This window comes from Triticum urartu, chromosome 5 (genome assembly GCF_003073215.2).
Source record: "Triticum urartu cultivar G1812 chromosome 5, Tu2.1, whole genome shotgun sequence".
NCBI classification, from domain to species: Eukaryota; Viridiplantae; Streptophyta; class Magnoliopsida; order Poales; family Poaceae; genus Triticum; species Triticum urartu.
In genome coordinates this window covers 189,706,370-189,778,458 of record NC_053026.1, presented here as the reverse complement: position 1 = coordinate 189,778,458, position 72,089 = coordinate 189,706,370, and positions in this window count along the sequence as shown.

Here is a 72,089-nt window from a genome sequence, read left to right as displayed (position 1 = left end):
ACCCCTTAAAGGGGGAACCCATAAGAAAAAAATACTTACTGGTCATGGTGGATAAATTCACCAAATGGATAGAAGCCAAACCTGTTAAGACAGCCGAATCCGGACCGGTGATAGACTTCATATCCGGGGTCGTACACCGTTATGGCGTCCCTCACAACATCATCACTAACAACGGCACGAATTTCACGGCTGACGAGGTAAAACTCTGGTGCAGCAACATGGGCATCAAGCTCGATTATGCTTCCGTCTATCACCCACAAACCAACGGACAAGTTGAGCGAGCAAATGGTCTTATCATGAGCGGCATTAAACCCAGATTAGTGCGGTCCTTAACGGAGTCTAACACACACTGGGTAGAGGAGCTCGACTCCATACTCTGGGGGCTGCGGACCATGCTGAATCGTAGTACCGGATATACACCCTTCTTTATGGTGTACGACGCAGAGGCAGTCCTGCCCTGCGACATAATTCATGACTCACCTCGAGTGCGCATGTACGAAGAAAGAGAAGCCGAGCTCGATCGGCAGGACAGTCTGGACACCCTGGAGGAGGAGCGCGATGTGGCAAAAGCCCGTTCCGCATTTTATCAACAACAGGCTCGCAGATACCAAAGCAGAGAAGTACGGGCCAAAACTTATAACGTTGGCGAATTAGTTCTATGCCTGCCGGAGAAGAAAAAGTCCAAGCTCAAGCCCAAATGGGAAGGTCCCTTCATTATTGACCAATTTCTGACCCATGGAGCGTACCGTCTGTGGGATGCATCGAATAATCGACTTGAGCTGAACCCATGGAATGCAGCCAGGCTCCGAAGATTCTACGCCTAGCGTCGGACTCTATGTTTGTCTCCTTCCTCTGTCCATTTTTTGAATATATATTATTTGTCTTTTTTCTCTATCTTTCTTTTATTCTTTCTCACGGCCTTCAAGGGCCAGCTTGTGCCTCGTTTGCACATTATAGATGCGCTAACCGTGCTCATTATACCTGAGGGCTTCTTACACAGAAGCTTAATTATCCATCTGGGCTTCATGCCCAGCACATGTGTTATTCTTCCACATGTACCTTTTCTTCGCCATTATATGCATCGATATGACTTAAGTTTTGGCCAAGCTGGGTTGCCTGGCTCTTGTATTTATGCCCTACGTTCCCGTTAATTCCGCTAGGGCATAAGGGGAGCACCTCTGCGATTGTTATTGCCGGGTCAGCCGAATGTGTACCTCAGACTGGGTGAACCCGAAAGCTAGCGTTCTTAAGAGAATATTCGGTCGGTGAACAAAAGATGATTTTTATTTATTTATTTTCCATATATGCCCCCAGATGTTTTTTCCTGCGTTTCCTCTCGCAGTCCGTACATGCACTTTAGGGCATGCATACCCAAGGAAAGGAACCCTTAACATAACTATTCTCCCTGGAAGATGTTTCTTACTACCCATGTAATATAACATAACTAGTTGGGCACTTGTCTGTTCAAGCACTAATGACCCCTACGCTTGGTCTCCACGCATACCCCGGTTCTTATATAACTGAGCAGGTATTCGGATACACTCCGGACTATTGGGTCCCGAGGTTGAAGCGAAAAGGTCCGCCATGACAAATGATCCACAATCCGGCTAGAAGGCATTATACATGTCACTTTAATTACATAGTCATGTAGACTGACTAAATTCCTCTTCTATACCATCCAACGGGCGGTCTAGCCTACAATCCCGTTGGGAATATTTTGCGGCTAATTCTACTTGACCATAGACTAAGCTAACGGGGATCTCTTTCCCGTCGGGCCCCACAGGTCCGACCTCGGCCATGTGATTTGGGTTAGCCTTGGTATACCGCGTCTTCACCATGGCCCAGGCTTCCCTGGCACCTTGACGGCAGGCAGATATCTTCCATAATCGGAAGCGCCGCCGTGCTCCCTTGAGCTTCTCCACAAGCTCTCCAATGCCTTCTGGCAGGGAGACGGATGGCCACAAGGCCTGGGCAATGCCTTGCATCACCTGCCGAACTTGTTCGTGTAGTTGTGAGAGCTCGGATAGAAGATCATCCGCAGACCCGGGCATCTCCTCCGCAGGATGACTAGTCAGCATACCTGCAGACATAACCCTGTTAGCCGGCTTCTTAGTCGTCCCCTCTATTAAGGGTTCGTTCAAGCACTTACTAAATATGCCGCGTCGAAGCCGCTTATTCTCCTTCTCGGAGTCCGTCAGCTGGGCTCGAACATCTTTCAGTTCCACGCTCAGCTTGGTATTGGCGTCTTGGAGATTGTTTTTCTCCCGCCTGACCTCAGTCAGCACGCGTTCACCAGCCTTTAGCTGTCGTACGGCGTGCTCCTCCTCCGGATTCTCTCCGGATTTATCTGCAACATCTATTATTAGATCTGCAGCCATGCCGCATGCTATATGGTACTTATCATTCTTTGAAAGAAATGTTACCAGCTGGGGACTTTTTAGGTTCCTTCAATGCGGCAACAGCGGCCCGAAGTTGGGTCTTGCATTCCTCCAGCTCCTGTGACAGTCGACTATTCTTCTCTGTAAGAACCTGCACAATAAGATGATCCTTAAATCAGTTCTGCTAACTGTTTCAAGTCTCAGGGGCTACTGATACATATAATTGTCAGATTTTCTTGCCCGTACATCCTTTACATATTGGTCCGTGGCTCTGGCTAGACCACTTTGAGCAGCATGGAGGTACACCTCTCCAGAATTGAAGGCATCAAATGCCTCTGGTGAGAAGCAAGTGTCGCGGAGTACGGCCCGGCGATGCCTATGATTCATGGCGCTCTCCACTTCTGAATGTGTAGCGTATAGCCTATCCGCATCCTCTGTAGGGGGACCATCCAGCGTCCGCCCCATGTCAGCTTCCGCCTCTATGTCCGGTCCTGGAGCCCGACTGGTAGAAGCATGATCGGCAGCCTCGCCGGACATATTCCGGTGAGCGTTTTTTCTGTTAAAGAAACATGGACGTCATTACATTTCAAGAAAGACGACAACCACGGAGCGGGGTTTCTGTCATACCTCTGCGCCGGCATCTCCGTCCTAACCGCCTTCCTTTTTGGCCTACCCGACCTCGATGCCTCTTGTTGGCGAGTTGCTGCGGGTTCGGCATGGCGTCCCGAATGCCTTCCCTGTAAAAACACCATATGTATATGGTAGGTGAAGTGTCTAAAAGGGGATCCTAGTTTTTGGAGTTGGGATTTTTGGTTTTTCTTACATGCGACGCATGAAGCAGTCCGGGATAGTCGGCCGTAATGGCCACCATGGCGTCATCACAGCTTAATTGATAGAACTGCCGGTCTATCAGCTCCATGTATATGACCGGATCTTCTTCGAGTTCGGCATCGAGAGCCCGGTCAGGGTCCTCTGGTTGTGGAGATGGGCTGCTGACCTCCCTTATGGCTTTTCGCAGTGCCTGCCGCAAAATGGCAAGGTGAGTACCTACGACAAAGAATGCGGGAAGAATGGGAGTAAGGAGATATAACTCACCCAACTTGGGGGTTGTACATGGAGAATCCATCTCGTGGCTTGATGCGGATGAACTCCTCTTCCTCTCCCTTGAACAACTCGGACATAATTTTTGCTAAAGCGGCGGCGTTGTCCGGACCCTTACGCCCGCAACGGGTGGCATCATCTTCCCCGTTAAAACACCACAAGGGGTGCCCTCAATATTGAAGTGGTTGCATTCCTCGAATTATGCATATTGACATAACCTCGGTTACTGTCAATCCCGATTAAGCCAGCGCTTTAATCTGGTTCATCAGGTAAAGGACTTCTTCGTTGTCTTCCTCCTGGGGGCTCCGTGGGCGCCAACTTCGGCGTTTCTTCAGAGGAGCATTGCTGAACTCAGGAAGACCCCGCCGAACAGGGTCCGAAAGGGGGACGCCCTCCATATAAAACCATTCCAAAGGACAGTCTTCGGACATCTTCTTCAGAGTACCGTACAAGTATCCGGTTTCGGTGATGCGCCATATTTGGGCTCCACCCACTTGATAAAGTGACCCCTTCTGTGTGCGAGGGACGGGGCAAAATAACCTTTTCCACAGCTCGAAATGAGCCTCGCAGCCCAGGAATAACTCGCAGAGAGCAACATAGCCGGCGATGTGTAAAATGGAAGCAGGGGTGAAATTATGCAATTGGAGGCCGTAAAACTCCAGGAGCTCGCGGAGGAACGGATGAATCGGAAATCCGAGTCCCCTCAATAAATAAGGGACAAGGCATACCCGCTCCCCCGTAGAGGGGCTTGGGAAGTTCTCTGCTTGCTCCCCGCCATTGTAGGTGGCGAGCCCAGCTCGGACGGGCACCATATAAGCCGGAGGGAGAAATCCCTTGGTCTGCAGTTTGACTAATCGACTGTGTGGGACTGAAAACCTCTCCCAATCACCGGGCTTAGGGCTACGGGGGTGGGAGGAGGAGTTGCGGAGGTCGGCCATGCTGGAGTGGATTTTTCCGAAGCACGCTCCGTTGGATTCTCGCTGGGGGGATGGTATGGATTGGATCTAAGAATCCCCATCCCTTTAATAGACAATTTACTTATCTGGCTAGGGGGCGAATGTAAAAACGCCCTGGCGCCTCGCATTCATTCGACGCGTGGGAGATAGCCCTTATTGGGCGCGGAAGCCAAGAGGTTCAACATTTATGGGACCGGACACTGCTTAACAAACGTTCAAAATTTGGAGAAGAACCCGCCTTGCAATGCCGAAGACAACACTGCGCGCCGGACTCATCGTCATTGAAGCCTGGTTCGGGGGCTACTGAGGGAGTCCTGGATTAGGGGGTATCCGAACAACCAGATTATATCCTTTTGGCCGGACTGTTGGACTATGAAGATACAAGATTGAAGACTTCATCCCGTGTCCGGATGGGACTCTACTTGGCGTGGAAGGCAAGCTAGGCAATACGGATATGTATATCTCCTCCTTTGTAACCGACCTTGTGTAACCCTAGCCCCCTCCGGTGTCTATATAAACTGGAGGGTTTTAGTCCATAGGACAACATACAATCATAACATAGGCTAGCTTCTAGGGTTTAGCCTCTCCGATCTCGTGGTAGATCAACTCTTGTACTATTCATATTATCAAGAATAATCAAGCAGGACGTAGGGTTTTACCTCCATCAGGAGGGCCCGAACCTGGGTAAAACATCGTGTCCCCTGCCTCCTGTTACCATCCACCTTAGACGCACAGTTCGGGACCCCTTACTCGAGATCCACCGGTTTTGACACCGACACCCCCTTTGGCAACAAGTTACCAAAAAGCTCGAAAATGAATAGTGCTATACGTCACTCTAAGCATGATCTCCGGGAGCTCCGGAGTGCGAATATGGCATGGAGAGGACAACATCTGCAAAGACTTTAGTTAATGTGTGAGGAACTGGAGGGGTTGCCACTGGAGAGGCAACTGAGGCTGTGGCTGCAGGTGCAGAAGTTGTGGCCCTTGTGCCACTGACTGGCACGACTACAAACCTTTGTGCTCTAGGCACCCTCTGATAAGCATATGTTGTAGTTCTTCCTCTCCTCTCCTCTGCTTCTTCTTGGAGTTGCTCAACTATAGTCTGAATCTCTGTGACCTTCAAGTCTAGATCATAGAACTTTGTTTCAATGATTCTCTCAAGACTCTCTTGGTTTTGAGTCAGGGTGGTTAGTCCTTTCTCAATCCTCACTGTAGCTTCAAGCAGATAGCTGAGCTGGTCCTGCTTGGTCTTGAGATTTTCAGATGAGGCATCTGGCATCTTGGAAACCTTTTATGCCTTTGCCTTCTCTCTCTTCTCCTGAGCCTCTACTGATCTAGGATTGTAAGAATCCATGACAATTGTGTTGTCCTCAAAAGCTGGCCTCAAGGGAAGGTGCTCTTTGTCAAGCAGATATGTGCATGTGCCCACCTTGGAGTTGATGAGCATCTGAATGTGTGGAGCATAGCCACATGATCTCTTTTGATTAGCTGCAGTCCTCTTAACAGTTTCAACTATCAAGGTCATCACCTTGAACTTCTCTGGCACATCAAACATGTTTAGCAATTTGATGGAATGCCCTCTGATCATCCTGTCATCTCCAGACTTGGGCAATAAAGTGTGCCTCAGAATGGTGTTGATAGTTGGCAGTCCTGACAGCAGATAGTAAACTAAGCCAAACTTGTGTGTCCCCAAGGCATCATCTGGTATCTCCTTGTACATGTGTGCCATGGAGTTGTGGCCTTTCCTGGGCTTAGCATAGACATCAGTGTCATTCTCTCCTTCTTCATGTGCATGGATTAGCTCAGCCCACTCAGCAATAGAAGATTGGTACCTTGTACCCTCTGTCATCCACACAATCTTGCCATCTGGGTAGAAAATGGGTCGTGGAGTAGAATTGCATCACCATTTCATCATTACATTTGGTCAACTTTTGACCCACAAAAGCATCAACTCCATTCATTCTGAAGCTCTCATGAACTCTGGGAAAGTGGTCTTCATTGTCATCAATGGAAGTCCAGTCGACCCACTTCATGTCACTGACTGTGGGCTTCTTGTCCAGGAGAATTGTCTCATAGAAGTCCTGTTGTTCCTTGGTGTGGAACCTGTAATCTATAGCAGTCCTTCTCCTTGTCACATAAGGATCTGTTTACCTCCATAGTCTAAGACCTGCATCTTTCCTCAACTTCATGTTTTCAGCAATGAGATGATTGTTATCATGATCATGTATCTTTGGCTTGAGTTTTCTAAGCACTAGGGGCTCTTCCTCTTCTTCAGCTTTAGGCACTAGGGCCTTGTTCTTCTCTACAGCAGGGATGTTCCTAGTAGATATCTTGGGTGTAGTTTTCTTTGGAGCAGTCTTGGGCTTGGATGTTGCAGCCCCAGACTTAATTGCATCACCCATAAGTTTCTGTGTCTCGGGTGGAGCTGCAGCAGCTTCTTCTTCTTGTTCTTCTTCTTCTTCTTCTTCTTCTTCTTCTTCTTCTTCTTCTTCTTCTTCTTCTTGTTCTTCTTCTTCTTCTTCTTCTTCTTCTTCTTCTTCTTCTTCTTCTTCTTCTTCTTCTTCTTCTTCTTCTTCTTCTTCTTCTTCTTCAGGCTCTTCCATCATGGAAGGCTTTCCAATCACTCTAACCATGGTCTTCTTGACCCTTTCCTTTCTCTTCTCGCCTCCAGCAGCCTCTTCTTCCTTTGATTTCAAGGTTTCAAGTGTTGAGGCCCTGGCTTTTGACATAGGCTTTCTCTGAGCAGGATCCTTCACATTCATCCCTGGCTTGATGCCAGCAGCAACAACTTGTTCTTTCTTGATCAACTTCTTCTTGGAAGTGACCTTCAACCACAAAATCTTCATCCTCTAAATCTGAGTTTCTCTTCCTCCTATGCCTAGTTGCAGCCTTAGGCAGGTTGCTTGGAGTGCTTCTGCTTTCATCATCAGAAGTGTTGTTGGAGGGGCTAGTGCCCTCACTGAGATTCTGGTGCTCTTCTGACTTGTTCTGGTTGTCACTCTGGTCTGACATCTCTGACACTGAAAGCTAACCCCGTGAATAGATAGGTTGAGATGGAGTAGATGAGTATCACAAAGCACAACCTTTTTGCAAAACAAATGAGTCAAAAACTTAGTTTTAGTTTTCTGCAGAAAGCATTTCGGAGCTACCGATATTACCAACTCGGTGACACCGAAGTAGCTATGGAGTCTAAACATGCAATATCGGTCAGACCGAGATGCAGTTTGGTCACTCTGAGTTGCTAGGGTTTCATAGAGAAATGAACTCGGTCACACCGATTAGTATGTTTTGGTCAGACCAAAAAATACTTGTGCTATGGCCTGAGCCAAAACGGTGAGACCGAAATCCTAATATCGGTTGGTCCGAGATGAGTTCGGCAGAAACCTAAACCTAAATTTTTTATAAAATCTAATCTAACGGATTTTTATAGTGGATAGAGTTGTCTCAATCATGACAAGAATATGGGCGTTGATCTTTGTACTAAGAATCGGAGTAAGTAAAGCACAAAGGGTCGAGTTCATAGCCTAACTTGGTGATGAACCCGCTACGGCGACAACGGCGGTGAAGATTTTTGTTGACGGTGGCAAAAACCAACGAAAGGAGGTCGCGGGCGATGAGGAGATGATCCAGAGACCTCGAGTCGGCAGAGATGGATAGGCGCAGGTAAAGTGTTTTGAGGAATTTCCAAAATTTCAACCCGTGGGTATATATATCCAGACTCTGTCGGTGTGACCGAGTGGAACGACTCGGTGGCACCGAGAAGCAGAATCGCAAGCGGTTGCTGCAACTTGGTGTGACCGAAGGGTTCAAATCGGTTGCGCCAAGATTAAAACCTAGATCGAGTTAATGAACTCGGTGTGACCGAATGGGATGGATGAGTCAGACCAAAATGCACTAAGAAGTTTTGGAAGTTCAGTCCTTGACGTATCGATGACTCCGAGTGCTCCTCACTAGGAGGGTCCGAATTCGACTTGTTCAAATTTTGTGATGTAGCATGAATAGAGTTTGAGACAAGAAAAGCATAGACGGCTAGAGGGAGTTCTTAGGCATTCTTGTCCATCCATTTGGCAAAGAGAAAAGCCAAACAAACAAAGCAACAAATGGATGTCCTCGAATGAGAAAAATATGCAACCAACATGCTCACACAACAAGATAGCAAATGAAATATGTGACAAAGCATGCACAAACACTCTAGCATCTATCAAGCAATTGGCGATGACTAGGTCATCTGTATATGAGTATATTGACTGAGGAGTCAAATGAGAACATTTGATCGTAGGTCATACTCATCGTTTAAGCACAAGTGGGGTTACCACATTTACATAAAGCATTGTTGTGTTCACACCATTAGAGTTGCTTTAGCTCAATTCTTAGTGCAAAGCTCCCCCTAGATGTGATATCCCCCCTAAGAGGGATGAACTAACCTTGGGTTTTGTCAATGATGACTTCATGTAGGCTTCGAAGATGTAGATGCTCAACGTTGATGTAGATCATTTGGAGCAATCCATTGGAGTGAGTTGCAGTTTCAATACCTACATGGGTTAGTCCCACAAGGAACACACAAGGATATCCATAGACATAGAGTGAAATTCACACATAATGTTGTTCCTGAAAGCATTAGGTTACCTTGTCCCTTGTCTTTCCAACAAGAGGGTTTGTGACTCCTTTAACTAGTGCAAGATGTGGAAGTTGATTGCACTTGTTCTTGCCAAATGAATATGAGTGAAGTTTATTGGCGGAGTCGCCCTCAAGAACTCTAGTTCTTCTTCTTTTGGATACACATCATCTTGATGGGAATCCTTGGAGTTGTAGTCGTACTTCATGAAGTATAACTTGATGTAGTCTTGGGAACCCACTTGACCAAGGCCCTAGGAGCTTCTTCAAATGCATCAATCTTCTCTTGAAGCTTGTCCTTGCCTTTTAGCTTGTGGTCTTGTGGTGGAAGATCATCTTGAGCTTTCGTTCCTTTGAAAGAAGTAGGATCATACTTCTCTTGTTGAGGAACAAACTTCGTCTTGGGGTATTGATCTTCTTCCCACTCAACTCCATTGGCATTGAACTTGCGTTCAAAACCAACACCTTGATTCTTCCGGCGTCTTCCTTGCTTACATACAATTTCCTCAAATTGCTTACATCCGGCAAGGCTCTTGTAAACACCTTTCTCTATAATTCCCTTAAATAATCTATTTTCTTGCTCAAGTGCAACTTGGCTAAGAGAATCATTAGTGGAGTCAAGAGAACTACTATAAGCAACAACATTGGATTTAGCATGATTATTGTTACTACTAGAGGAAGAATCTTTCTTGCTCTTGCTGCTAGATTTTACTTGTGGCATGTAAGTAGACAAGAGTAAACGCTTGGCAATGTAAGAAGAACTTTTCTTACTAAGATCATCATTGATTACTTTTAAGAACCCATGTTCTTGCTCTAGATTGAGCTTTTCAAAGCATAGCTTCTCATGAGTCTTTAAAAGCTCTCGATGATCCTCTATGGTAGTTTCATGAGCTAAGTTACGAGTGTTTAGTTCTTTAGTTAGACGCTCAATCTCCTTTTTATCATCGTCATTCGTTTTATCTTGATTAGCATGATTAACAACAATTTCATCATAGTTTTCGTCACTAGAGTTGTCAACAAGTAAATCATCATCACCTAGCAAATCATCTTCATCACTATTGAAATCAACATACTCGGGGTGTGATACCTTGGGGCCTTTAGCCATGAAGCATCTTCCAATCCCTTCATTTTGTGAATCAAATATGTCATAGGAGTTGGATGACACAAGTGCAAGACCTGCAACACATTCATCTTGAGTATATTCAGAGTCGGAGTGATAGCTTCTATCAGAGTAGTTGTTGGAGTCGGAGTCGGATACCCATTCATCAACATGAGCTTGATGTCTTCATCTTGTGTAGCTCTTTGATGAATTGTCCTTCCTTTCCGAATCCTTGCTTCTGCGAGAGGGTCTTCATTCATAACGATCATCTCTACTCCTTCTTTCTCTTGGTGATGATTCTTCTCCTTTTGCTTCTCCTTTTAGGTGAGTCTTCTCTTCTTTTGTAGGGAGTCGTACACTCACTGGAGTAGTGTTCGGGTCTTCCATAATTGTTGCAATTGCGATCACGACTAGAAGATCTTTTGTCATCGTAGGACCTTGACTTCGAACTTCTTTCTTTGCTTCTACTCTTGTAGAACTTGTTGAAGTTCTTCACCATTAGACTCAATTATTCATTGAAGACTTGTTTCTCACTTGATGTTGTAGGAGCATCACATGATGCTTTGTAAGCACCACTAGACTTGTTGTGAAGCTCTTCTTTATCCTTGAGTGACATCTCATTAGCAACAATTCTACTGATGACTTCCGTTGGCTTGAGATCTTTGTAATTAGGCATCATTTGGATCAAAGTGCACATGGTATCATATTTTCCATCCAAGGCTCTTAGGATTTTCTTGATGATGAATCTGTTGGTCATCTCTTCACTTCCTAAACCGGCAATCTCATTTGTGATGAGAGCAAGCCTAGAGTACATTTCAGCGACACCTTCACCATCCTTCATTTTGAACTTGTCAAGTTGACTTTGAAGCACATCCAATTTGGATTCCTTGACGGACTCGGTACCTTCGTGCATATCAATCAAAGTATCCCAAATTTCCTTTGCATTCTCAAGACGGCTGATTTTGTTGAATTCTTCGGGGCACAATCCGTTGAAGAGGATATTGCAAGCTTGAGCATTGTATTGCAACATCATTCTCAGGACGGATGATTTTGTTGAATTCTTCGGGGCACAATCCGTTGAAGAGGATATCGCAAGCTTGAGCATTGTATTGCAACATCATTCTGAGGACGGATGATTTTGTTGAATTCTTCGGGGCACAATCCGTTGAAGAGGATATCGCAAGCTTGACCATTGTATTGCAACATCTTCAATTCTTCCGCTGTTGCTTCAGATTCAATTCTCTTCCATCGAAGAATTCACCTTGCAAGCCAATACACACAATAGACCAAACGGCGGGGTTATGTCCAAGAATATGCATTTTCATCTTATGCTTCCAACTAGCAAAATTAGTACCATCAAAGTAAGGACCTATACGATGGTAATTTCCCTCGCTAGATGCCATACTCTCCTAGGTTGTGAAACCAAGGCTATGATCACCAAAGCTATGGAAATCAAGGAAAATGGAGACCAAAGCTTGATACCACTCATAGGATCAAAAGTAGGTCTAGAGGGGGGTGATTAGACTACTTGACCAAATAAAAATCTAGCCTTTTCCCAATTTTCAGTCTTGGAAGCTTTTAGCAAGTTGGCACAAGTCAAGCAATCAACTTGAACATGCAATTCTAAGAGTATAGCAGCGAAATTTAAAATATTGCATATGAATGTAAAGGGAGGGGTTTGGAAAGGCAAACACAATGTAGACACGCAGATTTTTGGCGTGGTTCTGATAGGTGGTGCTATCGTACATCCACATTGATGGAGACTTCAACCCATGAAGGGTAACGGTTGCGCGAGTCCACGGAGGGCTCCACCCATGAAGGGTCCACGAAGAAGCAACCTTGTCTATCCCACCATGGCCATCGCCCACGAAGGACTTGCCTCACTTGGGTAGATCTTCACGAAGTAGGCGATCTCCTTGCCCTTACAAACTCCTTGGTTCAACTCCACAATCTTGACGGAGGCTCCAAAGTAACACTTGACCAATCTAGGAGACACCACTCTCCAAAGGGTAATAGATGGTGTGTTGATGATGAAGTCCTTGCTCTTGTGCTTCAAATGATAGTCTCCCCAACACTCAACTCTCTCACACAAATTTGTCTATGGTGGAAAGATGATTTGAGTGGAAAGCAACTTGGGGAAGGCTAGAGATCAAGATTCTTGTGCTTGTATTGGAATGTCTTGGTCTCAACACATGAGTAGGTGGTTATCTCTCAGAAAATGAGTAGTGGAAGTGTAGGCATGTTTTGATGGCTCTCTCACAAATGGAGAAGGGGGTGGAGGGGTATATATAGCCTCCACACAAAATCTAACCGTTACACACAATTGAGCCAACTCGGCCAGACCGAATATATGAACTCGGTGAGCCGATTCAGTTCAAAATGTGAATGTTAGGATTTTTGGTGGGACCGACATGATCAACCCGGTGAGATCGATGAGCTAGGGTTAGGGCAAACCTCATCTCGGTTTGACCGATCACGTGAACTCAGTGAAACCGATTTCAGTAATAGGCTAACAGAGAGTTGGGACCGATCGCTCCTTTCAGTGATACCGAAACATTACAAAAGGGAAACAGAGAGTTTGCGCTGCGAACGCGGTGCGACCGATCGCTCATTTCGGTGAGACCGAAACATTATGAAGGGAAACAGATAGTTTGCAATCCCATCTCGGTGAGACCGAACTGATTAGGGTTTCTGGCTATGGCTATGTCAAGTGAACTCGATGGCACCGGATGGATCAAATCGGTGGGGCCGAGTTTGACTTTTGATTTAGGACATATTTGGATTTGAGAAAGTGGTTGAGGATTTTGGAGCATATCACTAATCATTTTGAGCAAGTAGACCATTAAGCAACACCTCATCCCCTTTTGATAGTATTGGATTTTCCTATGGAGTCAATGTGATCTTGGATCACTAAAATAGAAATGAAGAGTCTTGAGCTTTTGCCAATATTTGTCTTTAGCATTTTGAGGGGTCCTCATCTCTAGTCCATGCCATGCCAATCAATGAACTTTCTGAAATAATCAACTTGAGTGGATATTACTTCAATGAGCTATATGTTGTTATGAATTACCAAAACCACCCAGGGATAGTTGCACTTTCACATCAAACTAATACTCTTGTGTATCCCACAACAATCACTTATGACGAGACAGTCACGCCATTGGGTTACTCTGAAATGCGCTACTCTTTTAAAGAGTGTAGTGTCATCCTCGCCACATGTTTCTCAAGAAATAGCAAGGCTATATTAAGATAGTCAACATAGCTGTGTAGTTGATGACCGCATTTCCCCTACACCACCATCGCAGGTGCTTGCTCTTACTTGCCAGTGTGATATGTGGTTGCATGTTGCATATGGTGTCTACCTTGAATTGCTTCTAATTAGTGTAAACTGCATCTTCTTTGTTAACACATTATACCTATGAATATGACATGCCTTCCTGTTTTTGGTACATACTACGTCTTTCTATTAACCATGTTCTTACATCAAACTACTTTTCTTGTGTATCCCGCATCACCTTCAAATTAATAGTGTGATATTGGTTGCATCTTGCGTATCATTTCAAGCATGTACTGCCTCTAATTAGTTGACATGCCACTTACGATGAGACACTTTTAACTTGGTACAGTGATTTTTGTTAGATCTTTCATATGGCGTCTAGCTTGCATTGCTTCTAATTTGTTGAAATGCCTTCTGCTTAGCATTTTTCGTACACATTGTATCCTCCTACAATGCGGTTGCCTTACATAAAAGTTGTGATCATTAGTATCATGCATCAACAAATTTGGAAGAGCGAATTTCATTACCTTTTCTTGCGGGTTTGACTTGACAAGCCAAAATCTAAAAGGAAGAATGCGCGAGATGATGGTGGTCCTCTAGAGCAATCGAAATAGATGATCTCTGCAGATTCTCCTGCTTCTCCTACTGCCGCGCAAGTTCTAAATCTCATCTCCCCTACTCCACAACCCTAGGTGCTTGCTCTAACATGGCAGTGTGATATCTGGTTGCATGTTGCATATGGTGCCTAGCTTGTATTGCTTCTAATTTGTTAAATTGCATCTCCTTATCTTACACATTATACATGTGATGACACACCATCCTATTTTTGGTACATACTACATCTGCATATCACACCATGTTCTTACATCAAATTACTGTTCTTGTGTGTCCTGCATCTATCACTTATGATGAGACAGTCATGCCCGTGGGTTAGTATGAGACGTGCTACTATTATAAAGAGTGCACTTTCATCCTCTCCACATGATTCTCAAGAAATAGCAAGTCTAAATGAAGATACTCAATGTAGCTCTATAGTTGAAGACCTCATTTCCCTACACCACCATCACAGGTGCTTGCTCTAACTTCACAGTGTGATATGTGGTTGCATGTTGCATATGGTGTCTAGCTTGTATTGCTTCTAATTAGGGTAACCATCTTCTTAGTTTACCCATTATACCTATGAATATGACATGCCTTACTGTTTTTGGTACATACTTACATCTATCCATTAACCATGTTCTTACATGAAACTACCACTCTTGGTTATCCTACATCAATCACTTACGATGAGACACCTTTAATCGTTGCATATTGCATATGATTTCTAGCCTGTTGCGGTGTTGACATGTATTGCTTCTAGTTTGTTGAAATACCATTATGAGTCTACCCTTTTAATTTGGAAGAGTGATGTTGGTTTCATATTTCATACGGTGTCTAGCTTGCATTGCTTCTAATTAGTTCAAACACCTTCCGCTTAGTTTACACTTTCCACATCATACATGTCAATATGTCATGTTGTCCTGTTTTTCATACATATTCCATCCTCCTATCATGCGGTTACCTTACATCAAAGTAGTGTTCGTAATATCATGCATCAATGAGTTCTGAAGAGAAAATTTTATTCCTTTTTCTTGTGGGTTTGACTTGACCAGGCAAAATCAAAAAATAGGAAGGAAAAGAGTAAGGAAGGCAATGATGGTGGTCCTCTGCAGCAACGTAAACGGAGCATCTGTATCGATTCTCCTTGTTCTACTAGTGCATCACAAGTTCCAAGTCTCCGCTCCCCTACTCCACCATCCCAGGTGCTTGCTCTAACTTGGCAGTGTGATATCTGGTTGCATGTTGCATATGGTGTCCATCTTGTATTGCTTTTAATTAGTGCAAACTGCATCTGCTTAGCTTACACATTATATGTGTGAATATGACACGCCTTCCTGTTTTTAGTACATACTATAGCTGTCTATCACACCATGTTCTTACATGAAACTACTGTTCTTATGTATCCTACATCAGTCACTTATAATGAGACACCTTTAAGTTGGCAGTGTGATATTGGTTGCATCTTGAATATGATTTCTAGCATGTACTATTTCTAATTTGTTGAACGCCACCTATGATGAGATAGTTTTAACTTGGCAGAGTGATATTGGTTGCACCTTCCATATGGTGTCTAGCTTGCAATGCTTCTAATTTGTTGAAGTGCCTTCTGCTTAGTTTCCACATCATAGGTTTGAATATGTCATGTCGTCCAGTTTTTCATACATATTCCATCCTCGTGTCATGAGTTTGACTTTCATCAGAGTAGTGTTCGTCAGTATCATGCATGAATGAGTTCTGAAGAGCGAATTTTATTCCTTTTTCTTGTCAGTTTGACTTCACAATCCAAAATCAATAAAGCGGAAGGAAATTTGTAAGGCATTGGATGATGGCGGTCCTTCCAAGCAAATGAAACGGAGGGTCTCTACTGATTCTACTCTACCATCCTCCCAACAAGATTCACAAGACAACGCAAGGCTAGACAGTCAACGTAGTTGTGTAGATGATGAACACATCTCCCCTACTCCACCGTTACATGTGTTTGCTCTAACTTGGCACTCTTTGGTTTGCATGTTGCGTATGATGAATAGCTTGTGTTGCTTCTAACTTTGTTGTATTGCATCTGCTTACTTTACACATTATAGCTGTGAATATGACACGTGTTCCTGTTTCTAGAACATACTATATCTGATCACACCATGTTCTTACATCAGACTATTGTTCTTGCGTATCCCGCATCAGTCACTTATGATGAGACACCTTTAAGTGGCCACTGTGATATTGGTTACGTATTGCATATGATTTCTAGCATGTACTGCTTCTAATTTGTTGAAACGCTGAATAGTTTTAACTTGGCAGACTGATATTGGTTGCACCTTTCATATGGCTGCATGCATCGATTGATGCAGAGGCCAGAGGTCAACCTCCTTTTCTAAAAAAGGCCTAGCTTGCAATGCTTCCAATTTCTTGAAATGCCTTCTACTTAGTTACCACATCATAGGTCTAAATATGTCACGCCGTCCTATTTTTCATACATATTCCATCCTCGTATCATGTGTTTGCCTTTCATTTGCTTAGTGTTTGTCAGTATCATGCTTGAATGAGTTCTGTAGAGTGTTTTTTTTCTTTTTCTTATCGATTTGACTCCGCATGCAAAATAAATACAGCGGAAGGAAATTAGCAAGGTAGTGTATGATGGTGGTACTTTGGAGCAACTCAAGCAGAGGGTCTCTACAGATTCTACTTCGTCATCCTCCCATCAAGATTCACAAGACAACACAAGGCTGGACAGTCAACGTAGCTGTGTAGACGATGAGCACATCTCCCCTACTCCACCATCACAGGTGCTTACTCTAACTTGGAATTGTTATATGTGGTTGTGTGTTTCGTATGATGTCTAGTTTGTATTGCTCATAATTTTGTTGAATTGCATCTGCGTAGCTTACAACTTATACTTGTTAATATGACACATGTTCCTGTTTCTAGAACATAATAAATCTGTCTATCACACCACGTTCTTACATCAAAGTACTGTTGTATATCCTACAACAATCACTTACCCATAAGACACATTTAACTTGGGAGTGTGGTATAGGTTGCATCTTGCATTGTCTTCTAGCATCTACTGCTTCTAATTTGTTGAAATGGCACTTATGACGAGACACTGTATACCTGGTAGAGTGATATAGGTTGCATGTTCATATAGTGCCTAGCCTTCATTTCTTCTAATTTTGTTCAAATGCCTGATGACTCACAAGTATATGGGATCAATTGTAGCCTTTTCGATAAGTAAGAGTATCGAACCCAATGAGGAGCAGAAGGAAATGACAAGTGGTTTTCAGCAAGGTAATGTCTGCAAGTGCTAAAATTGTAAGTAACAGAGTAGTTTGATAGCAAGATAATTTGTAATGAGCAAGTAATGATAGTAGTAACAAAAGTGCAGCAAGGTAGCCCAATCCTTTTGAGTCAAAGGATAGGCCAAAACAGTCTCTTATAATAAGCAAAGCGTTCTTGAGGTACACAGGAATTTCATCTAGTCACTTTCATCAAGTTGATTCCATTCATGTTCGCTACTTTGATAATTTGATATGTGAGTGGTCCGGTGCTTAGGTGTTGTTCTTACTTGAACAAACCTCCTACTTATGATTAACCTCCTCGCAAGCATCTCCAACTATGAGAAAAGTATTAAGAATAAATTCTAACCATAGCATTAAACTTTCGGGTCCAATCTGGCAGTCCCGTGTTGGCCGGTGCGAGGGCCCACCTCACATTTATGTCTGCATGCCTTTCGGCTTGTTGAATAGGGCTATCGTGCATCAACGCCACATGCGGGGCGTCCTGGCAGCTCATGAGGCCAGGCACCAGGCGATTCTGACGGAGATGGCGATGGATCCTCGCGAGTCCCCCGGGTCTCTAGAGCCTCCCGAGGTTCAGGACCTGGGCGGCTCAAGAGGAGCGACTTCTTCAACACGCATCTTCGGCTACTCCAACACCGCTTGAGCAACTGTGCCAGGTGACATCTTTTGGTTTGTCTAGTTGGGGGCGCCCCTCGGGCTGCATTATCCCCAAGCCGCATGGGTCCATCCCTGCGGCATGTATCCTTCTTGCATCTATTAGAACTGGCTTTACCTTCGATCATGAGTTGGTTTATGATTATCACCGGCTTGCCTAGTGCTCTATTGCCCTTCGCGGCCTCCCCGCGCTGCTGACCCGTCTCTTGTTCGTCCCACAATGGGGGCTACACATGCTGGCACGGCGTCTGTGCTCGGGTCCGTCCCTGCACCACTGACAAATCCGAGAGACCGAGCTCTGGCTCGCGCCCTGCCCCGCGCACGTCCCATCACCAGGTCCTCAATGCCTTCATGTTCTTGCGGAATGATCAGCGACAGGACAACAAGCATGGGCATGTGTCATGTTCTCCTCCTCGGACTAACTCGTAGGAACCTTCGGAGCCTAACTATGGGCAGGCCCGCCGGCCACCCCTTTTTCATGCAATTCGCTTGCACGTTAAAGGAGGAGCTCCCGATCATCATGCGTCACGAGCTCCTACTGGCTCTCGAGCCCTGACCCCCTGGCCTTGACCATGGCAGCACGACCTGGCATACCAGTGGTGGCTGAGCCTCGCTCGAGGGCCGGGACCCAAGGACGTAGAACACTTAGATGAGTGAGGAAAGGGGGAGGCCGGCGTGAGCCCTACCTAGAAGCGTCACCACTAAGGAACCATCAAGCGCTGCGCAAGAAAACCGCCACAGGCTTAGTGAGATAAGTCGCCCTTACATATCAGCGTGACCTTCTCGACCCGATCTCTCGACCCTCGCAACCTCGCTCGGGCAATGTCGCTTTCCTTTTCGGCCTTCAGGGAGCTGCTTGCACGCCAAAGGGGACCTCTTGAGCATCGTGCATCAGGAGCTCTCACCAGACCTCTTGCCGCTCACCTCCTGGCCTTGACCACAACATCGTGACATGGCATACCAGCGACGGCTGAAGCCTGCCTGGGGATTGGGTCTTGTCGGTGTAGAGCACTAAGCTACCGTGAGAACGAAAAGGGGGAACCGTGCCAGAGCGAGATACGCAGTTTTCGACATTACGCTAGGGAAGATAGCACTTAAGCAAAAGTTCTATAGTTTTTTACATGCCCCCACGGGTCCTGTCACAATTCCGCGTAGGGAAACAAAAGAAGAAAACCTCGAAGGACCCCGGTCGCAGGGTATCACCGACGAAGCCGGGAGGACGCCGCCACCACACCCGGGCGCGGCGAGAGCTCGATGGCACGTAGTCGTCGTCACTGGACTCCGGAGACTCGCTGGGCTCGGGGGAGTCGCTCGATTCCAGGGAGTCGTCGCCGCTACTGGAAGAGCTACCAGCGAGTTCAACACTCGTGGCCGTGCCTCGCGGGCTGCTCCCCCAGGGCAGCATTCTAGGCACCGGCCGTCCTCATCGAAGACCTTGAAGAACAATGTGGAGGTGCTATCGTACTTGAAGTGGATGGTGAGGGCCCCTTCTGGACAGCAGGCATGGGCGACCTCGCCCCATCCTCGGGTCATGAAGTTGCCGCCTGGGGGGCAACCTCGACCTTTGTCCCCGTGGCCAGGCTACAACACCCAGCGTGATGCAGCCACAGCTCAAGCACCCCCCTTGGAGGCATCTCCTTGGTGAAGAACCTCGGGAACCGGATCCACATGCGCGGTGGCATTGCCACCCATATCACGAACTCGCGTGAAGTGCCCTCGGCGTGAGTTCACGGGCCGGCTGGCTGCACAGCCCCGACCTGCCCACCGCGATCCCAAATCGCACGGCGTTGGGCACTACCACCTGGCCCAGGGCCCTGCGGACGGGCGTACAAGAGGATCAAGAAGCCAGGCGGAGGCCGCTCATACCAAGGCCGTGTCCCCGCATGTACTTCGCCGGCGTAGCGGGGGAGGCTAAACCTCTTCTTCGGTGGAAGTAGTTCAGGCTCCTCCCGAGGGGATTTTCCCTTCTCTGTCGCGAAGAATCTCCTGATCGGCGCCATGGATGCTATGGCAAGACGGAGAAGAAGAAGGAGCGGGCAGCAGGAAGATGGAAATGAGCGAGGGGGCCCCCGCCCCTCCCCACATTTATAGCCAGAGGGAGGCCAACCGCCGGCCTCCATGATCCCACGTAATGATGGTTTTTTCTTTGCATGTAGTAGAGTCTCGTCAAGTCCAACAGTTGCTGAGGTCGCGTGCGGAAGCGGAGACGCCCACGTCCCATTGATCGCCAGACGTCAACCAAGGCCGTAGGCGGTTACACTACAAAAAAAGACACATCCGTGACATTTTGGGCCGAATGATTTTTTTCAGTCATGCTTATGACACTTCTATGACGATAATTGTGACAAAACCCGGTATCATCATAGATGTGGTGGGCTCCTACTTCTATGACAAAAAATCATGACAGAAAATGGGCTTTTCGTCCTGAGCGGGCCGGAGACGCAGCTGCTTGACATTCTTTGGGCTGTCCATGATGGAAAAAACATGGTAGAAGCGAGGGCGAGTAAACTATTAGGGAGTTCCCGGTTACGGCGGGTGGTCGGGGGCCGAGCGATGCATGTTTGTCTCGTACACGTACGCGCGTGGTTGTGAGGTGTTGGGCTCTATCTGAACCCGAGCGAGGCGTTCGCCTACTGAACCCGAGTGATCGATTGATGGCTGTTAACTGAACCTGATCGAGCGATTCCTTCGCCACACTGCTGCTAACTGAATCCGATCGATGCTGCCTCTGGATGAACAGTGAGCATTGTTGGGGGGGTTGGATGAACAGTTCCCAGTGTGGGGTTGGATGAACAGGACCCCATGGTAGTAGAGGCCATTGCCGCTGGATGAACAGGACCCCAATCGATCGAGCCGGTTGGGGGTGGATGAACAGGACCCCGTGGAGGGCTAGATGAACAGGACCCTGTGGAGGGCTGGTTGAACAGTAGCCGGTGGAGGGCTGGATGAACAGTAGCTTGTGGAAGGGTGGTTGAACAGGACCCTGTGGAGAGGACTGGTTGAACAGTAGCCGGTGGAGGAGCGGTGGAGGCTGGATGAACAGGAGCCCGTGGATAAACAGTCGTAGGTGGAGGCTGGAGGAGGTCGACGGTGGATGAACAATAGCTCGTGGAGACTAGAGGAGGTCGACGATGGAGATGAACAGCATCCCGTGGAGTCCCATTTTGCGGTACGCCACACCCCTCCTGATGAACAGGACCTCTATTTCGACCGTAGCGCTCCAACGCAAGTCCGTTTCCTCTGTTTTGCGGTACGCCACACCCCTCCCGATCAACGGGACCCCGTTTCGACCATAGGAGGTCCAAGAGAAGTCCGTTTCCTCCGTTTTGCGGTACGCCAGACCCCTCCCGATTAACATGATCCCGTTTTGACAGTGGCCGGTCGAACACAAGGCCGTTTCCTCTATTCAGCAGTACGCTAGGCCTCGTTTCGATCGGCTATTTTGTCCAAGTCGGTTGGCTCCCGATGAACACGACATATCCCGTTGCCTCCCGATGAACACGATGCATTCCGTTGCCTCCCCATGAACACGACGATAATGCATTTTCTTCGTTCTGACCCAGCCATGTACATGAGCCCTGGACGTACGTATGTGCGAGTAGGCGTTTGAGAGCCCGCCCGTATGTACGTACATGGCCGTATTTACTTTCTTGCACCCTGGCCGCTGATATGTCTCTGTCGTATCTACTTTTCCAAACACTTTTGCCCTTGTTTTGGATTCTAACTTGCATGATTTGAATGGAACTAACCCGGACTGACACTGTTTTCAGCAGAATTACCATGGTGTTATTTATGTGCAGAAAGAAAAGTTCTCGGAATGACCTGAAACTTCACGGAACACCTTTTCGGAAAATATAAAAAATCCTTGCAAAAGATGAAGACCAGGGGGCCCACCACCTGTCCACGAGGGTGGGGGGCGCGCCTGCCCCCCTAGGGCATGCCCCCTACCTCGTGGGCCCCCTGGAGCTCATCCGACTCCAACTCCAAGTCTATATATTTGGTTTCAAGGAGAAAAAATCAGAGAGAAGAAATCATCATGTTTTACGATACGGAGCCGCCGCCACGCCCTAAAACCTCTCGGGAGGGCTGATCTGGAGTCTGTTCGGGGCTCCGGAGAGGGGAATCCGTCGCCATCGTCATCATCAACCATCCTCCATCACCAATTTCATGATGCTCACCACCGTGTGTGAGTAATTCCATCATAGGCTTGCTGGACGGTGATGGGTTGGATGAGATCTATCATGTAATCGAGTTAGTTTTGTTAGGGTTTGATCCCTAGTATCCACTATGTTCTGAGATTGATGTTGCTATGACTTTGCTATGCTTAATGCTTGTCACTAGGGCCCGAGTGCCATGATTTCAGATCTGAACCTATTATGTTTTCATCAATATATGAGAGTTCTTGATCCTATCTTGCAAGTCTATAGTCACCTATTATGTGTTATGATCCGTTAACCCCGAAGTGACAATAATCGGGATACTTACCGGTGATGACCGTAGTTTGAGGAGTTCATGTATTCACTATGTGTTAATGCTTTGGCCCGGTACTCTATTAAAAGGAGGCCTTAATATCCCTTAGTTTCTGCTAGGACCCTGCTGCCACGGGAGGGTAGGATAAAAGATGGCATGCAAGTTCTTTTCCATAAGCACGCATGACTATATTCGGAATACATGCTTACATTACATTGATGAACTGGAGCTAGTTCTGTGTTACCCTAGGTTATGACTGTTACATGATGAACCGCATCCGACATAATTATCCATCACTGATCCATTGCCTATGAGCTTTCCACATATTGTTCTTCGCTTATTTACTTTTTCGTTGCTATCGCTATCATCACTATAAAATACAAAAAACATTACTTTTGCTATCATTACCTTTTGCTACCGTTACCATTACTATCATATTACTTTTCTACTAAACACTTTGCTGCATATATTAAGTTTCCAGGTGTGGTTTAATTGACAACTCAGCTGCTAATACTTGAGAATATTCTTTGGCTCCCCTTGTGTCGAATCAATAAATTTGGGTTGAATACTCTACCCTCGAAAACTGTTGCGATCCCCTATACTTGTGGTTTATCAAGACTATTTTCTGGCGCCGTTGCCGGGGAGCATAGCTCTATTCTGTGATTCACTTGGGATTTATATCTTCTTATCATTATGAAGAGCTTGACAGATCCAAAAACCAAGATTTATCCCTCAACTACGAGGGGAGGTAAGGAACTGCCATCTAGCTCTGCACTTGATTCACCTTCTATTTTGAGTAAGCTTGCGACACCTAAACCTGCTTCTGTTATTCGTTCTGATATGTCGCATGTTATTGATGATGCCACTTCTGCTATGCATGATACTTATGATGAAACTACTTCTATGCTTGATACTACTGTGCCACTTAGTGAATTTCTTGATGAACAACTTGCTAGGGTTAGAGAGAGTGAAAATATTGAATCTGATAATACTGATGAAAGTGATAATGAAGACTTGCCCATTATTCCTAAGGGTTATGTTTTTGATAAAGAAGCTTCTTTAGCTATTTTAGCTTGCAAAGATAGATACGAACTCAAGAGGTTATTAGCTAAATGGAATCACCAATCTCTAAATGCTAGAATGAAACTTGACCCTGCTTTTGCTACTTCACCTATCTGTGTTACCGATAAGGATTATGAATTCTCTGTTGATCCTGATATAATTACTTTGGTTGAATCTGATCCTTTTCATGGCTATGAATCTAAAACTGTTGTGGCACCTCTTACTAAATTAAATGATATAGCTACCCTGTTTACTAATGATGAGAGAACTCGTTACTTTTATATCCTTCTAATATTTCCGTTCTCATTAAAGGGTGATGCTAAGCAATGGTTTAATTCTCATGATCCTGGTTGTGTGCGTAGTCCCCAGGATATGATTTATTACTTGTCTGCTAAATATTTCCTTGCTCATAAGAAACAAGCTGCTTTGAGGGATATATATATAATTTTGTGCAAATTGAAGAAGAGAGTCTCCCACAAGCTTGGGGGAGGCTTCTCAAGTTACTTAATGCTTTGCCTGATCATCCTCTTAAGAAAAATGAAATAGTTGAAATCTTTTATAATGGACCAAGCGATGCCTCCAGAGATTACTTGGATAGTTGTGTTGGTTCTGTTTTCAGGGAAAGAACACTGGATGAAGCTGAAATTCTATTGAATAATATGTTGACAAATGAAAATAATTGGACACCTCCTGAGCCAGTTCCTGAGCCTATTCCTAAACCAACTCCGAAGAAGAGAGGTATTCTATTTCTCAGTCCTGAAGATATGCAAGAGGCAAAGAAATCTATGAAAGAAAAAGGTATTAAAGATGAAGATGTTAAGAATTTACCTCCTATAGAATAAATACATGGTCTTAATTTACCGCATGTAGAAGAAACATATGATCTTAATCCATTACCTATTGAACAAACTCGTGGTATTGATAACCCGACACAGGTAGTAAAGGTAAATTCTCTCTATAGATATGATAAAGCTGAAATCCCATTTACTAAATTTGCTAGCCCATTCTTAGATGAGTATGATAAATTTATGGCTAAGAAAGAAGATTTTAATGCTTATTTTGGTAGACAATTGAAATACAATTCAAATATGTTTGAACACTTGGGTGATTATATGGCTAATGTTAAAGGTGAACTTAAACTTATTAGTAAACATGCTTCTATGGTTACCACTCAAGTAGAACAAGTACTTAAAGCTCAAAATGATTTGCTCAATGAATTGAATAGTAAGAATAATGATAATGCTGTTAGAGTGGCTACTAGAACTGGTAGAATGACTCAGGAACCTTTGTATCCTGAAGGCCACCCTAAGAGAATTGAGCAAGATTCTCAGAGAAATAATGTAGATGCACCTAGTCCTTCTAATAGGAAGAAAAAGAAAAATGATAGGACTTTGCATGCTTCTAGTAAACCTATCGCTGAACCACCTGAGAATCCAAATGATATTTCTATCTCTGATGCTGAAACACAATCTGGTAATGAACCTGAAACTAATGATAATGTTCATGATGATGCTCAACCTAGTAATGACAATGATATAGAAATTGAACCTGCTGTTGATCTTGATAACCCACAATCAAAGAATCAACGTTATGATAAGAAAGACTTTGTTGCTAGGAAACATGGTAAAGAAAGAGAACCATGGGTTCAGAAACCCATGCCTTTTCCTCCCAAACCATCCAAGAAAAAGGATGATGAGGATTTTGAGCGCTTTGCTGAAATGATTAGACCTATCTTTTTGCGTATGCGATTAACTGATATGCTCAAAATGAATCCTTATGCTAAGTATACAAAGATATTGTTACTAATAAAAGAAAGATACCGGAAGCTGAAATTTCCACCATGCTTGCTAATTATACTTTTGAGGGTGGAATACGAAAGAAACTTGGAGATCCAGGAGTACCCACTATACCATGCTCCATTAAAAGAAATTATGTTAAAACTGCTTTATGTGATCTTGGAGCCGGTGTAGGTGTTATGCCTCTTTATTTATATTGTAGACTTGATTTGAATAAGTTGACACCTACTGAAGTATCTTTGCAAATGGATGATAAATCGACTGCTATACCTGTCGGTATTTGTGAGGATGTGCCTGTATTAGTTGCAAACGTTACTATTTTAACGGACTTTGTTATTCTTGATATTCCCAAGGACGATAGTATGTCTATTTTTCTTGGAAGACCTTTTTTGAATACTGCAGGGGCTATTATTGATTGCACTAAAGGCAATGTCACTTTTCATGTTGATGGTAATGAACATACAGTACACTTTCCGAGGAAACAACCTCAAGTTCATAGTATTAATTCTATTGGAAAAATTCCATCGATTATATTTGGAGGTTTTGAATTTCCTCTTCCTACTGTCAAGAAGAAATATGATATTCTTATTATTGGGGATGTGCATATCCCCGTTGAGGTAACATAGTGTTATTCGAAATTTCTCCGGTTCCATGTTATTCGGAATGAGTTTGTTAACAAGACCTGATCAACCTTGTTAGTGGATTCCTTTTGATGAGCATGAGATGGGTGAAACTAGAAGGCACAACCTTCTGTACCCCACTTTTACTTTCTGTTACTTATATTAAATAAAATAAAAATAAGTATTTTTCTGTCTGTTATCTGATTATCCGTGCAATATAAAAATACCCCGAAAATAGAAGTTCTCCAAATGCCCTGAAATTTAAATATGATTTTTTCTAGAATATTTGAGAATATTTGGCACTAAGAACACAACAGGGGGTCATCCACCTGGCCACAAGGGTGGAGGGCGCGCCCTACCCCCCTGGGTGCGCCCCTGCCTCGTGGGCCCACGGTGGCCCTCCTCCACTTATCCTTTCACCCACACACTCCTTCTTCCTCCCACAAACATGAATAACCAGCTCAAACCCGAGTCCAAGCTCGTTTTGCTGCCATTTTCGATCTCCTTGCTCAAAGCACCTCTCACAAAACTGCTTGGGGAGATTGTTCCTTGGTATGTGACTCCTCCATTGGTCCAATTAGTTTTTGTTCTAGTGCTTTATTCATTGCAAATTTGTGCTGCCTAGGTGACCATGTTCTTGAGCTTGCATGTCAAATTTATATGGTTCCAAGTAGTTTTGATGCATGATATCGGCTCTAGGCACTTGTAGGAGTAGTTGCTATCAATATTATTGAGTTTGGTTCACTTTTATTTTGAAGTTAATAAAAATTTCAGAATTTTTCAGAGGAAGAAATATGCTTAGGAAAATGTTCCAAGGTGGTTCTTCAAGGAAGCAAGGACCCAGGCTTGCAATGCGTGATGCTGATGAAGAGCCACCAAGAAACGCTCCAATGTGTCCTTGTGAATGGCCTTCGGAAAACTTTATGGATAAAGCAGGAATTAAAGAAGAATTTAATGCATATTTGCGTAACGCTGATCTTGTGAGCTTCGAGGAAGAGAAGTGCAGCCAGTATTACCATCTCACTAGTTCCTTTGTGAGGAGGTTTGAATTTTCATCTTCACGTAATTCTCCAACTGTCCTGTTTGATCTTTATGAAAATTCTTGCACTATGGACTTATAGGATTTTGCCAGTACTTGCAAACTTCCACAATGGGGTAGTATCAGGGATCCTCGCAAATCTGAATTTAGAGATTTTCTTGCTAGTATAACTGTGGGGGGATCTAGAGATATAACACAAGCTACCATAGGGAGCATTCATTTTCCTGCTATACATTATTTTGCTCTCTTCATAGGTAGATGCATAAATGGTAAAGATGAAGCATGTCATATGTGTGTTCTTGACCTCAGTATTCTTAGCAGTGTTGTGTTAGGAGACAAATCATATAATTTGGGAGCCATTGTTGCACGTAGGTTGCATCTTAATAGATTTAATGGAGATTTCTTTGGCGGAATTTATGCAACCCGCATTGCTAATTTTCTTGGTATAGCCATACGCGAGGATGATATTGAGTTGCCTCCTGCTTATTTAGATTTTTAATGCTATGGTTCACCACCAGTTTGTCGAGAGGAATGAATCACCTCTCCGGTATCGACTAATCTTTGACAGACGGCGTGCTGTCCGTATTACTCTCCCTACTCCTGCCTTCTTTGATTATCAGGCAAAAGGAAGATATGTTATTACCAGAGAGGAGGCAGATGAGTACCAGAGGAGAGTGGAGGCCGCTCGTCTCCACGCTGCAGCCTAGGAGGCGATAGCCGCTGCATCGCAGTACGACCCCAACTACTATTATGGATATCCGCCAGGCCAGCCGTGGCCATAGACCAACTTAGGCTAAAACCCTAAGCTTGGGGGAGTACGTATTTCCCACCGACATTACATTCATGTTCACACACTCATTGCTAGATGTTAGTGCTCATACTTTTTCACTGTATCATCCATGCTAGTTTATTTCCTTTTTATGCTTTCTTCTTGTGTGTTTAATAAACCTTAAGAAAAACCAAAAAAAAATTAGCTGTAGCTTGTAGTAGTAATTAAAAAGAAAACCCAAAAAGATTTCCTGTTCTTCTTTTGCTTGTTGGGAGCTTTCCCGTGTAAATAGTTTTATTTCTTTTCTTTTCTTTGGGGGTCAATAGGAGAAGACCATGATTAAATTGTTGAAGTGGCTCTTATATGCATAATTGTTGATCTAACAAAAGAGCCCATATTGCCTTGTCTTCTCCTGTTTATTGAATGCTTGCAGATTCCAGCTTAGTCCAATGCACTCGCACTATTATTATTATTCACATCGTTTGGTCGTGCAAGTGAAAGGCAATTATGACGATATATGGTGGACTGAGTGAGATGAAAAAGGCGGGTATGAACTCGACCTCTTTTGTTTTTGTAAATATGATTAGTTCATCGTTCCTGATTCAACCTATTATGAATAAACATGTTTGCAATGACAACTAGAGACCATAGTTTCTTGTGCCATGCTTGATTAGCTATGAGTTATAATGGTTTACTGTAGCGACCAGACCTCAAACGGTCCAATCTCTGTGCTCCGGTGTCATCCCTGGATCAGTAATGCTGACACCACACAGTACTTGAAGGATTTATAACAGAGTAGCAATCACACACTTATTACATTGAGTGTCTCAAAAGAGAACTTATTACAATAAATATGGCTTAAGGCCATCTAATAACGAAAACAACGGAACGCTTGGAAGATAAGTGAGTCCATCAACTCCAACGGCATCACTGAGTATAGAACCACGACCTAAAACTCCTTAATCGTCATCTGAAAAGTCTGCAACATTAACGTTGCAGCCCGAAAACGGGTCAGCACATGGAATATGCTGGCAAGGTAACACATAGAGAGTAATGGAATGAATCAACTATACTATATGCAACATTTGGCTGGTGGAAAGCTCTATGGTTACAGTTTTGCGAAAAGCCAATTTTTCCCTACTGCAAAGGAATAAATTTATTTAACTATCATGGTGGTTGTTAAACATTGAGAATGGTTAACAGCATTCTCAATCCCAATTAAACATCATTAAACAAACCCGTCAAACTTAATTTTATAGTAACATGTTGAGATTCACATGATAATCCAAGTACTAGATACTCAAGATGTCCATAACCGGGGACACGGCTAACCATGATTAGTTTATACACTCTGCATAGGTTTGCGCACTTTTCCCCACAAGACTCGATCTCCTCCGTTGGTATTCTCGCACTACATGGTGTTTGAGAAACGGATGACCGAGACATAGTCTTTCAGAAGCGCTAGCACCTTACGATGGGTAGACCGTACCTACATCCCCTACATCTGCTAGTCTACCACTGTAAGAGTTCGCACGACTTAGTCAACTATGCTAGATCCCATAGTAGCTTGTGGCTGCACATGGAAGTTTCTAGCATGAAAAATCTCATGACCCCTTTGAGCCTGGGTGGCGGTCCAAAAGAAAACAGGCAATCCTGGAATACCCAGGTACCTCAATCCACCCATATGTGTATTTAAGTTGCCACCTTAGATAAACCATTGATTTTAAAATCTCACATCTGTCATGGATATCACTCACCCAATCCACGTCTACTAGCATAGCATAGCAATAGTAAGCAAACGTAGAAGTAACTCCCAAAGGTTTGATAATAAACAGGTAATAGGTACTACCTCAACTACTTCCCATCCCACAATTTAATTAGATCCTAATCATGCAATGTTTGAGGTTTGATCTAATGCAATAAAACTGGGTAGTAGAAGGTATGATCAAAGTGTTACTTGCCTTGCTGATGATCCGGGAAACCTAGAGATTCGAAGTAACAGGCGGCGCACTCCGGGTACTCTATCGCAAACAAACAAGCATATAATAAGTACTCAACTAATGCACAGGTAAAACTCAAATAAGAGACTTAACTAGAAAGTTCAACTTAAGAACTCCAGTTGGCAAAAAGAATCAAATCGAACGAAGCAACGAAAGACAAACGTCAAAAGAAATAGGCTTCGATTACTATTCTGGATCTAGGGCAATTTTTACAGAAACAAAAACTTGTTTAAGTTGGTTAAACGGAAAGAGGGTTTCGAGACGAAACTCTAGGCGCTTGAATCGCCTGATTCCGATAAACGAGCGAGAAGTTATACTAAAACGAAAATCGCGATCAGAAAAATTGCGGATTTAATCCGAGAAAAAGAAAAACGACGAACAGTTTAACGAACAAACGTTCATTAACTGGATCTAAACGACGAACACGTTCGTTAAAACGAACGAACCGAGTGAACGTTCACTAAATAGACTAATCCGAGAAAAAAACCGATCTAACAAAACGAAACTAAAAAAACCGATGAAAAACCGACGGAAAAACCGAACAGTTTTTCTAAAAAAAACGGCGGCGGGGTCAACCTCGGGGAGCGGTCGGTGGCGGCGGCGGCGGCACGGGCGGCGCTGGCGGCGAGGCAGGGCGGCGGCGGTGGCGCGGGCGGCGAGGCAGCGACGCGGGCGGCGCGGCGGCGGAGGCGGCGGCTAGGGTTAGGGCGCGGGGCGGGCTACGGCGGCTGATGGGCTTCGGCGGCTCGGGTCGGGCGGCTTATAAAGGCCCCCCGGGCGGCGTCCCGCTCGGGTACGGCCTGAAGTCGGTTCGGATATTATTTTTTAATATTCCGCGCAGAAAAACAAATAAAACAAATACTAAACAGACTCCAAAAATCCCGAAATAAATTTTCCCCGGCTTCTAAAATCAAGGCGCATAGGATGAACATTTATTTGGGGCCTAAATGCAATTTTGAAAAACGCGCATTGCTCCTAAATTCAAATAAAATAGCAAATAAAACCAAATAAAATCTTATTTGATTTTTTATTAAATCCTCAATATTTCTTTATTTTGGGAAAGTCATTTTATTCCCTCTCTCATATTTTTTGTAATAGAAATTATTGAAGATAAAATAAATAAAATCAAATGATCCCATTTTCAAAATTTGAGACAACTCAAATATGAAAATAACGAAATCCCCAACTCTCTCCGAGGGTCCTTGAGTTGCGAAAATTTCTAGGATCAACCAAAATGCAATAAATATGATATGAAATGGTGATCTAGTGTATAACATTCCAAATTGAAAATTTGGGATGTTACAAACCTACCCCCCTTAAGATGAATCTCGCCCTCGAGATTCGGGTTGGCTAGAAAATAGGTGAGGGTGGTCCTTCAGCAAATCTTCCTCTCGTTCCCAAGTGGCTTCATCCTCCGTGTGGTGGCTCCACTGAACTTTGCAAAACTTGATAACCTTGCTGCGTGTGACTCGACTGGCATACTCTAGAATCTTAACTGGTTTCTCCTCATAGGTCAAATCACTGTTCAACTGAATTGCTTCCAGTGGTACCGTATCCCTCAGTAGTATGTCAGCCATCTCTGCGTGGCACTTCTTCAACTGGGATACATGAAACACGTCGTGAACTCCTGACAGTCCTTCGGGTAATTTCAACTTGTCGGCTACTTCTCCCATATGTTCCAATACTTTGTATGGGCCTACAAAACGTGGCGCTAGTTTTCCCTTAACTCCAAAGCGCTTAACTCCTCGAAGTGGTGATACTCGAAGATAAACTCGGTCTCCGACTTCATAAACTGTCTCCTTGCGTTTAGAATCTGCATAACTCTTCTGCCTGGATTGAGCTACCTTTAGCCTGTCGCGAATTAATTTCACTTTCTGTTCAGATTCCTTTATCAGATCCGGTCCAAACAACTAGCGATCTCCAATTTCATCCCAGGACAATGGGGTCCTGCACCTCCTTCCGTACAAGGCTTCGAAAGGGGCCATCTTCAAACTGGTTTGGTAGCTGTTGTTGTAAGAGAACTCTGCATACGGCAAATTCTCGTCCCAACTAGATCCGTAATCTAGCGCACAAGCTCTTAGCATATCCTCCAAGATCTAGTTGACTCTCTCAGTCTGTCCATCTGTCTGCGGGTGGAAAGCTGTGCTAAACTCTAGTCTGGTTCCCAAAGTCTCATGCAACTGATTCCAGAACTTTGAGGTAAATTGGGTTCCTCTATCTGATACAATGCTCCTTGGAACTCCATGCAGACATACAATTCTGGTCATGTATATCTTTGCCAACTTTGCACTGGTATAGGTAGTCTTTACTGGAATGAAATGAGCTACCTTTGTCAAGTGATCGACTACAACCCATATCAAGTCATAGCCTGAATGTGTTCTGGGTAATCCTGTAATAAAATCCATGCCTAGCTTATCCCACTTCCATTCGGGTATCGGTAATGGTTGTAGCAATCTTGCTGGCTTCTGATGCTCTGCCTTCACTCTTTGACATACATCACAAACTGCTACGTACTCTGCAATATCCTTCTTCATTCCGGTCCACCAGAAAATATCCTTCAAATCCAAATACATCTTGGTATTTCCTGGGTGAATCGAATATGGTGAATCATGGGCCTCTTGCAGAATTAGCTTTCTAATCTCCGAATCATTTGGTACATAGACACGGTCTTCAAACCATAAGGTATCGTGCTCATCCTCACGAAATCCCTTAGCTTTTCCTTTGCTAATTTTCTCCTTAATAGAAGCAATCTCCTTGTCAGTCCTTTGGGCTTCTCTGATTTTATCCATCAATGTAGACTGAATCTCCAATGATGCTACATAGCCTCTCGGGACTATTTCTAAACATAACTTTCGAAGATTTTCGGATAACTCCCTTGGTAATTCTCCCGTCGTTAGGGTGTTGAAATGGCTCTTACGGCTTAATGCGTCAGCTACTACATTAGTCTTTCCGGGGTGATAATGCAATTTCATATCATAATCCTTGATGAGCTCCAACCATCTCCTTTGTCTGAGATTCAACTCCTTCTGCATGAAAATATGCTTCAAACTCTTATGATCCGTATACACCTCGCAATGATTTCCAATCAGAAAATGTCTCCAAGTCTTCAGTGCATGCACTATGGCTGCTAACTCCAAATCATGCATAGCATAATTCAACTCATGAGGCTTAAGCTGTCGTGAGGCATATGAAACAACTCTCCCTTCCTGCATAAGCACTGCTCCAAGTCCTCGACGTGAAGCGTCGCAATACACCTCATAATCCTTGGTCTGGTCTGGCAAAATCAACACTGGTGAAGTAACCAAGCGTTTCTTCAACTCCTGAAAACTAGCCTCACATTCCTCCGTCCATAGGAACTTGGTATCCTTCTTCAACAACTCTGTCATAGGCTTCGCAATCTTTGAGAAATTCTCAATAAACCTCCGGTAGTATCCCGCGAGTCCAAGAAAACTCCGGATCTCTCCCACGGTGGTTGGTGCTTCCCACTTGGTCACGGTATCAACTTTAGTGGGATCTACTGCTATACCTTCTCCGAATATAACGTGTCCGAGAAATCCAACTTCCTTCAACCAAAACTCACATTTGCTAAACTTGGCATATAGTTGATGTTCCCTGAGCTTTCCAAGAACCAAACGCAAATGTTCCTTATGCTCCTGTTCATTCTTTGAGTAAACCAGGATATCATCAATGAACACTACGACGAACTTATCCAAGAACTCCATAAACACCTTGTTCATCATGTTCATAAAATATGCAGGTGCGTTAGTCAGACCATATGACATAACGGTATACTCATACAGCCCATACCTGGTGGTAAAAGCCGTCTTGGGTATATCCTGTTCCTGAATCTTCAACTGGTGGTATCCTGATCGCAGATCGATCTTGGAAAATACCTTAGCTCCTTGCAATCGATCAAACAGATCATTGATCATCGGTAGTGGATACTTGTTCTTGATTGTTACTACATTCAATCCTCGATAATCGACAACCATCCTTAATGATCCATCCTTCTTTTCCACTAGAAGTACTGGCGATCCCCAAGGTGAAGAACTTGGGCGAATATAACCTTTATCCAGTAACTCCTTAATTTGCTTCTTAATTTCCACCAAATCCTTTGCGGGCATCCTATATGGTCTCTTTGATATTGGCCCTGTGCCTGGCAAAAGCTCAATCAAAAACTCAATATCTTTATCCGGTGGCATGCCTGGTAACTCTTCTGGAAATACTTCAGGGAAATCCTTCACTACTGGTACTTCCTCCTGCACAACTCCGGTTAAACAATTTACTTGAGTCCTCTTTGGCACATGTCGGGATACATACTTGATCCTTCTCCCTTCTGGGGTGGTAAGCAAAATTGACTTAGTAGCACATTCAATATTCCCTTCATACTTTGATAACCAATCCATGCCTAATATCACATCCAATCCTTGGGATTCCAATACTATTAGGTCTGAGGGAAAAACATAGTTACCAATCCTTAATGGTAACCGATCACACCATAGACTAGCCATATATTCTGCTCTAGGCGAGGTTACTAACATGGGTGACCTAAGGGCTTGGGTTGACAGTTTATACTTATCCACAAATCCCCTTGATATGTATGGATGCGATGCACCAGTATCGAAAAGAACGAGTGCAGTAAATGACTTAACCAAAAACTTACTTATTACTGCATCCGGCTGTTCTTCAACCTCCTCCACACTAACGTGGTTCACCTGTCCCCTGTTGAAAGGGTTCGGCTTCTTCCCAGAGCTTCCATTGCTATTTCCATTTTTTGATTTAGGACATTCATTGGCATAATGTCCGGTCTTCTGGCACTTAAAGCAAGTGACTTGGCTCAGGTCTTTCTTGGCTGGGGTTGATGGGTTGGTACGGTTCTGGCCGTTGCTTCCTCCATTACCATTACCATTCCTGGGGCCATTGTGATTGTGCGAGCTACCTCCTCCATGGGTATGCTAAAAATGTCCTCCCGGTCTAGGGGTAAATCGTGGCTTCTGCTGAGCTCCTGAATTGTACTTTCCTTGTGCATACTTCCTCTTGCGATTTTCAATTTGCTGATGCTTCCCTTCAATCATGAGAGCATGATCTACCAACTCCTGGTAGTTGTTGAAGGTTGATACCATCAACTGCATGCTCAACCTATCATTCAGTCCTTTTAGAAACTTCTCCTGCTTAGCTGCATCCGTAGCAATGTCATCTGGGGCATAACATGCTAATTTACTAAAGTCCTCCACATACTGGCCAACTGTCCGTCCTCCTTGGCACAAGTTGCGAAACTCTCGCTTCTTCAAGGCCATAGCTCCTGCTGAAACATGGGCAGTTCGAAAAGCCTGTTGAAACTGGTCCCATGTGACAGTGTCGACAGGGAAAGTGGCTGTGAAATTCTCCCACCATGATGCTGCGGGTCCTTCAACCTGATGTGCGGCAAACTTCACCTTCTCCGCACCCATGCACCCTGCTGTGGTCAACTCTCTAGCTGTCTTGCGGAGCCAATCATCTGCTACTATCGGCTCGGTGCTACTAGAAAACATCGGCGGATTTAGCCTAAGAAAATGGGCTAAGTGATCAACAGGTGGTGTTGGTGGTGGTGGGTTGTTGTTGTTGTTCCCTTGATTCTGATTATGGACTAGCAACTGCATCAATGTGTTCTGCTGCTGGATCAACTGAGTGAGCTCCGGTGGAAAGGTAAATCCGGGGTCACATCTCGGAGGCATCTGAGGGTTTAGAAAAGATGAGATTTAAGAATAGAGGGGGTCTAAAGAGAAAACACTACCCATATGCACATGAGGCAAAAGCAAACAATTCACTTCATTCAATCAAACAAGGGCATACAATCGATATAACTATCGCAAAAGTGCTCGGACTACTGTATTTACATGGTGGACTACTACTACTGATGAGGTGGTCTACTAGAAATATTCTTCGGTTGCAGACTCCATGATATCTGCTCCGGCTTCATCAACATAGTCATCATCGCTATCATCTGGATCCGAGTCGGTGTCGTCGATGATGATGTAGTCTTCCGGGCGAATCTCCTTGGGTTCTTCATCTTCATCTACTGGTGTAGGGCCTCCCATAAATATCTCGATCTTCTTTGGTAGGTCGGCATTCTTATCCAGTAACACTTCAATTTCTTCTTCATAATCTTCACGTGTAGCCTTGAGTTCTTCCTCCAGTTCCTTGATTCTTGTCCTTGCCTTCTTCAGGTTTATCATGTCGGCGCACATCTGGTTCTCCTGACGTCGAATGTGCTGGTTTAACTCCTGGATAAAAGCTACAATTGATCTATCCTTTCTGGTGCTGATCATCTCCCAGTGCTCATCTCGGCGCCCACAAATCTGGTAGATAGTATCCTTGAGACCAGTGCAGTAGACTTCTCCAATGCGTCTCATGGCGATGTGAGCTGCCATGCTCTTTCCTAGACTCCAAGTTGGTGCATCAAAAGAAAACTCTATGGGCTCAGTGACTGGCATGAACGTCCTTCCTAGAACTTGAACTTGAATCATCCAGCGCTCTTCTTCAGGTAAAGTGGCGTTGTAGGTTCCGGTGAAGCTTGGTACTCCTATGTTCAGGTATCTAGTGACTTCCTTCAAGTGACGTCCAAAGGGTGTATCTTCATCCGGTTGCGTGAACTTGTTCCTTGCATCGGCCATCCTAAAGAGTAGAAAAGATGAGAGGTCAGAAGAGAAGAGAGTGAGTAGTGATCTAGGTCTTTAGCTTAGTGGTCGTGTCCTACAATCAGCATGTGCTCTAATACCATCTTATAGCGACCAGACCTCAAACGGTCCAATCTCTGTGCTCCGGTGTCATCCCTGGATCAGTAATGCTGACACCACACAGTACTTGAAGGATTTATAACAGAGTAGCAATCACACACTTATTACATCGAGTGTCTCAAAAGAGAACTTATTACAATAAATATGGCTTAAGGCCATCTAATAACGATAACAACGGAAGGCTTGGAAGATAAGTGAGTCCATCAACTCCAACGGCATCACTGAGTATAGAACCACGACCTAAAACTCCTTAATCGTCATCTAAAAAGTCTGCAACATTAACGTTGCAGCCCGAAAACGGGTCAGCACATGGAATATGCTGGCAAGGTAACACATAGAGAGTAATGGAATGAATCAACTATACTATATGCAATATTTGGCTGGTGGAAAGCTCTATGGTTACATTTTTGCGAAAAGCCAATTTTTCCCTACTGCAAAGGAATAAATTTATTTAACTATCATGGTGGTTGTTAAACATTGAGAATGGTTGACAGCATTCTCAATCCCAATTAAACATCATTAAACAAACCCGTCAAACTTAATTTTATAGTAACATGTTGAGATTCACATGATAATCCAAGTACTAGATACTCAAGATGTCCATAACCGGGGACACGGCTAACCATGATTAGTTTATACACTCTGCAGAGGTTTGCGCACTTTTCCCCACAAGACTCGATCTCCTCCGTTGGTATTCTCGCACTACATGGTGTTTGAGAAATGGATGACCGAGACATAGTCTTTCAGAAGCGCTAGCACCTTACGATGGGTAGACCGTACCACCTACATCCCCTACATCTGCTAGTCTACCACTGTAAGAGTTCGCACGACTTAGTCAACTATGCTAGAGCCCATAGTAGCTTGTGGCTGCACACGAAAGTTTCTAGCATGAAAAATCTCATGATCCCTTTGAGCCTGGGTGGCGGTCCAAAAGAAAACAGGCAATCCTGGAATACCCAGGTACCTCAATCCACCCAGATGTGTATGACTTTGTCATTCTCACCTTATTTTGGCTGCAGGCTATATCATTGACAATTAGGGGAGTTTGCTCCCGAACTCCTAGGGCTCGCCGTGTAGACATAGTTTTTCATAGCAAATAGAGCCTCTCTGCCATCAAGGTCCTTACCAACGGTGATCTCCTGGTTAATCGGACAATTGAGTCTGAGAAACAGAGAGTGTGAACCAAGGTTGTTCACCCGCCTCCAACTCAAAAATCCCGAAGGCCCCAACAAGCTGGTATCCTGCTCATAGACGTAACAACCACCGTCTGGATACTCACGTATTTCACGGTGCTTGTATACAGTGGGGTTTTTTGGAATATAACTTTTTCGGCTCATGTGTCCAAATGATCATCAGTCTTTTGTCGTCGTCTGATCGAGCAAGGAACCAGTTGTGCTTCCCTATTTTTGGCAAAGGTGGTGTGATTACAAAGGGCAGTGACAATAGGGACATTGCATCATATCAAAAAGGATAGGCATTGTTAATGTAAGATCAGCATTGTTCAGAGTATGAGTAGGATAATGCAAGAAACAACATTGATATGTCCCTGTTGGAACTGGGAGGAAAATACAGGGAAATGTATACTGGGTTCGAAAATATAGAAGTGCCATGCATGGTTATACTAATCTTATCTCACAATCGATTCTTCACAGGAAACTACCATGTCATGCATGTTATGTAATCATGTTTTGTCCACACAAACAAATTCTTCAAGGAAAGTAATAGACCATGCATTGTTATATACTCATGTTCTGTGGGCAAAATTTTTGTGAGCATATTATTCTAGCCATTGATTGCTGAAAGGCGAATATAGGTATGTACACATGGTAAGCATTACAGGATTTCACTACTTCCAAATATAGAGTTCTCCATATGCACATTTACTTCCCTAATGTATGGTTAGATGAAACCAACAGTGTGATGCATGTTTCTACATCTTGAAAACGAGGAAACTAACATGGCCATTGATACACACTCATATTTAGTAGTATATAGATTCTATAAAATAAGGAGAATATCAATATATTCCTAACCGTTTGATTATTCAAGGGTACAAATTGGCTGTAATGACATGGTCATAATCGCATGAATTAACTCATTCCAAATATAGCTGATTTACGGCGTCTCTAATACATTGCCATAGTTCTCCTCAAATTCTGCTCAAACAGGGATATGCCAATCATCACAAAAAGTTCAAATAGTGTCATGGTGACGTCATTAACATCAGACGGAAACAACTTACATGCACCGTCCCAGCAATACATGGTGCCATCTGCTTTGTCGATCACGTAGATGATGCCAATGTGTTCAATAGCATCACAAAAGTGTGTATCAGCTTTGACGATGATCCACTGCGAGCTGAGTTGTCTCCAGCTAAAGAAGGCACCGACGTAAAGATAGGCGAGTCCGCAGTCGAACAAGGAAATTAGCTTGAAGTCTGCGTAATTCGCATGTCATGTGGGCACTTGGCAGATTACAATCTTCTGTAAAACAACATCCGTCCAACTGACATGGTAATCTAGATGACTTGGACTGCGATGGTAAAACTCTATATAATCCAATGGAGGAAGGACAATCTCATGGGAGGTCTGGAAGTTCATGAGCACCAACTTTTTCCCGTCTTCTCTAATGGCAGCCATCCAGTGGGAGTTCATGCCGACCCGGTACATACCTGCCAAGAAGTTTCGGGCGATGGTGATCGGATCAAAGTTGAGGGAAATGATGTACGGCGACCCACTACATACCTGCAAAGAAGTTTCGGCTAATGGAGATCGGATTGAAGTCGAGGGGCATCATGTACGCCTCCGTATCATGGTGAGAAAATCTCGCAAGACCAGATAGCAGCAAGCAGGGTGTCTTGAAAAGCTTAGGCCTCGCTTCGACGATGGCCGTGTGCATGTCCCTCGAGCATGCAGCCAGCCGCATGGCGCTCAACATATCCATACACGAACAACAGAGGTCGAGGTTGTCACTGGGGGAGGTTGCTCCAATCGCGGCTCATATGGATGCTGTGCAGTTCGTGTTTGGCCATTGTGGAGTTTGGAAGGTGGGGTTTTAGGGGCTTGATTTACGGGGGAGAAGGCTCTCGATGCTGGAGCGGCTAGCGAGGGAATAGCGGTATTGAGGGAGGCGAGCGAGGCGAGGGTACGCGCGGGCACAGTGAGATGATGAAGAGTGACCTTAGGATCTTCGGCGAGACGGAGATGGAGATGGAGTGGTGCTAGGGGAGAGGGAGATGAGGCGAGGCATGCTATATAGCGGCGGTGACAGTGACTGCATAGTGCACAAGGTGAGGCTGACTTTGGTAACCCGAACACGCCGCCTGGACTGGTGTCACCTCAAGCGTAGGTCTTGTCAGTTCATGATACGTCTCCAACGTATCTATACTTCATGAAGTATTCATGCCATGTTTACAACAATTTTATATGGTTTTGGTATGATTTGCATGGAACTAACCCGGACTGAGGCTGTTTTCAGCAGAACTGCCGTGGTGTTGTTTTTTTGTGTAGAAATGAAAGTTCTCCAAATGAGCTAAAACTTTTTGACGATTCTTTTGGAACAAAAGAGACCCTTGAAGCTTCGTGGGAGGTCCACAAGAGCCATGAGGAGGGCACAACCCACCATGGCGTGCCTGGTGGGCCTGGCTTGGCCCGGTGGGTTGTGCTCACCTCAAGGCCCTACTTAGCGTGAAACCAACGCCAAAAAATCCTATAAATAGAGAAACCATGAGAAAGTTAACCTAGAACAAAAGTTCCGCCGTCATAGGCCTCTATAGCCACCGAAAACCAATCTAGACCCCGTTCCGGCACCCTGGCGGAGGGGGGAATCATCTCCGGTGGCCATCTTCATCATCCCGGTGGCCATCACGATGAGGAGGGAGTAGTCCACCCTCGGGGCTGAGGGTTTGTACCAGTAGCTATGTGTTTAATCTCTCTTACTTATGTTCTTGAGATGTCACGATGTTGATGTATCGCGGGCTTTGTTAATATAGTCGGATCATATGGTGTTTTCCCCTCTCTATCTTGTTGTGATGAATTGAGTTTTTTCCCTTTGAGATTTCGTTGTTATCGGATTGAATAATTTTATGGATTTGAGAACACTTGATATATGTCTTGCAATTGAATACTCATGGTGACAATGGGATATCGTATTGATTCACTTGATATATGTTTTGGCACTCAACTCGCGGATTCCCGAGATGACAGTGGGGTAATCTATGCATAGGGGTTGATGCACGTTCTTGTCTTTGTTTCTCCGGTAGAAATCTTGGGGCACTCTTTGAAGTTCTTTGTGTTGGGTCGAGTATTATGAATATCAATTTGCTTTGGTGTTATTATAGAATGAACTCTAGGATAGATCGAACAGAAAGAATAGCTTTGTGTTATTTTAGTACGAACTCTTGAATAGATCGAACGGAAAGAATAGCTTTGAGGTGGTTTCATACCCTACAAACAATTTATTCTTATGTTCTCCACTAGATAGGAACTTTGGAGTGATTCCTCATCGCACTTTGAGGGGTGGTTATATGATCCAATTATATTAGCACTGTTGGGAGATCGCACTAGCGAAAGTACGGACCCTAGGCCTCATTTTCAAGCATTGCAATACCGTTTTTGTGCCCGTTTACTATTTGCTACCTTACTGTTTTTATTTATTCATATTATAAAAATATATTTCTACCATAAATATTACACTTTTATCACCACCGCACCCATACAATTTGCGATTGTATTGGGTGTGCTGGCGACACAAGAGATTTCTTGTATTTGGTTGCAGGGTCGTTTGAGAGAGACCATCTTCATCCTACACCTCTCACGGATTGATAAACCTTAGGTCATCCACTTGAGGAAAAATTGCTACTGTCCTACAAAACTCTGCGCTAGGAGGCCCAACATGTGTCTACAAGAATAAAGTTGCGTAGTAGACATCAGTTCACTGTGAGGACCGGATGAATAATATTTTGACCATCAAGTGTACCACAGTTGTACTACTACTAGTAGTAGTAGGAGTAGTAGGAACATGAGTAGTACTATATAGCGGAAATAGGTCTCCCGTGCTAGCATGCCTCTAGGTTCACTTCATCCTCCAGGTATCATCCATATTAGGAGCAGAACGAAATTCTCGTGCATGCGGAAGCGCGAAGAAGGCATTTTTCTTTTTTGAGGATAACAACATATTCCTTAACTAGAGAATGTTGTGTCTCCCATGCATGCGCCAATATCCATCCGAACCATGTATGACACATTTTTTATCCATTTGCATAGGTCCCAGCTGTCAGGAGGGGTGCAGAAATAAAAAGGAATCATAAAATGTTTCGCCACGGTGATTCGAAAGAGTGACCTCAACTAGCCAGTGCCACATGTAGCGCTAGAAGGATGTGCATGTATAGGGACAGGTACCACTCCTCAGTCTACCCGCGTAGCCTTTTCGTTTAGTCTACCTAGCCATCTAATCAACTGCCTGCAGGCCACTTCTCCCATTTACTTCTCCATCGGGAACTGATTTTGCTCGGCTTCTCACTACTCCTTCATCTTCATTTGCATCCAAACCACATTGCATTCACATTGTTTTAACCTCTTCACATCCTCCTGGAGTAATTCCGAAGCCCCTTTAAATAATCATCTTATTCAGTTAGACTATCCATCTAATCATAATTCTCCAAACCATAGCCCTCCGGTCCAGCGGTTACAAATGGCGAAAGAGATCGAGATGCAGGATTTTAGCGTCCAACATGTCCTCGTCGAAGGATCGTTGATCATAGTTTCCACAATCACCGACCACCCAGTTGTTCGGAAGTGGATCAACAATGTATCCAACTCCCTACAAAAGGTGGAGATGAAGGCCATCGGTCTCGACGCAGAGTACATGGAGCGTGCCACTGGGAAGATCCAACACGCCGCTGTCCTTCATCTTTGCCTCGAAGATGATGTTTTGGTGTACCACATCATACACGCGCCCTCCATACCAGGTGAGCCTCACGATTTCTTGTCTTGGGAGGACATATACTTCTTTGGGGCAGCCATCGCAGGGAACAAACAAAAGTTGGAGCCGTACAACCTTGATTTGAAAAGCATCGCTGACGTACAAACCAAAATAAAAATTCCTGTAGAAGATTGTGATAAACCGACACCATCCCTATTCGATGTTGCAAATTTTGTGCTCGCAACAAATCTTTAGAAGGGTGACGAGACGCTGGCATTAAGGTCATCTGGATGGGAGAATATGCTGCCATCGATGCCCGTGTGAGTTTCAAGATAGCTGCAAGGTCCAGGGAGCTTGTTGAGAAGTCGTCTCCCACAGAAAATGAGAACAAGAAGAAGAAGAAGTTGCACCAGCAGCAGGGTAATGTGGATGGATGAACTATTTCCTCTCTTGTAAAAAAGTATTCCCTCTCTGTGTATATTGATATAGATGGACTATTTCGATGGTGTGCATGTCTTTGAAACAAGTAGTAGCGTGAGTCCGCTTGACTATAAGGAACTATTTATCCACCTAGCTTTCTCTACTACTACTCCTTCCAGTGATTGGTATGCAATGCATGTGTCCGTAGACATGACAGCTTGTCCATGGAAGTTCAATTACGACGGCCATCACGTTTCATCCACTGCTACTCGTGATTCCCACGATGCTACTCCAACCCACGGCACCACGCCCCCCGACGTGCTCCTCACCCCTCTCGGCCGCACCACCCCTCTGCCTTTGTGTGCTTGACATGTGGGCCACCGGAAATGGGGCGAGCATCAAGTTTCTACCACAGCCACATGCGATTCCCACGAAGCCACTCGAACCCATGACACCACACATCGCCCGACCTGCGGCTCACCCCTCTCGGCCCCACTGCCCCTCTGCCTTTGGGAGCATTACATGTGGACCAGCCACTCATACGTCTCCAACGTATCTATAATTTTTGATTGTTCCACGCTATTATATTATCAACCTTGGATGTTTTATATGCATTTATATGCTATTTTATATGATTTTTGGGACTAACCTATTAACCCAGAGCCCAGTGCCAGTTTCTGTTTTTCCTTGTTTTAGAGTATCGCAGAAAAGGAAAATCAAACGGAGTCCAATTGACCTGAAACTTCACGGAACTTATTTTTGGAAAGAAAGCAATACCGGAGACTTGGAGTGCACGTCAAGGGATCAACGAGGCAGCCATGAGGCAGGGGGCGCGCCCACCCCCTGGGCGCGCCCTCCACCCTCGTGGGCCCCTCGTGGCTCCCTTGATGTACTTCTTCCTCCTATATATACCCATATACCCTAAAACTATCGGGGAGCACAATAGATCAGGAGTTCCGCCGCCAGAAGCCTCCGTAGCCACCGAAAACCAGTCTAGACCCATTCCGGCACCCTGCCGGAGGGGGAATCCCTCTCCGGTGGCCATCTTCATCATCCTGGCGCTCTCCATGACGAGGAAGGAGTAGTTCTCCCTCGGGGCTGAGGGTATGTACCAGTAGCTATGTGTTTGATCTCTCTCTCGTGTTCTTGAGGTGGTACAATCTTGATGTATCGCAAGCTTTGCTATTATAGTTGGATCTTATGATGTTTCTCCCCCTCTACTCTCTTGTAATGGATTGAGTTTTCCCTTTGAAGTTATCTTATCGGATTGAGTCTTTAAGGATTTGAGAACACTTGATGTATGTCTTGCGTGGGATACCCGTGGTGACAATGGGGTATTCTATTGATCCACATGATGTATGTTTTGGTGATCAACTTGCGGGTTCCGCCCATGAACCTATGCATAGGGGTTGGCACACGTTTTCGTCGTGATTCTCCAGTCGAAACTTTGGGCACTCGTTGAGGTTCTATGTGTTGGTTGAATAGATGAATCTGAGATTGTGTGATGCATATCGTATAATCATACCCACGGATACTCGAGGTGACATTGGAGTATCTAGGTGACATTAGGGTTTTGGTTGATTTGTGTCTTAAGGTGTTATTCTAATACAAACTCTAGGGCTGTTTGTGACACTTATAGGAATAGCCCAACGGATTGATTGGAAATAATAACTTTGAGGTGGTTTCGTACCCTACCATAATCTCTTCGTTTGTTCTCCGCTATTAGTGACTTTGGAGTGACTCTTTGTTGCATGTTGAGGGATAGTTATGTGATCCAATTATGTTATTATTGTTGAGGGAACTTGCACTAGCGAAAGTATGAACCCTAGGCCTTGTTTCCTAGCATTGCAATACCGTTTACACTCATTTTTATCATTAGTTACCTTGCTGTTTTTATATTTTCATATTACAAAAACCTTTATCTGCCATCCATATACCACTTGTATCACCATCTGTTCGCTGAACTAGTGCACCTATGCAATTTACCATTGTATTGGGTGTGTTGGGGACACAAGAGACTCTTTGTTATTTGGTTGCAGGGTTGCTTGAGAGAGACCATCTTCATCCTATGCCTCCTACGGATTGATAAACCTTAGGTCATCCACTTGAGGGAAATTTGCTACTGTCCTACAAACCTCTGCACTTGGAGGCCCAAAAACGTCTACAAGAAGAAGGTTGTGTAGTAGACATCAAGCTCTTTTCTGGCGCCGTTGCCGGGGAGGCAAGGTAAGCGACACTAACACCTCGTCAACTAAGCTCTTTTCTGGCACCGTTGCTGGGTAGGTGAGTGCTTGAAGGTATATCTTTAGATCTTGCAATCGAATCTTTTTGTTTCTTGTTTTAGCACTAATTTAGTTTATAAAAGAAAACTACAAAAAAATATGGAATTGAGTTTGCCTCATACGCTTCATCTTTTTAATATCTTTCGTGAGTATGATGGAAAGGAAAATTGTGCCAAAGTATTAGAAGAAGAATGCATTAAAATGTTTGGCACTAAATCTTTGAATGATGAGCATGATTGCAATGTTGTTAGTATGAAATCCTTGAATATCCATAGTACTAATGATGATTGCACTAGTTATGATGAAAATTTCTCCTATAAACATGTCAATTTTTGTGGAGTGCATTGGGTTTGTAAGTACACACCAAATAGGGAAGATAGATATTGCAAGAGGCATAAGTACTTAGAAATTAAATTGTTGCAAGAAAGGCTAGATGATTGTGCTGAAAATTTAAATTTTCTTGGCCGTACTTGTGGACTTTGCAATGAAAGTGGTCATTTAGCTATCCGATGCAAATTGTTTCATGATCTAATCGTGTCCAAAAATTGTGATGAGTTGATTTCCCTTGCACATTATAATGAACTTAGCTTGCTTATGGGTTGCGAAGAAATGAAACATATAACTGAGCATCTTCCAGAATTTTCCCGTTATAAACTTCTTGGTTTTGATATAGAGGAAATTTATATGTATTGTGCGGTGAATTGCATTGAAAATCCTTATATTGCCAATTACATAAAGAAAAGAAAGCAAATAGAAGATGAAGAGAACATTAATGAAAGGGAAGAGACTTCCCAATATTCTCCTATTATTTCTTATGATGAATCAGGTAACGAGGAGGAGCCTCCTATTCAACCAATCTCATTAATAAGGAGCTCCCAAAAGAGGATTGAACCCACACATGATGTGGTGAAGAAGAAGAAAAGAAAAAGGAAGAGAGGTAAAAAGATATCTCCCCCAAATAATTCTACTCCTATTAGTATTGTGCCTCATGAAAATATAATTGTGGAAGATAATGATACTTCTTATGATATTGAAAATCTTTTTGGCACTTGCTTGGAAGAATATGATAATTGCTATACTATTGGTGCTATCCATAATATTAATGATGAGAGTGATTATGCTTATGATATGAAAAGGGCCAAGCTTGGGGATGCTATGTTTGATGAAGATGATGTTTTTGAGAATATATTTGCTGCAATTAATGTTTGTCCCAAGCTTGGGGATGCTACGTTTAATGAAGATGATATTTTTAGTCTCCCAAGTTTTGATATGCAAATTTATAATGATGATAGCATGCCTCCTACCTATGATGATTATTGTGATGATACTTATGCTATAAAAAGTAGTGATTATATTTATAAAACTTGTCATGATTATGATTACCCCTTTTCTGAACATTACTCTTTTAATGTGGAAACAATTTATAGTATTCGAGTCTCTTATGATACTCCCACTATTCCGAATGAGAAGAATTTTGCTTATGTGGAGAGTAATAAAAATCCTATGCTTGTAGATCATAAAAAGAATGCTTTAGTTGCTGGTTATATTGTTGAATTAATTCATGATACTACTGAAAATTATTATGAGGTAGGAATATATGCTTGTAGGAATTGCAATAATATCAAGTTTCCTCTCTATGTGCTTAAAGTTTTGAAGTTATGCTTGTTTTGCCTTCCTATGCTAGTTGATTATTGTTCCCATAAGTTGTTTGCTCACAAAATCCCTATGCATAGGAAGTGGGTTAGACTTAAATGTGCTAGTCATATTCTTCATGATGCTCTCTTTATGTTTCAATTCTTATCCTTTATGTGAGCATCATTGAAATCATCATGCCTAGCTAGGGGCGTTAAACGATAGCGCTTGTTGGGAGGCAACCCAACTTTATTTTTGTTCCTTGCTTTTTGATCCTGTTTAGTAATAAATAATTTATCTAGCCTTTGTTATGATTGTGTTTTTTATGTTTTAATTAGTGTTTGTGCCAATTAGAACCTTCGGGAAGACTTGGGGAAAGTCTTGTTGATCTTGCTGTAAAAAACAGAAACTTTAGCGCTCACGAGAATTGCTGCCATTTTTATTTGGAGAGTGATATTTAGTTAATTCTTTTTGCAGATGATTAATAGATAAATTACTAAGGTACAGCAATATATTTTAGAATTTTATGAGTTCCATAAGTATACGTTTGATCCATATTACTACAGACTGTTCTGTTTTTCACAGATTCTGTTTTCCGCGTGTTGTTTGCTTATTTTGATAAATCTATGAGTAGTATCGTAGGGTATGAACCATAGATAAGTTGGAATACAGTAGATATTACACCAATATGAATAAAGAATGAGTTCATTACAGTAACTAAGTGGTGATTTATTTTCTTATACTAACGGAGCTTACGAGTTTTCTGTTAAGTTTTGTGTTGTGAAGTTTTCAAGTTTTGGGTAAAGATTCGATGGACTATGGAATAAGGAGTGGCAACAGCCTAAGCTTGGGGATGCCCAAGGAACCCCAAGGTAATATTCAAGGACAACCAAAAGCCTAAGCTTGGGGATGCCCCGGACGACATCCCCTCTTTCGTCTTCGTTCATCGGTAACTTTACTTGGAGCTATATTTTTATTCACCACATGATATGTGTTTTGCTTGGAGCGTCATTTTATTTACTTTTGTTTTGCTTGATGTTTGAATAAAATACCAAGATCTGAAATTCTTAAATGTTAGAGAGTCTTCACATAGTTGCATAATTATTCGACTACTCATTGATCTTCACTTATATCTTTCGGAGTAGTTTGTCATTTGCTCTAGTGCTTCACTTATATATTTTTAGAGCACGGTGGTGGTTTTATTTTGAAGAAATAGATGAACTCTCGTGCTTCAATTATATTATTTTGAGAGTCTTTATAACAGCATGGTAATTTGCTTTGGTTATGAATTTAGTCCTAATATGGTGGCATCCAAGAGGGATATAATAAAAACTTTCATATAAAGTGCATTGAATACTATGAGAAGTTTGATACTTGATGATTGTTTTGAGATATGAGGATGGTGATATTAGAGTCATGATAGTTGAGTAGTTGTGAATTTGAGAAATACTTGTGTTGAAGTTTGTGATTCCCGTAGCATGCACGTATGGTGAACCGTTATGTGAAGAAGTCGGAGCATGATTTATTTATTGATTGTCTTCCTCATGAGTCATTGCACATCCCGGTACACCGCCGGAGGCATTCATATAGAGGCATATCTTGTTCTAAGTATCGAGTTGTAATTCTTGAGTTGTAAGTAAATAAAAGTGTGATGATCATCATTATTAGAGCATTGTCCCAGTGAGGAAAGTATGATGGAGACTATGATTCCCCCACAAGTCGGGATGAGACTCCGGACTAAGAATAAATAAATAAAAAGATGCCATAAAAAAGAGAAAAAAGGCCCAAATAAAAAAATAAAAAAATGAGAGAAAAAGAGAGAAGGGGCAATGCTACTATCCTTTTACCACACTTGTGCTTCAAAGTAGCACCATGATCTTCATGATAGAGAGTCTCCTATGCTGTCACTTTCATATACTAGTGGGAATTTTACATTATAGAACTTGGCTTGTATATTCCAATGATGGGCCTCCTCAAGTGCCCTAGGTCTTCGTGAGCAAGCAAGTTGGGTGCACACACACTAGTTTCTTTTGTTGAGCTTTCATACACTTATAGCTCTAGTGCATCCATTGCATGGCAATCCCTACTCAATCACATTGATATCTATTGGTGGGAATCTCCATAGCCCGTTGATATGCCTAGTTGGTGTGAGACTATCTTCTCCCTTTTTGTCTTCTCCACAACCACCAATCTATTCCACCTATAGTGCTATGTCCACGGCTCACGCTCATATATTGCATGAAGATTGAAAAAGTTTGAGAACATCGAAAGTATGAAACAATTGCTTGGCTTGTCATCGGGGTTGTGCATGATTTAAATACTTTGTGTGGTGAAGATGGAGCATAGCCAGACTATATGATTTTGTAGGGATAGCTTTCTTTGGCCATGCTATTTTGAGAAGACATGATTACTTGGTTAGTATGCTTGAAGTATTATTATGTCAATATTAAACTTTTGTCTTGAATCCTATGGATCTGAATATTCTTGCCACAATAAAGAGAACTACATGGATAAACATGTAAGGTAGCATTCCACATCAAAAATTCAGTTTTTATCATTTACCTACTCGAGGACGAGCATGAATTAAGCTTGGGGATGCTGATACGTCTCCAACGTATCTATAATTTTTTATTGTTCCATGCTATTATATTATCAACCTTGGGTGTTTTATATGCATTATATAATATTTTATATGATTTTTTGGACTAACCTATTAACCCAGAGCCCAGTGCCAGTTCCTGTTTTTTCCTTGTTTTAGAGTATCGCAGAAAAGGAAAATCAAACGGAGTCCAATTGACCTAAAACTTCACGGAACTTATTTTTGGAAAGAAAGCAATACCGGAGACTTGGAGTGCACGTCAGGGGATCAACGAGGAAGCCACGAGGCAGGGGGGCGCGCCCTCCACCCTCGTGGGCCCCTCGTGGCTCCCCTGATGTACTTCTTCCTCCTATATATACCCATATACCCTAAAACTATCGGGGAGCACAATAGATCGGGAGTTCCGCCGCCAGAAGCCTCCGTAGCCACCAAAAACCAATATAGACCCGTTCCGGCACCCTGCCGGAGGGGGAATCCCTCTCCGGTGGCCATCTGCATCATCCAGGCGCTCTCCATGACGAGGAGGGAGTAGTTCTCCCTCGGGGCTGAGGGTATGTACCAGTAGCTATGTGTTTGATCTCTCTCTCTCTCTCTCGTGTTCTTGAGGTGGTACGATCTTGACGTATCGCGAGCTTTGCTATTATAGTTGGATCTTATGACGTTTCTCCCCCTCTACTCTCTTGTAATGGATTGAGTTTTCCCTTTGAAGTTATCTTATCGGATTGATTCTTTAAGGATTTGAGAACACTTGATGTATGTCTTGCGTGGGATACCCGTGGTGACAATGGGGTATTCCATTGATCCACTTGATGTATGTTTTGGTGATCAACTTGCGGGTTCCGCCCATGAACCTATGCATAGGGGTTGGTACACATTTTCGTCGTGATTCTCCGGTAGAAACTTTGGGGCACTCTTTGAGGTTCTATGTATTGGTTGAATAGATGAATCTGAGATTGTGTGATGCATATCGTATAATCATACCCATGGATACTCGAGGTGACATTGGAGTATCTAGGTGACATTAGGTTTTTGGTTGATTTGTGTCTTAAGGTGTTATTCTAGTATGAACTCTAGGGCTGTTTGTGACACTTATAGGAATAGCCCAACGGATTGATTGGAAAGAATAACTTTGAGGCGGTTTCGTACCCTACCATAATCTCTTCGTTTGTTCTCCGCTATTAGTGACTTTGGAGCGACTCTTTGTTGCATGTTGAGGGATAGTTATGTGATCCAATTATGTTATTATTGTTGAGGGAACTTGCACTAGCGAAAGTATGAACCCTAGGCCTTGTTTCCTAGCATTGCAATACCGTTTACGCTCACTTTTATCATTAGTTACCTTGCTGTTTTTATATTTTCAGATTACAAAAACCTTTATCTACCATCCATATACCACTTGTATCACCATCTCTTCGCCGAACTAGTGCACCTATACAATTTACCATTGTATTGGGTGTGTTGGGGACACAAGAGACTCTTTGTTATTTGGTTGGAGGGTTGCTTGAGAGAGACCATCTTCATCCTACGCCTCCTACGAATTGATAAACCTTAGGTCATCCACTTGAGGGAATTTGCTACTATCCTACAAACCTCTGCACTTGGAGGCCCAACAACGTCTACAAGAAGAAGGTTGTGTAGTAGACATCAGCCACCTATCGGGTCCACATGTTATTGACTCAAAGGCAGGTGTAGTAAGGCGCTGAAGCTCAGTCCCGAGGGCCCCGAGCGGGAAATGTAACTCCTGCGCCAGGCCTTGTGGTGCTACCGCTGCACGAACTCGTGCCAAACTAGAGAATTGTTTCTTTACTATACATGCACGCAACGATTTAATGGACATTGTAATCTCAACATGTGATGGGGAGCTCTAAATTTGAATTTGAAACTTATAAAATGAAAAAATTCAAAACAAATAAACTGGGAGAGAGGGAGTATACCGTAGGATGTGTCCCATACGAAACAAGTCCCCTGGTTTGTCACCGCGAAGATGCGGTTAGAAATGAGCACAATGTCTTCGTACTCGTACGACAACAAATCGGTCGCAGACAACATGGTCCACCTTTGACCGCCATGTGCAAGGTTTGTGCTATCTTCTTCAATCTCACCGTGGTTCTATCGTACCAATTAAGGCGGTGGCCCGTTCCATGGCTGATCCCAATGTTGAACAAAGGTTCTATGGGAACGGTGTCACCATTGTAAATGTTGTGCAAATTGATGTTGGTACCCTCTCGTATATATGCAATCCAATCTCCACTCGCACCTGTGAAATAGTGGGCAGGGGGAGAATTAGGAAATGGACATGGTCGTAGTTTTTAGAATGCATTTACTACGTGATCAAACTCATCTTACCTGCTCATCGGACAAAATCCGAGTGCCCCTCAACGTCGGCATTTCAAGGGGCGTCAACTTGCAACTATGGCCACACCATGCTGGAGAGACCCCCAAGGAAACATCCTCGTGTGTTGCACGGAACATCAAGATGCATTTGTATGAGTAGTTTATCTTGTGAGAGAAAAGGATGAATGAGGGAAGGCCTTATTTGCAAAGTGGAGAGGCGTGTAGGTATCTTTTTACAAAATTGCCATAGTTTTCTTCCTATCCGTCAGATATAAATCGGACGGCCTATATTGCAGGATGGCAGACACACCATCATTAGAAACTCTTTTTTTTATAAGACTAGCAAGATGCCCGTGCATTGCATGGAACATCAAGATCTTGTGGGAGAAAAGGATGAGCGAGGGAAGGCCTTATCTCCCACAATATCTTGATGTTCCATGCAACGCACGGGCATCTTGCTAGTATAAGAGGGGTGTGAGTATTTTTTTGCAAATTGCCATAGTTTCCTTCCTATCCATCAGATATAAACCAGTCAGCCTAAACGGCAGGATGTCAGGCACACCATCATTGAGATAGAGATAGAAACTACTACTACCAAAGTAGTAGAATAATACTTATTCACGGACTTGAAATATAAACACTCTAGTTTTGATATACATATATTAGTAAAAATAAATCATGCTTCACTCAAAATATATTCCTCGGGCTGTTTTGATGAGCTGAGGGATGGGTGTGGGTGGTTTGAAGATAACATGTTTTAAAAAAATTGGATCTATTTTTTTTACATTTTGTAGCGTGGCATGGCATCCGGTGCACCTAAGTGTCTGAAAAAAAATTGAGTTTGGGTCGGTGGCACACCCTGCGGCAAGATGCCCGTGTGGGCTTCTTCTATAACTAGCAAGATCCCCGTGCATTGCAGGTAACATAAGGATGCATTTTTTTACAAAACACCTGTTGTAATTGACCCTTGGAGGAGTAATCCCATGTGTAAAAACTAATGATATCTCGAGAATTTTATCAGAAAAATGGTATCTCTGGAACAAGTTTTCTCTACTACTGCTCCTTGCAGTGACCGGTATGCAATGCATGTGCCAGCAGACATGAAACCTTTTCCATGGAAGTTGAACCACAGTGACCATCACGTTTCTTGTTTCTACCACTGCCACACCCACACGCGATTCCCACGACGCCGCTCCAACCCACGACACGACGTCCCCCGACGTGCGCCTCATCCCTCTCGGCCCCACCGCTCCTCTGCCTTTGTGTGCATGACATGCGGGCCAGCTGAAATGCGGCGACCATCAACTTTCTACCATAGCCACACCTAATTGGACGCGGTTTGCCTGCTCCGCTCCTTTGCTCCGATCCGTACTCCCGCGCCATCGAATTTTCATCCAGCGGCTGTGATAAATTTCATCCCGGGCACTCCCGCGCCATCAAATTTTCATCCAGCGGCTGTGATACATTTCATCCCGGGCATCAGTCCTTAGTTGGAGTACTTCTGTACTACAGGTAGTACCGTCGTTGTGGCCATCTACGCCTCGACGCCCAGCTGTGGCACCCTCGCCACGGCCACGCCACCACCGGTCAGTTCATCTTGAATGAGTGAGTCGCAAACCATGCCACCACCATGAGAATGACATGTGGGCCAGGCGCCTTTAAGGTCTGCATGTCATTGATTCATAGGCCGGTGCACTAAGCCACTAAAGCTCGATCCCGTGGGCCCTGAGAGGGAAATGTAACTTCTGCGGCAGGCCTTGTGGTGCTCCCGCAGTACGAGCTTGTGCCAAACCCAGAATTTTTTTCTTACTAGTACCAACTAGTAAGGTACCCATGCATTGCACGCATGAGATTTGGTAACCAAATTATGAATAAATAACACACTATAGCATGTAAGCTTTGAGTCATATATGCATGATGTAGATGTTCGTTTAATTCTTATAGTTCATCTAGTTCAAAATCAATTAGTTTTATAAAAAAATCTATTTTAAGACTCATGGAACTGTGCATTGTAAAGCATAAAGTAAAAAACAAATAATGACAATTCATTTTGAAAAAAGAAGTTTGGGCAATTAAGATATGGAAGATTTAGAACAAAGGAGAAGTGCTTGTGTTTTGAGCTTTGTGCATTATGCTTAAGTTCAACCATGGAGTCTTCTAGATTCTACATGTGGCAGAATCTGGTGGAATGTAGATGATATCCAATGGCCAATAGTGCTCGGATTTGCCATCTTTGTACCGTCGGATTGGCTTCATCCAACGACCAACTTTCAAAGTTATTCACACACTATCTCTACTCTTATAAAAAACCGAGTTGGTAATGATGGTGTGCCTGCCATCTTGTAATATAGGCCATCTGATGTATATCTGACGGATAGAAAGCAAACTACGACAATTTTACAAAAAAACTCGCACCTCTCTCCACATTTACAGACAAGTCCTTGCCTTGTTCATCCTTATCTCCCACAACCTCATTTCAGAGCAATTAAAAAAGGAAGTCTCTCGAACAATCTGGCATGGTGGCCGCTGCCGGCGCCGTCCATCCCCATGCCTCCGCCCAGGCCGACCACCAGCCACCACCACGCCCCACTCCTCCTCACCTTATCTCTCATCTTTCTCAAGATATCATTTTTTCGATGAAATTCTTGAGATACCATTTTTCCGATAAAATTCTCGAGATATCGTTAGTTTTTACACATGGGATTACTCCTGCATGGGTCGATTAGAACAAGTGTTTTGTAAAAAAATGCATCTTAATGTTCCGTGCAATGCACGGGCATCTTGCTAGTATCTCTACTCTTACAAAAACAGAGTTGGTGATGATGGTGTGCCTGCCATCCTGCAATATAGGCCGTCTGATTTATATCTGACGGATAGGAAGAAAACTATGGCAATTTTGCAAAAAGATACTCACACCCCTCTCCACATTTGTAAATAAGGCCTTCCCTCGTTCATCCTTTTCTCTCACAAGATAAACTACTCATATAAATGCATCTTGATGTTTCGTGCAACGCATGGGCATCTTGCTAGTAGGGGTATAGATGTGTCGGCCCGTGCGTTGCAATGGATCCAAAGTATATCTATTTAGTGGAGTGCACTCTAAACACATTATCTATTTATTTTTCTCTAACCTTTCGTAGCCATGCAACCAAGCCACATAAGCTTCATGGGTGCCCCCCACATCATATTATTCATACTACGTTGACTGAAAAAAAGACGAATCACCGAAAACAAGATCTTCCCGTTTTTTGTTCCTACGATGTTGTGTCGTGCACGTACCTAGTTGTAGAGTGGTAGTACTAGTTGTAGTACAAACTTCGTACTAGTAGGAGTAGTAGTACGGAATGCTCCAACTCTATCAGCGATCCCCATCGGACACCAAATTTCTTGGCTTCCGTGCTACAACTAGATCTTCCCCTCGTTTCTGTTTTCCAACCCAGCGGCAGGCGGGGTGCGGTTTGCCAAAAGTCGATTTGCTCAATGGTGGTCCCACATGAAAGTGAAAATGCTAGGCAACACGCCTTCCCTAGCTATGTGGCATGCGGGATGGGCCGAGAAGTACTCATGATTCCCAGGCGTGTGGTGGTGCGACGCGAACGCGGCAGACATTTTCCTTTTACTAGCTATGTGCCTATGCGTTGCAATGGATCCAAAGTAGTAGAATAGTAGTACTTGTTCAAAAACTTGAAAGAAATCACTCTTGTTTTGATATACTCCTAATATATTAATTTTCACACAAAATATATTTCTCAGGATGTTTTGATGAGGGAGGGATGTGGTTGCTTTCAAGTTAATAAGGGGTTTCTGCAAATTGGAGCAGAGAAGCGGGCTATAATTGCAAAAATGCCACAACTTACCTCATAGCCATTAGATGCAGATCTAACGGTCAGAAACGATGGATGGCAGACACACCACCATCACCAACTGAGTCTTTTATAGGAGTAGGAGTAGAGAAACATGTATAAATTGTAGCATTTGGTTCTGCTCCTTGGCACGATCGATAGATAGAAATAACGATTGGAAACCCTAGGGTGGGGCTATTTCCGCCAGATAAGCAAGGTACGTAGTAGCTAGGTTGGGGCATCGTCGGTTTGGTCACATGCAGTCCGACATGTTCTAGTGTTTCTAGCAAGATGCACGTGCGTTGCACGAAGTTGATGTAAAAGGCAAGAACAACTTATAAATTGACGGATGGAGTACTAGTTACAGTGATGCATATAATTAGGCAAAGGGATCACACATGTCGGTGTTCACTTGAACGAGAATGCAATAGCACAATAAGAATTAAGGCCACGATGATGCGATCGTAGTGATGGTTATAGGAGGCAAGAAGAAAGATGCATCCATCAATGTACGACCTCCTCCTCCTAAACTTAGTGCGCCGGGCCACCGACTGGTGGCTAAGGAGCCGCGGCTTTTGTGGCGAGGTCAAGGTGGTCGACGAATTCTTGCAGGGTGAGGCGCCTCGTGTCGAGCGCGACCTCCAGGTGGACATTCTTCATGGCGTCGGCGGGCAGTTGCAGGGCCACCAGTGCTTGAAAGAGGTTCCGGCCATGGAGGCCGATTAGGGTGGTAGGCAATGAGGAGCCCGAACACGCGGGCTGGAGGAGTACGACAATGTCGCCCGTGAGCTACTTGAGGACAGTGAACTTGTTGGTGGTGGCACCGATCATCTGGTCCAACTGAGAGTCGTAGTTGGCGTCGACGGCGGCCATCCACCAGCCGGTCGCCAACACCGTCTGGAGACGATCCTTGGTGCCATGCCACTGGCCGGCATCATGGACCATCTGGCATAGCCGCTGGCCACTCGCGCGCATCGCTGCCATGGGTTTGGGGTGAGCACTTTTGCGCTTAGTGTAGGTGCTTAGGCAAATTCTTAGGTGCGCATCATGCATTGGAATGGAGGGGCGCCTTTATACGAGTGCGAACTGCGTTGCATTCACATCGTGCAGCCTCTTTTCCCGGTCCTCCTCCCATTACTTCCCTCATGCATTCACGATCCTAATTGAAGGAGGATGCATCATTGGTCGTTCAACATTTCGGGAACCGCTAACCCCTCGCTCGTCTGCATTAAAGTCGTATCGGGAACTGCGCCGCCCATTGTCAAATCGAATAGTACTGCGCCGCCCGCTACATGCCCGGCTGAACATGCCGCCTCGCCTCCATCAAACCCCTCCGTTAAACCCACATGCAAACCGAGAAACCTACTCCGGCCAGACGTCCGTTCATGATTGGGCCAGAATTAAACGCAACATCGGCCGAGCTCCTCCCGTCCGCCCTCAATTTAAATGAGGCCAGACACCGGCCAAGCTCCTACCGGTCGCCCTCTATTTAAACGAGACCAGACAGGCAGCAGGCAAGAATCGCACCCCTCCGCTGCTCCCCCATCTCCTCCTTCACCATTTTCTCCACTCTTCTGATGGCTTCCGAGGAGCCGTTCGCCGGCATACTACCCGGCTTGGTGGCTCGCCGAGCCCTCCGGATACGGGCGAGGCCGCTCGGTGCTTCACCAACCTCGCTTGGCCCAACGGAGCTAGTTGCCGCCCCAAGCCGGCGCGTGGTTCAGCAAATCGCCGCTCCAGTTCAGCTCGATGAGGAGTGGAGAGTTGCTCCACACCGGCACGGCAGCAAGCATGCCGATACGGGCATCATCGCTGCCACATCGTACCATGCCAGCAGTATCTGTGGTGGCCGCGCCTCCTGTGTCTATGGGCGCGCCTCCCGTGTCGGCGGTCGCGCCATGCAGGCAGAGACAGAAGCCGGGTGCGTGGAGAGCGATGAGTCGGTGGCCAGATTCTCCGTGTCCGCCACCATCATCGAGGAGAAGTAGAACACAGGAGGCCGCCGCCACTTGTGTCCCATGAAGGCCACCTTCGAGGCGACGACTACGCATTCGGGTGGTTTCTTTGCTGCTTCGTCTCTTCCGAGGACCTTCGTCGACCCTGCAAGTGTCTGCCGGACATGAGGAAGACAAAGGGATTCGCGGGCGGCCATTTAGATTAGGTACTCCCTCTCTGGCTGGTGGGAAATATTTGTTCTACGAATGGATAAATTGGATGTATCTATAACTAAAATAAGTCTAGATACATCCATTTCTAGCACAAGTATTTCCAGACGGAGGGAGTATTAATTGTACCAAGAGAACCGGATTAGCACCGCTTAGTTCATGTAAATGTAATGAAATCCATCATGTTTATATGAAGATCCGGCATTTTTATACGAAATCCTTCATGCTTATACGAAAGTAGTCCGTGTTTGCACGAATTTCATCTGGTTGGTTAGAGTTGTGAAAATGTATGCCACTGGCGTTTGATGTCATCCTCCATGGAAGGAATCGGGAGGAAATTTGCCGACTGCCGTTGGAGATGCTCTTATGCTGGAAATAATAGAGTCATATCCAATCCATTTGAGTTAATTGCGTGTATGATTCTCCCTCTATAAAAATTTAATTGCAGGTACAGTGTACAATGTGACTTGCATGGTGGCTACAACTTCGTACAGAAAGTTAAAAAGAAACAAGTCCATCCTTAATCTTATATTCTAAGTACTCTATGGGTTCCACTATCAGTACAGTAGCAAAAGAAGTATATATTAAATAAGTAATATATAATATAAAAATCTAAAGTTAAAGACAGAATTTGAACTCAGGTCATCGCGTTGCGAGCATCCGGCGCTAACCGGTCCAGCACATTTTTGTTGTATACCATGCTGGAGATATATCTCCATGTCTACTCTTATACTCCATCCGTTCCTAAATATTTGTCTTCTACAGATTTCAAATGGACTACCACATATATTTTAGAGTGTAGATTCACTCATTTTGCTCCATAAGTAGTCACTTGTTGAAATCTCTAAAAAGACAAATATTTAGGAACGGAGGGAGTAGAAAACAGAGTTGGTGATGATGGTGTGCGTGCCATCCTGCAATATAGGCCGTCAGATTTATATCTAACGGATAGGAAGGAAACTATGGTAATTTTGCAAAAAGATACCCACACCCCTCTCCATGTTTGCAAATAAGGCCTTCCCTCGTTCATCCTTTTCTATACTCTTATAAAAACAGAGTTGGTGATGATGTTGTGCCTGCCATCTTGCAATATAGGCCATTCGATTTATATCTGACAGATAGGAATGAAACTATGGAAATTTTGCAAAAAAGATACCCACACCCCTCTCCACATTTGCAAATAAGGTCTTCCCTCGTTCATCTTTTTCTCTCACAAGATAAACTATTCATATAAATGCATCTTGATGTTCTGTGCAACGCATGGGCATCTTGCTAGTCCCTCACAAGATAAACTACTCATACAAATGCATCTTGATGTTCTGTGCAACGCACGAGCATCTAGCTAGTTTCTTTTAAAGTAGTTATTGCGATAATCGGGTTGAAGTGATATATTTTATCTCTGCCCCGAATGATTTCAGATTCACTGGTAGTAACAAAGAAAAGGTTTCCTTGTTAATTAATAGAAAACAGGGTGAAAACTATCACATGAGGCCGGTAAAAACAAGGCACACTAGGTTCAGCGTCATCGTAACTACAGTTGTGTGCGCGCGAGAAGTCTACATATCGAAGGGGATACGGAGAAAAAGTCGTATCGAGTGTGTTTGTGCGAGGCACGAAAACACAATGTTTGAGAGAGAAACCAATTGACAGATTAAGATCAGATCGAGTTGTCACCCTTATGTTTTCATTGTTGGGGTTGGCGGGTGGGGAGGGGGAGGGAGAAAAAGACGTATCGAGAGTGTGCACGGTAGGCACAGATGCACAACTAGCAAATGTGTGTGTATGTGTGTGTGTGTTTGAAAGACGAGTAGATACAATACTATCAAGATCGAGGTGCCACCCTACTCCTTCGGTGTCAGGTAGTGTGTGTGTGTTTGAGAGAGAAGCCAGTCGATATATTAGTGTCAAGATCGAGGTGTCACCCTACTCCTTCGATGTCGGGAAGTGTGTGTGCATGGGTGTGGGGGGGGGGCAGTGACACTTACATATCTCTACTCTTATCAAAACAAAGCTGGTGATGATGGTGTTCCTGCCATCCTGCAATATAGGTCATCCGATTTATATCTGACGGATAGGAAGGAAACTATGGCAATTTTGCAAAAAGATACCCACACCACTCTCCACATTTGCAAATAAGGCATTCCCTCGTTCGTCCTTTTCTCCCACAAGATAAACTACTCAAACAAATGCATCTTGATGTTCCGTGCAACGCATGGGCATCTTGCTAGTAGGGAGGAGTTTGTGTGACACATATCTATATTAAGGGATAGGTAGATAGCATGTGTGCGAGGCATACTTAAAGCATCACGGAGATAAACAAACGGTGTGCATGCAAGTGCCAAAAAAATGAAGCGAGAAACAATGTCTACGTGCGCGCGTGCGTGTATGTGTGTGTGTGAGAGAGAGATAGAGAGAGAGAGAGATCTCAAAACAAAAGGTGCTCTACTGGAATCCCATTGTATGTATTCATATGGTTCCAAAACTCGAGTTAACCTTAGGCATATGTGTGAGAGACATAATTATACTTTGAGACATTAGTGGCTGTGGGTGGGCGTGTTCGACAGAGAGAGTGTGTGTTTCTGTGTGAGAGACTTGTAGGACGGGGTAGAAAGATGAATTCTAACCTTGACGGAGGGAGAGAAATACATGAAGTGCGCGTGTGTGATTCTGATGCCTGCGGTGAAATGAGATATGTATGCGTGTGAAAGAGATTGCACAGTTCATTCACGTATCACTATCTAGCGATCATGGACGTGCATCGCTTGAACATAAATCAATATCTACTTAGTATCGTGGCCAAAGGTACAATATTGATTCAACGCTATAAAGATTGGACACTCACATATCACGTTTTTCTATCTAAATAGACCTTTTCAATTGTGCATGCCGAAGTTATAGTGATGTTTCTTCAAACAACCAATGTAGCTATCATGTACATGCACCATTGTTACTCTTGCATTAAAATTCATTAGTCTTGGATGATTTAAGGTTATATTATGAAGTAATATATGTAATATTCATATATGAATTCAACGGGTACGCAATTTATGAAATGGAGGCTATGTAATCATATGAGGTAACACTTTTAAGTAGCGGACTACAACGTCTATTTCTTTTGTGGGACTACAATATCCATTTCTTTTTGTGCGCCTCTACATTAACACGTCAATGCATTATGTTTAAAGTAAATAACCAATGGCACTAAACTATCTATTTACATGAGAAATACATAGGCTGAGCGTTTGATCCCTTTTTTGTGAATGCGCCTCTACACCCGTACGATTGGCCGCGCCCGTGCGAACGTCCAAGTTATCGGTGCATCATCCCGAGTTATTGTATTTTTTTCTGGGGTGGACTTCACACCAGTTATTAACTGCTGACACATGCCCCGTGTACATAGTCTCGCATGACCTTCCCGCTAGCACGGTCCAAAATTAGTTGAAACTGGATATGAACGATCCCGCGGGCGGCAAGATCTCCCGCCTCCTTCTAAAATTTCTGTCACCTATTCTTTAGCATGTGAAATTCCCCTTTTGTCCTTGGTGCATGGAGAACAATAGTTACAATACCCCCTCATCTATATAATAGGTCGGGGCTGCTTTGGTAACTTCCGGTTCCCCCCACCACACATCAACCCCATTTCCTCTCCGCCTCCCGCAAAAATGACTAACTCCATAGCACCAGAGCATCTGACATCACGACGTCTGTACTTCATCGACCTTTATACCCCTCACCTCTCGAAACAATAGACTGCTCATCCACCATCGTACCAGAGCCCATTCACTGCCAGTGGCGTCCACCTCGCTGGATCTGCTTCTGTGGTCGCATCTACCCCTCCCACCTCCACTAGAAACAAGTAGACTCTCATCCACCACTGTACCACAACCCATTCAGTGTCGGCCTTGTCCACGGCACTGGATCTGCTTTGCCGGTACTCTCATCAACCGCAACACATCTGCAGCGGATCATTCATACTCCCCACCGGAGACGCTTCGTCCACACCCCTCGAAGCCGCCCCACCGACGGCCCCGTCGACGGCCTCTGATCCTCTTCGCCGACACCTTCCTCAACCCTACTGGAGCCGCTTCGCCGACACCATCGTCAACCCTACCGGAGTAGCTTCTCCTATACCATTCTCAACCCTACCGGGGCCACTTTGCCAACTCACAAGTCCACAACCTCAAATTCGCTTCGTCGCACCCTCATCCAAACTACCGGAGCAGCTTCTGATGCCCCATCCATGGCCGCAGATCCGCATCGTCGACACCATCCTTAACCCAACCACCGGAGTAGCTTCACCAACACCCTCATCCACGGCCACAGATCTGCTTCGCCCACACGGTAGTCCACCCTACCGGAGCCGCTCCACAAACACCCTACTCGACGGTTCTAGATCTCCTTACCGGACCCCAACAGCCAGTGCGGCATCATCACCCTTGACGTTTCTAACCTGATTCCCACCGTCTGGCAAGATGCCAAGCACCCGCCACGACGTAGGTACTTGTCACCACCCGTCCAGCATCACCTGCCTGATGTACTTCAAATATATTAACAGGTCGTTGTTACCTGTTATGCAGCTGGCAAAAACTACAAGGACGATGTTTCTTCTTGCTCTAACAGCTTGGCCAACCAAGATCCTGGACTAAGGCATTGCTATGGTCTTGTAAGTGTCTCTCTCTCTCTCTTATATTGTTGTGTGCCTGCCAGCGTGCTTTGCTAGGATTTTCGACCAGTAATCCCTTTGTGTAGACAATGATTTCTACTACTGGCTGCTAAATTAGATATGTAGATGTCATACATGATACTACCTCATACCTCCGTTCCTAAGTATAAGTCTTTCTAGAGATTCCACTATAGGCTACATACGGAGCAAAATGAGTGAATCTACACTCGAAAATGCATCTATATACATCTGTATGTGGTCCATACTGGAATTTCTACAAAGACATATATTTAGGAACAAAGGCAGTACATTGCACAAAATCATAGGTGGCATGTAGGAATTCCAGTGCACTACATTAGGCTCCCTTAGAGTGCCTGCTAGTCCTGCACACAGAGTCATGGCTAGTTTATGCTACGCACACAATCGTTAATTGGTGGTTTAAATATGATCAAGGGATATGCAATGTATTATCATGTAGAGATGTCTGAAATTAGCCATGTCAACTTGTAGATAGGGTTACACAATGAAAAAGTACAAGATGTATGTGGCAATTTCATGGAACATCGCAAAAAAGGAGGTGCAATGGTGAGCCTATACAGTGTGCTATGGTAGGTCCCTCCTCCATTGCAATCGTCATGACATGTTATTTGTATGTTAGTTCTATTGGCCAAGTTTCTTATGGACAGTTATTACGAGTTACCCTAAGAAAATAAACACATGTGAATATAACCTGTAGGTAATAAGCCAACCAGTTCTTTTCATTGCCTTCCTTTTCTGCTTATCTTTGGTATGATTAGTGAAAAGTCTAGATTGCATTATATTTGTCATTTTGCTGCCCATATAAAAATTAATTTGACTTCCAAACATCACAAATTGAACCCAGTGCAGTAATTAATATGATAGGAAAATAGACCATAACTATTTGTTCAAAACGCAAATACAAAGATACCATCTACTTGGCACAATCTACTTTGGTCAATGTCTTCCATAGAGATCCCATTTCCTAATTTAAACAAAGAACGCATGACCCACATTTAAATGAAGAACAATTATTTATTGAAATTTGATGGTCCAAGTGGCTGGTTATTATCATATAGCAGCACCACCTGAAAGCATCATATAGCAGCAGCAACAACTCTATAGCGACCCGACCTCAAACGGTCAAGTCTTTGTGCTTCAGTGTCATCCCTGGATCGGTAATGCTGACACACACAGTACTCGAAGGATTTATAACAGAGTGGCAATCACACACTTATTACATCGAACATCTCAAGAGAGAACTTATTACAATAAATATGGCTTAAGGCCATCTAATACGATAACAGCGGAAGGCTTGGAAGATAAAGTGAGTCCATCAACTCCAACGGCATAGCTGAGTGCATAACACGGCCTAGCGAACCTTACTCCCTGTATGAAAAGTCTGCAACATGATACGTTGCAGCCTGAAAACGGGTCAGCACATGGAATATGTTGGCAATGTAACACAGTAGAGTAATGAACAGATAAAGGCTATCACTACATGCATATATGGCTGGTGGAGGCTGTATGGTTAATATGTTTTGCGAAAAGCCAATTTTCCTGTACAATAAAGGAATGTATTTTATTTAACTATCATGGTAGTTGAACAACATTGAGAAGGTTCCTCCAACTCAATCCCAATTAAAACTAATTATCAACCCAACAAAATTAATTTAGAGTGATGAGATCCATATGATAATTCAAGAACCAGATACTCAAGATGTCCATAACCGGGGACACGGCTAACCATGATTAGTTTGTACACTCTTCAAAGGTTTGCACACTTTTCCCCACAAGACTCGATCTCCTCTGTTGTATTTCTCGCACTGCATGGTGTTTGAGAAACGGATGACTGAGACACAGTCTTTCCGAAGAGGTCCCCTTAACCGATAGATAGGCCGGTACACCTACAATCCCCTACATCTGCTAGCCCATCATGGAAAGGTTTCCCACAACTTACTCAACTATGCTAGAGCCCATAATAGCTTGTGGCTGAAGTTTCTAGCATGAAATAATCTTATGATCCCTTTCAGCCTGGGTGGCAGACCGTAGGATGATCACACGGGTACTCCGGGATATCCTAGGACAACACTGGATTCTCCAGGTGCCCACGAGCAATCCACCCAGATGTGTATTAAAGTTGCCACCTTAAGTTGAACCATTAATTAACAACTCACATCTATCATGGATACACTCAAACCCAATCCACATCTATGAGCATAGCATGGCAGTATAAGCATAGCGTAGAAGTAACTCCCAGGGGTTTGATAGTAAAACAGGTAATAGGTTCTACCTCATCATCTACTTCCCATACCCACATGTTAAGAGATCGTACTCATGCAATGGGTGAGGGTTGAAAGTAATGCATAAAAACTGGATGATAAAGGGGTATGATCAAAGTGTTACTTGCCTTGCTGACGTTTGCAAAACCTAGAGACTCGTAGTAGCACACTTCGCACTCTGGGTGTTCTATCACAAACAAACAATAGCATGCATAAGAAATCAAGCAAAGAATCATGGGTAAATCTCAAATAAGAAGATTTAACCAGAAAGTTCAACTGAAGAACTCCGGTTTGCAAAAAGAATCAAATCAAATGGAGCAACGAAACTCAAACTGCGAAAGAAACAAGATCCGATTACTAATCTAGACTAAAGTCAAATTTTACAGTACCAAAATCTTGTTCAAGTTGGTAAAACAGAAAGAGGGCTTCGATATGAAGATCCAGGCGCTTGAATCGCTTGATTTCGATAAACGTGCGAAAAGATAAACTAAATCTAAGATCAGGGTAGAAATCGCGATCGGAAATAATCACAGAAAAACCCTGGAAAAAGAAAAACTGACGAACAGGCTAACAGACGAACAACGTTCGTTAAAATGAACGTACGGACAAACGTCCGCTATTTAGCTAAGGCGCAGAAAACCGAACCGATCTAAAAAACGAAAACGAGGTTTTCTGAAAAAACCGAATGGTTAACCGGAAAAGAAAAAAAATGGCGACGAATGGCGGCGGCGGCGCCTACCTCCGGCGGCGGTCCGGCGAGATGGGGCGGCGGGCTCTAGCATGGGCGGCGGCGGCGGCCTCCGGCGCGGGCGATGGCACGGGGCGGCGGACGCGGCGGCGGCTCACGAGGTGGCGACGGCCTAGGGTTTGGGGCGCGGCGTGAGGTGGGCTGGGGCCTCGGGCCTCGGCTTATAAAGTCGGCCGGGTCGGTGTCCCAGGCGGACACGGCCCGGTAAGGCGGTTCACTTAAAAAAATATTCCGACATGCAGAAAAACGAAGAAAATAAATACTAAACGAACTCCAAAAAATCCTGAAATAAGTGTTCCCTGTCCTCTAAAAATAGGCCGGACAAAGTGAACATTTATTTGGGACTCTAATGCAATTTTGAAAAATGCATATTTTTTCCTAATTCAAATAAAATAGTGTTAAAACACAAATAAAATATACAAATTGATTTTAATATTTTCCTCCAACATTTCATTTATTTTGTAGAAGTCATATTATCTCCTCTGATATAATTATAATATGAAATATTTTCGGAGAGAAAAAATAATTAAAACCAAAGTGATCCTTATTTCGATATTTGAGAAAAGTTCAAATATGAGAACTAGGAAAATCCCCAACTCTCTCCGAGGGTCCTTGAGTTGCTTAGGATTTCGAGGATCACAAAACGGAATGCAATAAAGTATGACATGCATGAATGACCTATGTATAACATTCCAAATTGAAAATTTGGGATGTTACAAACCTACCCCCCTTAAGATGAATCTCGCCCTCGAGATTCGGGTTGGCTAGAAAATAGGTGTGGGTGGTCTTTTTGTAGATCATCCTCTCTTTCCCAGGTGGCTTCATCCTCGGTATGGTGTCTCCACTGAACTTTGCAAAACTTGATAACCTTGCTGCGGGTAACTCGACTGGCAAATTTGAGAATCCTGACTGGTTTCTCCTCATATGTCAAATCACTGTCTAACTGAATTTCTTCCACGGGCACTGTATCTCTCAGAGGAATATCGGCCATCTCAGCATGGCACTTCTTCAACTGGGAAACATGAAACACATCATGTACTCCCGACAGTCCTTCGGGTAATTCCAACTTGTAGGCAACCTCTCCCATGCGTTCCAAAGCACGGTACGGCCATACAAATCTCAGGGCTAACTTTCCCTTAAATCCAAAATGCTTAACTCCTCGTAGAGGTGACACTCGCAGATATGCTCTATCTCCGATTTCATAGACTACCTCCTTGCGTTTCGAGTCTGCATAACTCTTCTGTCTGGACTGAGCTACCTTCAGTCTATCTCGAATCAGCCTAACCTTCTCTTCAGACTCCTTAATCAAATCCGGTCCAAACAACTGGTGGTCCCCAACTTCATCCCACATCAACGGTGTTCGACATCTTCTTCCGTACAGGGCTTCAAACGGTGCCATCTTCAAACTGGCCTGGTAGCTGTTGTTGTACGAGAACTCCGCGTAGGGTAAATTATCATCCCAACTAGACCCTTAGTCTAGCGTACAAGCTCTCAACATGTCCTCCAAGATCTGATTGACTCTCTCAGTCTGTCCATCTGTCTGTGGGTGAAAAGTTGTACTGAACTCCAGCCTGGTTCCCAAAGTCTGGTGCAGTTGGTGCCAAAACTTTGAAGTAAACTGTGTTCCTCTATCTGATACGATGGTCCTCGGAACTCCGTGGAGACATACGATCCTGGCCATGTATATCTTGGCCAATTTCGCACTTGTATACGTGGTTTTCACTGGGATAAAGTGAGCTAGTTTGGTCAAGCGGTCCACTACTACCCAGATAGAATCATATCCTAATCGGGTCCTGGGTAGTCCATTGATAAAATCCATGCCAAGCTTATCCCACTTCCATTCGGGTATCGGCATAGGCTGTAGTAATCCTGCTGGCTTCTGTGTTCTGCCTTCACTCTCTGACATACATCACATACGGCTACATACTCGGCAATATCCTTCTTCATTCCAGTCCACCAGAAACGCTCCTTCAAATCCAAATACATCTTGGTGTTTCCGGGGTGTATCGAGTATGGTGAGTCATGAGCTTCCTGTAATATCAACTTCCTAATCTCTACATTATTGGGCTCATATATACGGTCCTCAAACCACAAGGTGTCGTGCTCATCCTCACGAAAACCTTTGGCTTTGCCTTCACTCATCTTCTCCTTTATCTCGACAATTTCTTTGTCATCCTTCTGGGCTTCTCGAATCTTTCCCAACAATGTCGACTAAACTTCCATGGTTGTAACAAAACCTCTAGGAACAATCTCTAAACGTAGCTCCCTGAAATCTTCTGCGAACTCCCTTGGCAAACCTCCTGTTATTAAGGTATTGGCATAAGTCTTCCGGCTCCAAGCGTTTGCTACGACATTGGCCTTTCCTGGATGATAATGCAATTTCATATCATAATCCTTTATAAGCTCCAACCATCTCCTTTGCCTGAGGTTCAACTCCTTCTGTGTGAAAATGTACTTCAAACTCTTATGATCCGTGTACACATCACAATGGTTCCCAATAAGAAAATGTCTCCAGGTCTTGAGTGCATGCACTACCGCTGCCAACTCCAAGTCATGTGTGGCACAATTTAACACATGTGGTCGAAGTTGTCGTGAGGCGTATGAAACAACTCTTCCGTCTTGCATAAGTACTCCTCCAAGTCCTAAGCGAGATGCGTTGCAATACACGTGGAAATCCTTGCGTATATCCGGTAGAATCAGCACTGGGGCTGTAGTCAAACGCTTCTTCAACTCCTAGAAACTTGCTTCACATTCTTCAGTCCAATGGAACTTGGTGTCCTTCTTCAACAACGTCGTCATAGGCTTCACAATCTTAGAGAAATTTTCAATGAATCTCCGATAGTATCTCGCGAGTCCAAGAAAATTGCCGATCTCTCCAACTGAGGTGGGTGCCAACCACTCAGTGACCGACTGAACTTTGGTGGGGTCTACTGCTATACCTTCTCCTGATATAACATGTATAAGAAATCCAACTTCCTTCAACCAAAACTGACATTTGCTGAACTTGGCATACAACTGATGCTCCCTGAGTTTCTCGAGAACTAAACGCAAATGCTCCTATGTTCCTCTTCATTCTTTGAGTATACTAAAATATCATCAATGAACACCATGACAAACTTATCCAAGAACTCCATGAACACCTTATTCATCATACTCATGAAATAGGCAGGGGCGTTAGTCAATCCAAATGACATAACTGTATACTCATATAGCACATACCTTGTGGTGAAAGCTGTCTTAGGTATATCCTTTTCTCGAATCTTCAGCTATGGTAACCTGATCGCAGGTCGATCTTAGAAAACACTTTAGCTCCTTGCAGCTAGTCAAACAGATCATTGATCATCGGCAGTGTGTACTTGTTCTTGATTGTCACTTCATTCAATGCTCGATAATCAACAACCATTCTCAGAGACTTATCCTTCTTCTCAACCAATAGCACTTGGGCTCCCCATGGTGATGAACTCCGTCGGATGTGACCTTTCTCCAATAACTCCTTAATCTGTTTCTTGATCTCCTCCAGATCATTTGCATGCATCCGATATGGTCTCTCTTATATAGGCCTGATGCATGGAAATAGCTCTATCAAAAACTCAATGTCTCGATCTGGCGGCATGCCTGGTAACTCCTCTGGAAATACATCTGGGAAATCCTTCAAAATAGGCACTTCCTCCTGAACAACTCCCATGAGAGAATTTACTTGGGTTCTCCTTGGCGCATGCCTGGATACATACTTGATCCTTTTTCCCTCCGGGGTGGTAAGAAGAATTGACTTACTGGCGCAAGCGATGTTTCCTCCATATATCGATAGCCAATCCATGCCTAGTATCACATCCAATCCTTGCGACTCCAGAATTATCAAGTCAGAGGGGAAAACATGACTACCTATGGTTAATGGCATCTGAAAACATCCACTGTTTGCCATATACTCAGCTCCGGGTGAGGTTACTAGCATAGGTGTCTTAAGAACTTTAGTGGTCAACTTATATTTATCCACAAATCCCCTTGATATGTATGAATGCGATGCACCAGTATCAAAAAGAACGATTGCAGTAAACGACTTAACTAAAAACTTACCGATAACTGCATCTGGTTGCTCTTCAACCTCCTCCACGTTCACGTGGTTCACTTGTCCTTTGTTAAATGGAGTGGGCTTCTTCCCAGAGCTCCCATTACCATTTCCGTTCTTCACTTCAGGGCACTCAATGGCATAGTGTCCAGTCTTCCTGCACTTGAAACAAGTAACGTGGCTTAGGTCCTTCTTGGCAGGTGTGGCTGGATTGGAGCAGTTCTGATTGCTGCTTGCTCCATTCCCATTCCCATTCTTTGGGCCATTATGATTATGAGAACTTCCTCCATTGTGAGTGTGGCCTCCATGGTTATGGGTAAGCCCTCCCGAGTTCGGGGTAAGGCGAGGCTTCTTCTGAGCTCCTAAATTGTACTTCCCTTGTCCATATTTCCTATTGCGGCTCTCTATCTGCTACTGCTTCCCTTCGATCATCAAAGCTTTATCTACCAACTCCTGGTAGTTGTTAAATGTTGCCACCATTAACTGCATAACCATCTCATCATTCAGCCCTTCCATAACTTCTCCTGCTTCGCGGCATCTTTGGCCACATCATCTGGAGCATAGTGGGATAACTTACTAAACTCATCCACGTACTGCCCTACAGTACGGTTCCCTTGGCGTAAGTTGCAAAACTCACACTTCATGCTCATAGCTCCAGTTGATACGTGGGCTATGCGGAATGCTTGCTGAAACTGCTCCCAAGTGACATTGGCTATAGGAAAAGTGGATGTGTAATTCTCCCACCATGAGGCTGTTGGTCCATCCAATTGGTGTGCGGCAAAACGCACCTTCTCGGTATCTGTGCAACCTGCGGTGGTCAACTCTCTTCCAATCCTGCGCAGCCAATCATCAGCAACTATTGGCTCGGTGCTACTGGAAAACACCGGCGGCTGCAACCTCGGAAAATGGGCTAAGTTGTCAACTGGTGGTGGTGGCGGTGGGTTGTTGTTGTTGTTGTTATTGTTGCCTTGGTTCTGAACTAACAACTGCATCAAGGCATTCTGCTGCTGGATCAACTGAGTGAGCTCCGGTGGGAAAGCAAAACCGGGGTCATGTCTCGGAGGCATCTGATAGGTTTAGAGGGAAGAGATTAGAATAGAATGAGGTCTAATGAGAAAGCACTACCCATATGCACATGAGACAAACATAATCATATCATATCACTCAATCAATCAACCAAGGGCATACAATCGGTCTAACTAATATTTACATGGGGAGTACTACTAATTATATGGTGGTCTATTAGAAATTTTGATCGGTGGAAGACTCCATGATATCCGCAACAGCTTCGTCTTTATAGTCATCATCACTACTATTAGGGTCGGAGTCGGTGTCGTCGATGATGATGTAGTCTTCAGAACGAATCTCCTTAGGTTCGTCGTCTTCTCCTCCTGGCGCGGGGTCTCCCATGAAAACTCCTAGCTTCCTTGTCATGTCGTCATTCCTCTCCACAAGTATCATCATTTCCTCCTCATATCCATCGCGTGTAGACTTAAGCTCCTCTTCTAGCTCTGTGATCCTGGTCATCGCCTTCTTCAAATCTATCATGCTTGCGCACATCTAGTTCTCCTGGTGACGAATGTGATGGTTTAATTCCTGGATGAATGCCGCAATGGACCTGTCCTTCCTGGTGCTAATCATCTCCCATTGCTCATTTCAGCGCCCACATATCTGGTAGATAGTGTCCTTAAGCTCCTTGTGGTAAACTTCGCCGATGCGTCCTATAGCAATGTGGGCTGCCATACTCTTGCCTAGACCCTAGGTGGGTGCATCAAAGGAAAACTCTATGGGTTTAGTGACTGGCGTGAATGTCCTTCCTGGAAATTGAACTCGAATCGTCCAACGCTCCTCTTCTGGTAAAGTGGTGGTATAGGTCCTGGTGAAGCTTGGTATTCCAATGTTCAGGTACCTAGTGACTTCCTTCAAGTGTCGTCCAAAAGGTGTGTCTTCATTCGATTGTGCAAACTTGTTCCTCGAGTCCGCCATCCCAAAGAGTAGAAAATGGAGAGGAGTCAGAAATGAGTAGAGAAGAGTGGCCTATGGCTTTTATTAGTGGTCGTGTCCTACATTCAGCGTGTGCTCTGATACCATCTTGTAGCGACCCGACCTCAAAAGGTCAGGTCTCTGTGCTTCAATGTCATCCCTGGATCGGTAATGCTGACACACACAGTACTCGAAGGATTTACAACAGAGTGGCAATCACACACTTATTACATCGAACGTCTCAAGAGAGAACTTATTACAATAAATATGGCTTAGGGCCATCTAATACGATAACAACGGAAGGCTTGGAAGATAAAGTGAGTCCATCAACTCCAACGGCATAGTTGAGTGCATAACACGGCCTAGCGAACCTTACTCCTCGTCTGAAAAGTCTACAACATGATACGTTGCAGCCCGAAAACGGGCCAGCAAATGGAATATGCTGGCAATGTAACACAGTAGAGTAATGAACAGATAAAGGCTATCACTACATGCATATATTATAGCGACCCGACCTCAAATGGTCAAGTCTCTATGCTTCAGTGTCATCCCTGGATCGGTAATGCAAACACACACATTACTCGAAGGATTTATAATAGAGTAGCAATCACACACTTATTACATCGAAT